Consider the following 60,031-nt stretch of genomic DNA (forward strand, 5'->3'; position numbering starts at 1 on the left):
TTATCCATCTTAATCAGAAGCTGAGGGGGGTTAAACCAAACACAGCTATGAAAAATTATAGCCTATTTATCAATTGCTCACAGGGAATGAATAACAGTTATTATATTATATAACCCAATTATAACAATTCTAAAATTCGTAATTTATGACTCTCACTATAGTCATAACATTTATTTATAATTCAACCACCACTACACTATCACTTACATGAAACAAAATACTCATTATTACAAACCTCATCCTCATCTCTTTATTAGCAATAGGGGGTCTCTCACCACTAGCAGAGTTCATACCCAAATGAATAATAATTCAAGAAATAACAAAATAACAATATTATTCTATCCACACTAATAGCTATCACAGCAGTACTTAATCTATATTTCTATATACAACTCACATACTCCACAGCACTAACCATATTTCCCTCCATAAATAACATAAAATGACAATTTGATTCCATAAAACAAATAATTTTTCTAGCAAAAATAATTGTAATATCTACAAAACTCTTACCCTTTATACCAGTCCTCTCAGTACTGGAATAGGAATTTAGGTTAGACAGACCAAAAGTTTTCAAAAGCCTAAGCAAGTATAATTTACTTAATTCCTGTTCAATGAGGTTTGCAAAACTATATCCTACATCAATTGAATGCAAATCAAACAGTTAATCTAATTAAATGCTCAGTAGATTGGTGAGATACACTTTTCACAAATTTTTAGTTAACAGCTAAATGCCCTAGTCAGCTGGTTTCAATCTGCTTCTCCTGTTACCAGGGGGTGGGAAAGAAAGGCTGGAGAAGTCTTGACAGTATTGAAGATGCTTCTTTGAATTTTCAATATGTAAAATTCACCACAAGACTTTGTAAAAAGGGTGTCCAGATTCCTATTTTTACATTTAGAGTCTAATGTTTACTCAGCCATTCTACCTATGTCCATAAATAGCTGATTATTCTCAACTAATCATAAATATATAAACGCTGATACTTTATATCAGTTGTTCTGAGCTGAAATAGTAGGTACAGCCCTAAGTCTCCTGTTTCATGCTGAATTAGATTGACCTGGAACACTACTTGGAGATAACCAAATCTATAACATTGTTGTAACTGCTCACGCATTTGTGATAATTTCCTTTATAGTCATGCCCATTATAATTGGTGGCTTTGGGAACTGATTAGTTCCTCTGATGATTGGAGCCCCTGACATAGCCTTTCCCCATATAAATAAGCTTCTGATTACTTCCACCCTCTTTCTTATTACTACTAGATTATCAACAGTTGAGGCCAGTGACGGTACAGGTTGAACTGTCTCTTCACGTCTAGCCAGAAACTTGGCCCATGCTGGAGCATCAGTTGGTCTTATTATTTATTTTCTCTACATGTAGCAGATGTATTTAGGTACTATTAACTTTAGTGCCACAGTTATTAATATAAAACCACCTGCTATATCCCAATACCAAATACCATTATTTGTGTGATTGGTTTTAATTACAGTTGTACTATTACTATTATCATTACCTGTATTAGCAGCTGGAATTACTATGCTGTTAACAGACTGAAACCTAAATACAACCTTTTTTTGGTCCCGCAGGAGGAGGAGATCCGATCCTCTACCAATATCTCTTTTGATTCATCAGACATTCTTAAGTCCATATTTTAATTGTACTTGAATTTGAAATTTCATGCATTGTAACCTATTATTTAGGGGAAAGACAGCCTTTTTTGTATATACGTATAATATGAGCTATAATATCAGTTAGATTTTTAGATTTCATTGTATGAGCCCACCACATGTTTCAGTTTAGTTCAGTTGCTCAGTCATGTCTGACTCTTTGCAACCCCATGGACTGCAGCATACCAGGCTTCCCTGTCCATCATCAATTCCTGGAGGCTGCTCAAACTCATCCTAGAGGAAATCAGTTCCTAAAGGAAATCAGTCCTGAATGTTCATTAGAAGGACTGATGTTGAAGCTGAAACTCCAATACCTTGGCCACCTGATGCAAAGAACTGACTCATTTGAAAAGACCCTGATGCTGGGAAAGATTGAGGGGAGGAGGAGAAGGGGATGACAGAGGATGAGATGGTCGGATGGTATCACCAACTCAATGGACATGAGTTTGAGTAAATTCCGGGAGTTGGGGATGGACAGGGATGCCTAGCATGCTACAGTCCATGGGGTCGCAAAAAGTTGGACATGACTAAGTGACCGAACTGAGGTCAAACTGATGTCTATTGCATCAGTGATGCCATCCAACCATCTCATCCTCTGTTGTCCCCTTCTCCTCCCACCTTCAATCTTTCCCAGCATCAGAGTCTTTTCCAAAGAGTCAGTTCTTCGCATCAGGTGGCCAAAGTATTGGAATTTCAGCTTCAGCATCAGTCCTTCCAATGAATATTCAGGACTTATTTCCCTTAGGATTGACTGGTTGGATCTCCTTGCAGTCCAGGGGACTCTCAAGAGTTTTCTCTAAGACCCCAGTTCAAAAGCATCAATTATTTGGCTCTCAGCTTTCTTTATAGTCCAACTCTCACATCCATACATGACTACTGGAAAAACTCTAGCTTTGACTAGATGGACCTTTGTCAGTAAAGTAATGTCTCTGCTTTTTAATATGCTGTCTAGGTTGGTAATAGCTTTTCTTCCAAGGAACAAACTTATTTAACTTATATGCAGAGTACATCATGCAAAATGCCAGGCTGGATGAAGCACAAGTTGGAATCAAGATTGCTGGGAGAAATATCAATAACCTCAGATACACAGCTCACATCACTCTTCTGGCAGAAAGCGAAGAAGAACTAAAGAGCCTCTTGATGAAAATGAAAGAGGAGAGTGGAAAAGTTGGTTTAAAACTCAACATTCAGAAAACTAAGATATGGCATCCGGTCCCATCACTTCATGGCAAATAGATGGGGAAACAATGGAAACCACATGTTTACAGTAGGCATAGATGTTGAAACATGTGACTACATTAACCACTATAATTATTGCTATTCCAACAGGGGGTAAAAGTTTTTAGTTGATTAGCAATACTTCATGCAGGTAGTATCAAATAATCTCATCTTAATATGAGCCCTGGTCTTCATCTTCCTTTTACAAGTAGGAGGATTAACAAGAATTGTCCTGGCTAATTCATCATTAGACACTGTCCTTCATGATACATATTATATAGTTGCACATTTCCACTACATACTTTCAGTAGGAGCCATGTTTGCCATTTAGGAAGCTTTGTGTACTTATTTCCATTATTCTCAGGCTATCTTCTCAATTCTACAAGAGCAGAAATTCATTTCATAATTATAATTGTAGATATAAATATAAGTTTCTTCCCATAACACTTCTTGTGTTTATCTGGAACACCATGGTGATATTCTGACAACCCAGATGCATAGGCGATGTGAAATACTATTTAATCAATAGATTAATTCATTTCATTAACAGCAGTTATATTAATAATTTTCATTATTTGAGAAGCACTTACATCAAAACAAGAAGTCCTAACAGTAGATCTTACTACAAATCTAAAGTGACTAAACAGATGTCCTCCACTATATCACACATTTGAAAAAAGCCCACTTAACATTAAATTAAGATAGCTAAAAAAGGAAGGAATCCAACCCTCTACTACTGGTTTCAAGCAAACATCGTAGCCATTATATATTAATAAATAAGATATTGGTAAAATTTTACATAACTTTGTCAAAATTAAATTATAGGTGAAAATCCTGTAAATCTCCATGGCATATCCCCTCCAACTAGGCTTTCAAGATGTAACATCACCTATTATAGAATTTGTACATCTTCATGATCATACATTAATAATTGTCTTTTGAATTAGCTCTTTAGTACTTTTATTATCTCACCAATACTAACAACCAAGCTTACACATACAAGTACACAAGATGCACAAGAAGTGGAGACTATCTGAACAATTCTCCCAGCCATTATTATAATTGCCCTACCATCATTAAAAATTCTGTACATTATAGACAAAATCAATAATCCTTCTCTTATTGTGAAGACTATGGGACACCAAATATTGAAGTTATGAGTATACCGATTATGAAGAGTTAAATTTTGATTCTTATATAATCCCAACATCACATCTAAAATAAGGAGTATTAAAATTATTAGAAGATAACTGAGTTGTAGTACCCATAGAAATAACAATCTAAATATTAATTTCCTTAGAAGATGTATTAGACTTATGAGATGTGCCTTCTTTAGGTATGAAGACAAATGTGATTCCAGGATGCCTAAATCAGACAACTCTTGTATCAACAAGACCAGGTTTATACTATGGGCAATGTTCTCTGGTGGCTGAGATGGTAAAGAATCTGCCTGCAATGCAGGAGACCCAGGTTCAATCCCTGGGTTAGGAGGAACCCTTGGAGAAGGAAATGGCTACCCATTCCAGTATTTTTTTTTTTTTTAAGATTTTACACAATTTCCCTTGTTCTATGAGTTTTTTGCTCTATATGTATTGAGGATATAATTTATATGTGCCTAAAAAACACATAGCAAATAAATGGGGAAACAGTGGCTGACTTTATTTTTGAGGGCTCCAAAATCACTGCAGATGGTGATTGCAGCCATGAAACTAAAAGACACTTACTCCTTGGAAGGGAAGTTATGACTGACCTAGATAGCACATTAAAAAGCAAAGATATTACTTTGCCAAAGAAGGTCCATCTAGTCAAGGCTATGGTTTTTCCAGTGGTCATGTATAGATGTGAGAGTTGGACTGTGAAGAAAGCTGAGCACTGAAGAATTGATGCTTTTGAACTGTGGTGTTGGAGAAGACTCTTGAGATTCCCTTGGACTGCAAGGAGATCCAACCAGTCCATTCTAAAGGAGATCAGTCCTGGGTGTTCATTGGAAGGACTGATGTTGAAGCTGAAACTCCAATACTTTGGCCAACTCATGCGAAGAGCTGACTCATTGGAAAAGACCCTGATGCTGGGAGGGATTGGGGGCAGGAGGAGAAGGGGACAAGAAGGGGACAAGAAAAGGATGAGATGGCTGGATGGCATCACTGACTCGATGGATATGAGTTTTAGTAAACTCTGGGAGTTGGTGATGGACAGGGAGGCCTGGTGTGCTGCAATTCATGGGGTCACAAAGAATTGGACATGACTGAGCGACTGAACTGACTGAACTGAAAAAACACTGAACCACAAAATGGCAGGTTATACATTTGTGTTGTCTAGCCTACATAGAAAATTTATGAAAACAGACTACAGACCAGATGACAAAACAGGACATATTTCTAAAAAGGACAATAGTATTATTTTTTTCTTTTTCAAAATATTCCAAGATAATTCTGATATGCATCTGGATTTTAAAAAGTGGTTACAGGTTTTTCTATTAAATGGTAGTTTTGGTGGTATAGAATTTTATTATTGTCTGTTGCCCAATTATGATAAAATGATATTAACTGAATAATAGTTACATAATCACAATAATGAAAGATGTTTATCCATTTTCATTATCAATAGCCAGACAAAAAATAAAAGATAATTACAATTGCAAGCCATAATGGAAACATCATTAATCTAATAATATAAAATAATTACATACAATTTTGGGGGTTAAGTGGAAGTCCATTACATGTACATGTTTTCAGCCACCCAGCAAGTCTATGTTTCTTGGTTGGTGCATTTAATCTACTTACATTTAAGTTAATTATCAGTATATATGATCCTATTTCCACTCTCTTAATAATTTTGGTTTTACTTTGTGTGTTTTCAGGTACCTGAAAACTATTTGTGACCTAACTCTTTGTGACCCCATGGATTTTAACCTGCCAGGCTCCTGTATCCATGGAATTTTCCAGGCAAGAATACTGGAGTGAGTTGCCATTTCTTCCTCTAGCCCATTCAAGTCTTCTTTCCTGGAGAATTCCACGGACAGAAGAGCTTGGCGGGCTACAGTCCATGGGGTCACAAAGAGCCAGACACGACTGAGTGACTAACACAATGTTCAGAGATTTGTGAATCAAATCATTGTTTTATACCTATTGTCCTTGAACTAGTGCTGCAAAATATTTTGGAAAATGATCTGCATTGATATTATAAATTAAGAAGATAAATTAGAATTAATGTTTTAAGTTAAAGATTGGGAGTCAAAATTCCCCTTGATGATATGCCACAACTAGATATATCAGCATTACTTATTACTATTTTATCAATATTTCTTATCAAAACCATTGGCTTATTTATTCAACTAGTAGCTTTGGGCATAGGACTAACAGCTAATGCTGTAGCAGGGCACTTATTAACTCTTCTAATCACAGGAGCAATCCTGGTGTTAATAAACATCAGCCCCACCATGGCCCTCACTACATTTATTATCCATATCTTACTATCCTTGAATTTGCTGTTGTAAATTCAACAGCTTATGTATTTATACTTATGTATTTACCCTATTAGTAAGTCTTTATCTGCAGGATAACATATAATGACCCACCAAACCCATGCATACCATACAGTAAATCCCAGCCCCTGACCCCTCACAGGAGCTATTTCAGCTCTTCTAATAAAACCAATTCCAGTTGAGCTGTTTCAAATCCTGAAAGATGATGCTGTGAAAGTGCTGTACTTAATATGCCAGCAAATTTGGAAAACTCAGCAGTGGCCACAGGACTGGAAAAGGTCAGTTTTCATTCCAATCCCAAAGAAGAGCAAGCCAAAGAATGCTCAAACTACCACACAACTGCACTCATCTCACATGCTAGTAAAGTAATGTTCAAAATTCTCCCAGCCAGGCTTCAGCAATATTTGAACTTCCAGACGTTCAAGCTGGTTTTAGAAAAGGCAGAGGAACTAGAGATCAAATGGCCAACATCTGCTGGATCATCGAAAAAGCAAGAGAGTTCCAGAAAAAAAATCTATTTCTACTTTATTGACTATGCCAAAGCCTTTGACTGTGTGGATCACAATAAACTGTGGAAAATTCTTCAAGAGATGGGAATACCAGACCACCTAATCTACCTCTTGAGAAACCTGTATGCAGATCAGGAAGCAACAGTTAGAACTGGACTTGGAAAAACAGACTGGTTTCAAATAGGAAAAGGAGTATGTCAAGGCTGTATATTGTCACCCTGTTTATTTAACTTGTATGCAGAGTACATCATGAGAAACACTGGGCTGGAAGAAGCACAAGCTGGAATCAAGATTGCTGGGAGAAATATCAATAACCTCAGATATGCAGATGACACCACCCTTATGGCAGAAAGTGAAGAGGAACTCAAGAGCCTCTTGATGAAAGTGAAAGTGGAGAGTGAAAAAGTTGGCTTAAAGCTCAACATTCAGAAAACTAAGATCATGGCATCTGATCCCATCACTTCATGGGAAATAGATGGGGAAACAGTGGAAACAGTGGCTGACTTTATTTGGGGGGCTCCAAAATCACTGCAGATGGTGACTGCAGCCATGAAATTAAAAGACGCTTACTCCTTGGAAGGAAAGTTATGACCAACCTAGAGAGCATATTGAAAAGCAGAGACATTACTTTGCCAACAAAGGCCTGTCTAGTCAAGGCTATGGTTTTTCCAGTGGTCATGTATGGATGAGAGAGTTGGACTGTGAAGAAAGCTGAGTGCCGAAGAATTGATGCTTTTGAACTGTGGTGTTGAAGAAGACTCTTGAGAGTCCCTTGGACTGCAAGGAGATCCAACCAGTCCATCCTAAAGGAGATCAGTCTTGGGTGTTCTTTGGAAGGACTGATGCTGAGGCTGAAACTCCAATACTTTGGCCACCTCATGCAAAGAGTTGACTCATTGGAAAAGACCCTGATGCTGGGAGGGATTGGGGGCAGGAGGAGAATGGGACGACAGAGGATGAGATGGCTGGATGGCATCACTGACTCGATGGACATGAGTTTGAGTGAACTTCGGGAGTTGGTGATGGACAGGGAGGCCTGGCATGCTGCAATTCATGGGGTTGCAAAGAGTCGGACATGACTGAGAAACTGAACTGAACAGAACTGATAGTCACTATAATTTGTTAACAAATACACAACATAAAGAGTGACAAATTTTGACATCAAATATATAAATAAAAAAGAGTAAAAGGATGGCAACTTCATAGGCAATTAATGATAAAAGGCTATCAGCATAAAATGTACTGTTTTATCTAGGAGCTGTTTTATATTTATATAACCCCTTGGGATTGCAAAGAGTCACACACAACTGAGCGACTAAAACTTTTACTTTTTCTGGTAACGAAAAGCAAAAATTTAGGATATATTCATGAAACACAAAAAATGGAGAGGCAGAGCATACAACAATGGGAAACCACCACTCTATAAAGGTAGACAGAAACGGGGGGGGGGGGGGGAATAAGACATATGAAAAATGAGAAGATAGACATTAAGATGGCAGTAGCTAGTACTTACATATAAAAATCACTCTAAATATCAGTCAACCCAGTCACTCAGTCATGTCTGACTCTTTGTGACCCCATGGACTGCAGCACATCAGGCTTCCCTATCCATCACCAACTCCTGGAGCTTGCTCAAACTCATGTCCATCGAGTTGGTGATATAAATATAAATGGACTCTAAATATAAATGGACTCAATTCATCAACCAAAAGACACAGATCGACTGGCTGGATAAAAATGGGAGAAACAGAACACAATATAACAAGGGAGGGAATTCCCTGGATGTCCAGTGGTTTGGACTCTGTACTTCCATTGCAGGGAGTATGGGTTTGATCCCTGATCAGGGAACAAAGATCCCACAAGTTGCATACTGTGACAAGAACAAAAACAACCACAAACCACTATAGTAGGGGACATCTGTACTCTACTGTTAGCAATGGATAGATAATCCAGACAGAAAATTAACAAGAAAACATTGGAGTTGAAACATACTTTAGATTAAGTGCATGTAACAGATATATATATATATATATATATATATATATATATATATATATATATATAAAATATTCCATCCAACAATAGAAAAATTCATAGTCTTTTCAATAGTACATGAACATTCTTTGAGGTAGATCATATGAGAGAACACAAATCTTAGCAAATTTAAGAAGATCTAAAACGTACCAGCTATCTTTTCTGATCACAATGCTTTGAAACTAGAAATCAACAACAAGAGGAGAGCTGGAAAATCTAGATATGTGGAAACTAAACACCACCTTTCTAAACAATCACTGGGCCAAAGAAGAAATCAAAAAAGTAAAAAATGATCACCAAATGAAAATGGAAATGCACATATTGAATCCTAGGGGATGTTGTGAAATTAGTTTTGAAAGGAAAGTTTGAGAGATAACCGCAAATAATAAATTAGAAAACTCAAATCAACAGAATTATGGACAGAGATGGTACAGGAGCTGGTAATCAAAACTATCCCCAAGAAAAAGAAATGCAAAAGGCAAAGTGGCTGTCTGAGGAAGCCTTACAAATATCTGAGTAAAGAAGAGAAGCAAAAGGCAAAGGAGAAAAGGAAAGATATACCCATCTGAATGCAGAGTTCCAAAGAATAGTAAGGAGAGATAAGAAAACCTTCTTAGATAAACAATGCAAAGACATAGAGGAAAACTATAGAATGGGAAAGATTAGAGATCTCTTCAAGAAAATTAGAGATACCAAGGGAACATTTCACACAAAGATGGGCATGATAAACGACAGAAATGGTATGGACCTAACAGAAGCAGAAGATACTAAGAAGAGGTGGCAAGAATACACAGAAGAACTGTATAAAAAAGATCTTAATGACCCGGATAACCACAATGATGTGATCACTCATCTAGAGCCAGAGATTCAGAGTGTGAAGTCAAATGGGCCTTAGGAAGCATCACAATGAGCAAGACTAATGGAGGTGATGGAATTAATTCCAGCTAAGCTATTTCAAATCCTAAAAGATGATGCTGTGAAAGTGATGCACTCAATATGTCAGCAAATTTGGAAAACTCAGTAGTGGCCACAGGACTAGAAAAGGTCAGTTTTCATTTTTTCATTCCAATCTCAAAGAAGGGCAACACCAAAGATTGTTCAAACTACTGCATAATCACACTAATTTCACATGCTAGCAAGGTATAGCTCAAAATCCTTCAAGCTAGGCTTCAACGGGACATGAACCAAAAACTTCCAGATATACAAGCTAGATTTAGAAAAGTCAGAGGAACCAGAGATCAAATTGCCAACATCCGCTGGATCATTGAAAAAGCAAGAGAGTTCCAGGAAAACATCTACTTCTGCTTTATTGACTATGCCAAAGCCTTTGACTGTGTGGATCACAACAAACTGTGGAAAACTCTTAAAGAGATAGGTATACCAGAACACCTTACATACCTCCTGAGAAACTTGTATGGAGGTCAAGGAGCAACAGAACTGGATATGGAACAATAGACTGGTTCCAAATCGGGAAAGGAGTATGTCAAGACTGTGTATTGTCACCCTGCTTATTTAACTTACAGAGTACATCATGTGAAATGCCAAGCTGGATGAAGCTCAGCCTAGAATTAAGATTGCTGGGAGAAGTGTCAATAACCTCAGAAATGCAGATAACACCACCCTTATTGGTGAAAGCAAAGAGAAACTAAATATTCTCTTGATGAAAGTGAAAGAGGAGAGTGAAAAAGCTGGCTTAAAACTCAACATTCAAAAAATGAAGATCATGGCATCCAGTCCCATCGCTTCATGGCAAGTAAGTGGGGAAACAACGGAAACAGTGAGAGACTGTATTTTCTTTGGCTCCAAAATCACTGTGGAAATTAAAAGACTCTTGCTCCTTGGAAGAAAAGCAATGACAAACCTAGACAGTAAATTAAAAATCAGAGACTTAACTTTGCAAGCAAAGGTTCGTATAGTCAAAGCTGTGATTTTTCTAGTAGTCATATTTGGTTGTGAGAGTTGGACCATAAAGAAGGCTGATTGCCGAAGAATTCATGCTTTTGAACTGTGGTACTGGAGAAGACTCTTGAGAGTCCCTTGGACTGCAAGGACATCCAATCAGTCAATCCTAAAGGAAATCAACTCTGAATATTCATTGGAAGGACTGATGGTGAAGCCCCAATACTTTGGCCACCTGATGCTAAGAGCCAACTCATTGGAAATGACCTTGATGCTGGGAAGGATTGAAGGCAGGAAGAGAAGGGGGTGAGATGGTTGGATGGCATCATCAACTCAATGGACATTAGTTTGAACAAGCTCTAGGACATATTGAAGGATAGGGAAGCCTGGTGTGCAGCAGTCCATAAGGTTGCAAAGAGTCAGACATGACTAACAACAAATAAACAACCTAAATTTACACTTCATGAAACTAGAAAAAGGACAACACATTAAACTCAATGTTAACAGATGGAAGGAAATAGGATCTGAGCAGAAGCAAATGAAATAGCAACCAGAAAAACAGTAGAAAGGCTTAATTAGACAAAGAACTCGTTTTTCTAAAACACTTTAAATAATTGACAAGACTTTAGCTAAAGGAGCAAATGACTAAAATTATAAATGAAAGAGAAGGTATTACAATTGATACTATAGAAATACTTAGGATCACAAGAGCATATGAACAATTATATGCCAATGAATTAGATAACCTAGAAGAAATGAGTAAGTCCCTAGAAACACATGACCTACCAAGACTTAATCAGGAATAGAAAATTTAAATAGACCAAAAACAAGCAAAAAACTTGATACAGTAATTTTGGCTCAGCTGGTAAAGAATTTGCCTGCAATGCCAGAGACCTGAGTTTGATCCTTGGGTTGGGAAGGTTCCCTGGAGAAGGGAAAGGCTACCCATGCAAGTATTCTAGCTTGGAGAATTCCATGGACTGTAGTCCATGGGGGTCACAAAGAGTCAGACAACACTGAGTGACTTTTACTTTCAATACAGAAAATACCTGGCCAGATTGCTTTACTGGCAAATTCTCCCAATGATTTGAAGAATTAATCCCAATTCATCTAAAACTCTGGCAGACAATTGAAGTGAAGGGAGTACTTCCAAATGTATTCTGCAAGGCCAGAATTCCCTTTATACCAAAGCTAAATAAGGACAGTATAAGGAAAGAAAACTATATAGACCAATATCCCTGATGAATATAGATGCAAAGAATATTAGTTAACCAAATTCAAAAACACATTAAAAGGATTTTATAAAATGACCAATTGGGATTTATCCCTGGGATGCAGGGATGGTTCAACATATACAACTTAATAGATATGACACATCACATTAATAGAATGAAAGATAAAAATTATGTGATCACCTCAATAGATGCAGGAAAACTATCTGCCACCATATATCATTTCATGATAAAAATCCTCAACCTATTGTGTATAGAAGAAATGCAGCTCAACACAATAAAGGCCATATATGACAAACTCACAGCTAACACTCTACACAATGGTGAAAAATTGAAAGATTTTTCTCCAAGATCATTGTCAAGACAAGGAAAGTTAAAGTGAAAGTCTCTCAGTCGTGTCCGACTCTTTGTGACCCCATGGACTAATCAGTCCATGGAATTCTCCAGGCCAGAATACTGGATTGGGTAGCCTTTCCCTTCTCCAGGGGATCTTCCCAACCCAGGAATCGAACCCAGGTCTCCTGCATTGCAGGAAGATTCTTTGCTAGCTGAGCCAGAAAGATACCCTCTCTTATCACTCTTATTCAACATAGCACTGGAAGTCCCAGCCAGAATATTTAGGCAACACAAAGAAATGAAATGCATCTAAATAAAAAAGAAGTAAATTGTCATCTCTTGCATATAACTTTACATATAGAAAAATCCCAAAAACAAACCAAAACTGTTGGAAACAAAGTCAGTAAAACTGAAAAAAAAATCAACATGCAGAAATCAGTATTAGTATATAGCGAAAATTGAACTATCTGGAAAAGAAACAATCTAGCCCATTTCAATAGCTTAAAACAATAAAATGCCTAGAAAAATTTTAATCACTCAAGTGAAATATCTGTTCAATGAAAAGTACACAGTTTTGTTGAAAGAAGTCAGAGGCAAAAAACAAATGGAAAGACATTTGATGTTTATTGATTGAAAGAATTAATATTGTGAAAATGTTCATAGATTTAAATATAGAAAATAGATTTATAGATATAGGTCAACACTTAGAGTTTCAATTCCATCCCTTTCAAATTCTAATGGAATTCTTTACAGAAATAGAAACAAAGTCCCAAATCTGTATGGATCACAAAAGACCCTGAATAGCCAAAGTAATTCTGAGGAAGAACAAAGTTGGAGATTCACACCACCTGATTTAAAAATACACCACAAATCAAGAGTAATAATATGGTTCTAGAATAAAAATAAACACACAGACCAGTAGAACAAAGAATCCAGAATGAAACCATATAAATATGGTAAAAATATTTGAGACTGGAGCCAAGAACACCTAATGGGGAAAGGACAGTCTCTTCAGTCAGTGGTATTGAGAAAATGGGATCAAGCTGCAGAACAATCAAACTGGACCACTATCATAAAACAGTCACAGATATTAACTCGAAATCAATCATAGATATAGGACGTGATACCATAATACTCCAGGAAGAAAACAGGGTAGAAGTTCTTCAACATCGGTCTTGGTAATGAGCTTTTAGATATGACTCCAAAGGCACACACAACAAAAACAAAAAACCAACGTGACTACATCAAATTTAGAAGCCTCTGCACAGCAAAAGAAACAATTAAATGAAACGGCAAGCAACAGGAGAAAATTTTTGCAAACCAAGTACAGTGGTTAATATCCAAAACATGTGAAGAACTCATACAACTCAACAGCAATCTGATTTTAAAATGGGCAAAGGGATGAAACAAACATTTTCCCAAAGAAAACACATAAATGGTTAACAGGTACATGAAAAGATGCTCAAGGTAACTAGTCAGAGAAATATGCATCAAAACCACAATAAACTATCACCTCACACCTTTAAGAATGGCTATCACCAAGAGGACAAGGGATGGCAAGTTTTGACAAGAAGGAATAGAAAAGTGAACTTGTTGTGTACACTCTTTGTGGGAATGCAAGTCGGTTCAGCTACTATGGAAAACAATACAGAGATTCCTCAAAAAATTAAAGAGATCTACCCAATGATCTAGCAGTTCCGTTTCTGGGTATACACCAAAAAGAAATGAAAATAGGGTTTTTAAGAGATAATATGCACTCCTATGTTTTTTTATAGCATTATTCTTAATCAGATCAGATCAGATCAGTTGCTCAGTTGTGTCCAACACTTTGCGACCCCATGAATCGCAGCACGCCAGGCCTCCTTGTCCATCACCAACTCCCAGAGTTCACTGAAACTGAAACTCAAGTCCATCGAGTCAGTGATGCCATCCAGCATCTCATCCTCTGTCGTCCCCTTCTCCTCCTGCCCCCAATCCCTCCCAGCATCAGGGTCTTTTCCAATGAGTCAACTCTTTGCATGAGGTGGCCAAAGGACTGGAGTTTTACTTTAGCATCATTCCTTCCAAAGAAATCCCAGGGCTGATCTCCTTCAGAATGGACTGGTTGGATCTCCTTGCAGTCCAAGGGACTCTCAAGAGTCTTCTCCAACACCACAGTTCAAAAGCATCAATTCTTCAGCGCTCAGCCTTCTTCACAGTCCAACTCTCACATCCATACATGACCACAGGAAAAACTATAGCCTTGACTAGACGAACCTTTGTTGGCAAAGTAATGTCTCTGCTTTTGAATATGCTATCTAGGTTGGTCATAACTTTCCTTCCAAGGAGTAAGCGTCTTTTAATTTCATGGCTGCAGTCACCATCTGCAGTGATTTTGGATCCCAGAAAAATAAAGTCTGACACTGTTTCCCCTGTTTCCCCATCTATTTCCCATGAAGTGGTGGGATCGGATGCCATGATCTTCGTTTTCTGAATGTTGAGCTTTAAGCTAACTTTTTCACTCTCCACCTTCACTTTCATCAAGAGGCTCTTGAGTTCCTCTTCACTTTCTGCCATAAGGGTTGTGTCATCTGCATATCTGAAGTGATTGATATTTCTCCCGGCAATCTTGATTCCAGTTTGTGCTTCTTCCAACCCAGCGTTTCTCATTATGTACTCTGCATATAAGTTAAATAAGCAGGGTGACAATATACAGCCTTGACGTATTCCTTTTCCTATTTGGAACCAGTTTGTTGTTCCATGTCCAGTTCTAACTGTTGCTTCCTGACCTGCATACAAATTTCTCAAGAAGCAGATCAGGTGGTCTGGTATTCGCATTTCTTGAAGAATTTTCCACAGTTTATTGTGATCCACACAGTCAAAGGTTCTGGCATAGTCAATAAAGCAGAAATAGATGTTTTTCTGGAACTCTCTTGCTTTTTCCATGATCCAGCGGATGTTGGCAATTTGATTTCTGGTTCCTCTGCCTTTTCTAAAACCAGCTTGAATATCAGGAAGTTCACGGTTCACATATTGCTGAAGCCTGGCTTGGAGAATTTTGAGCATTACTTTACTAGCGTGTGAGATGAGTGCAATTGTGCAGTAGTTTGAGCATTCTTTGGCATTGCCTTTCTTTGGGATTGGAATGAAAACTGACCTTTTCCAGTCCTGTGGCCACTGCTGCATTTTCCAAATTTGCTGGCATATTGAGTGCAGCACTTTCACAACATCATCTTTCAGGATTTGGAATAGCTCAACTGGAATTCCATCACCTCCACGAAAAATAACTAGATGCCCATCAACAAATGAATGGATAAAGGACATGAGACATACACATTCGCACAATGGAATATTATTTAGCCACAAGAAAGAAGTATATCCTGACATTTGCAACAACATGGATGGATCATAAGGACATTTGACTAAGTGACATAAGTCAGGCAGAGAAAGACAAATACTTACGATATGACTTACATGTGGAAATGAAAACCAGCCAAATTCATAAAAACAGAGTATACGGTTACTAGGGGAATCAGTTGGGGCCGGGGGGAGTTAGAACATATTTTGTAGTGTACAAACTTGCAACAAGTAATAAATATGTCCTAGAGATCAAATACACCACATAGTGAATACAGACAGCAATATTCTACTGTATGTTAAGATACTAGAATGTAATATTTCATTCACTAAAAAGAAATTAAGTTTTATGATAGAGGTGCTAATTATCACTACCATGAAAATCATATTACAATATACATATGCATCAAATTAATATGTTGTACACTTTAGGTTTGGTGGGAGACGGAGACAACAGAAAATGAGATGGTTGGATGGCATCACTGAAACAATAGACATGAGTTTGAGCAGGCTCCGGGAGATGGTGAAGGACAGGGAAGCCTGACATGTTGCAGTCCGTGGGGTCACAAAGAGTCGGACATGACTGAGAGACTGAACAGCAACACTGTAAATTTATACAGTGCCGTGTGCCAAGTGTATTTCAATCAAAAAAGCAATTGGCATTCCAGAAACTAGAATCCAGGTGTGCTTGAATTTCTCTATCATTATCTCTCAGGGTCAAGGTAGAGACAACCTGGGCTAGCACGATTGAATCAATAGTGTATATAAAGTATTTTGCTAAGAAATTTTTGCATGTTATATCATAGAATATGAAGGATTACATAATGAATTTTTCTGTATCTTCTACCAATGGAGGAAAACTTGGTTTGGTGCATTCACTGATGGGGAAGGGAATTGTCCTGGTTATTGGCCTCATAGTAGAAAATGAAGCCACATGTGAACACTGTCGAGAATGCAAGCAACAGGGTCAACTTGATGGTACATTGTCCTTGATCACTGCAATCAATGCTGCAGAACAATGAACAAAAAATAGCGTGAGATCTCCGGATTAAAATAACACCGATTTTCCTAGTTTTCAGACCAGGATTTCTTTTTTGTAATGTTTAAGACGGGTTTGACATAGGACAGTTAAAGACCAGATCTGTAGAATAATTTTGAATGGAATAGTCCACATAAAAAGGAAAGAAAACTTAATGTATCCAGTGATCAAAGAGAGCCAGAAAGAAAACTATTCTAGGAGAAGCCATATTTGGACTACCAACAAATAAAGCAACTTATTAGAGATAAGATTTTTTGCAAATGTTATAGTTCCCAATAGGCTATGGGGGAATTCCATGGAGATCCAGGGGTTAAAACTCTGTGCTTCCAACACAGGAGGCATGGGTTCCATACCTAATTGGGGAACTAGGATCTCTCAGGCTGCAACCAAAAACAAAACCAATAAGATATGGGTTACAGGGACTTCAGTCTGAGAGCATGTGGGGAAGAAGACTTTTTTCTTTTTCTGGTTTTTGTTTTGGCAAGTGTAGCTTATGGGATTTCAGTTCCCTGACAAGGGACTGCACCTGGGTCACAGAAGTGAAAGCTGGGAATCCTAACCACTAGGCTATCAGGGAACTCCCAGGAAGACATATTTATCTTGATACCTTTTGGGTGCCCAGATCAGATCAGATCAGTCGCTCAGTCGTGTCTGACTCTTTGCGACCCCATGAATCACAGCACGCCAGGCCTCCCTGTCCATCACCAACTCCTGGAGTTCACTCAGATTCACATCCATCGAGTCAGTGATGCCACCCAGCCATCTCATCCTCTGTCGTCCCCTTCTCCTCCTTCCCCCAATCCCTCCCAGCATCAGAGTCTTTTCCAATGAGTCAACTCTTCGCATGAGGTGGCCAAAGTACTGGAGTTTCAACTTTAGCATCATTCCTTCCAAAGAAATCCCAGGGCTGATCTCCTTCAGAATGGACTGGTTGGATCTCCTTGCAGTCCAAGGGACTCTCAAGAGTCTTCTCCAACACCACAGTTCAAAAGCATCAGTTCTTTGGCGCTCAGCCTTCTTCACAGTCCAACTCTCACATCCATACATGACCACAGGAAAAACCCAAGACACCATTAACTGTCCCAAGTCAGCCTTAACTCAAATCCTAGTAGTTAATGTGCATCTCTTGGAAACACAAGTGGCCACAGGTGGCTGAGTCATTCCAGGCCCATTTGAATGGATGGTCAAGAAAGAAAGTCCATGAAACAATGAAGGATTAGGCTGGTTGGGCATGTTCCTTATTACTTTATCCCTTATCTGGAAAGTACACCTGTGCTGAGGACTGCCTGACTGGTAAGTCCTGAAGTAAATATGGAAACAAAGGCAATATTGGTTCATCAGAATCTTGGGCCAGAGAACCCTGGGAGCCCATACAGACCCTGCCCCAAACCCACCCTCCTCTACCCCTCAGAATAACCTCAACATCTAGGGTCAGTGCCCTTATCCTTGGTTGGAGTGGAAACACAATTGCCTCTAGTTGAGAAATGTTCTCTCTCTAAGTTATGAAAATAGTGGTTTGGGGTATATCAGAGTCTCTGAAAGACTCATTTGTATCCAAGAACTTATGATCCTCCTTCAACTGGCTTGCCAGGCCTTGTGATCTTCTGTTCCTCATGGAAGGAGAGGAAATTCAGCCTCATCGGGAGAGTGCCTCTCCTGATACAGCCTTGTAAGAAGTGTGTTGATTAAAGTCTCAGGTGTTTTGAATCTGGACTTGGTGGGAGCCTGTGTCTGACCATATGTCCACTTGTAGTCACATCAAGTGGTCACAGGTGCTGAAGGCATGAATTTCAGTCCATGTCTGTGTCATGGAAGGCATCTGAGCCACAGAAGGTGGTTTTTCATTTGGATCACAGCTCTTAGCAGATAGGGGAAAGGCTTTAAGGGATGCCTATATACCTGAGGACTTAGACTCTGATATACCCCAAACCACTATCTTCATAGCTTAGAGAGATAACATTTCTCAACCAGAGGCAATTGTGTTTCCACCACAACCAAGGATAATCCTTCACTGTTTCATGGACTTTCTTTCTTGACCATCCATTCAAATGGGCCTCTGGGAGGCAGATCACTATTTACCCTAGGACTCAAAAAATGGGAGATATTAAGACATCAACTTTCAGGAAACAGAAAAAAAGAGAGGTAATAGTGTATGAGGAGTCCACCATTTTAACCAACCAATGGAGCAGCCACTGCTAGCCAGCTTAGACGCTTGCCCTGAATTGTACCTAGTTTGCAAGGACCAGATGAAGGGTATAAATACAACCCCCAAGATTAGGCCCAAGAGATATTGCCCTCTGCCTGACAGATTGGTGGGAAACCAAACTGGATTCTTACTTCTTCTGATGTCCATGTCACCATTTTTTTCTGCCCTAGACATGGCTTTAGAATCAAAGAACTCAGCACACAGAACAGAGCAGAAGTAGGTCTGTGAATGCCCTGGCAGAAGGCCCCAATGCCACCTCCCTGACTGTTCCCTGGGACCCAAGCACCCTGTTCACTGCTGTTGAGCTGTACCTCACAGGCCTGAAAGCCTTGTAGATGCCCTGCCTTGAGACTGAAGACAGAGTGACACAGTGAAAAAGATATCAGTGATTATTCGACAGGGGATCCGACATGTCTGATGGAGGGTCCTAGAGCAACATGCCACCATGTATGGCAGGCAGGACAGGGCAGCAATCTGTGACACTGGAGGAAGAGAGGCTGCCATTTACAGGGGGAATTGACATCAGGTTGGCTTATCAGTTACCACGGAAACCAGAAGGTAAGTTAGGAGCAAGCATGTAGGCAGTTTCTTTAAGCCGTATAATTAAGAGGATTGGATAGTCATATGAAGCAGGGACTGGTCGAGCAGGGGATGTAGAGAGAACAAGGGAACAGCTATCTTGAATGGCTTGCTAAACCCCTACGTAACCTGCCCAACCCCCACAATATCTGATTCCCCCCCCTTCCTTGATATCGCTGGGGTCAGGTATATCAAGGTGCACTGCAAACAGATCCCACACATACAACACACACCACAGCACTAGAGAGTGCTGGGAGTCCAAAAGATGGGCTAACTTTGGAGCCAGGCACTAATTGGGTCATTTTTTCATGGACTTCCAGAGGAAGACAACAAAGGTATCTCGCTGTGGACCCAACAATCAGACTCATTTAGTAGTGAGGTTACTGTTGTTGCCCTGTCTGAAAGCAGATTCCCTCTGCTCGGACTAGAGATGAAATATAAGATGTTTAACAGGCTCAATGCAGGGAAAATCATGACCATTAAGAAAATCTAAGCAGCAGCACCATTCTGACATAATGCCACCCCTGTCTACGGTTTTTGTCTGGGCTGCAGTATCATTACGCAACCTCAGTCCCCATAGCCAGTATCAAATACTGGAAAGGGTGCGACAGACCACAGTGTTAATATAATGGTGCCTTTCTCCATAAGGAGGCCTGGTGTAATTATCTTAGATGGGGCCAGATGAAATCTGTAAGTCCCCTTCTGGTACTAATACTAACCCCCACGGGGCTACAAACCTAAAACATGGGGGACTTCCCTACCAGTCCAAGGGCCACTAACAATATCTTCCCTGCGGGGTAGATCCTGTGGCAAAGACAAAAGTGAGTTATTCTCCTGACCATTCTCTGGCAATGACCTTGGGTGATTAATCATTGAACTCAGATAGTGATGACTCCTTCCCTTTGGTTAACACGATGTAGGTCCTGGAGTGATTGCTCCTGGAATATTTAGTTACAAGTTTGTGGGATTGAAGTTAGCCTGCTGGTTCACAGGTTGAGACAGTGGGTTTCCTGTATAAGTTGTTTTTTAAGTAGTCCACTCATGCTTCAATTAGCCTGGCAGTGGTAGGGCTGTAGGGCAGGTGGAATCTCCAGCATATGGCATTTTTATCAGTCCATTTCTGAACATCATGGCTGCTAAAGTGGGGGTGTTTTGTGTGTGTGTGTAGCCCAAGGCTACTCTTATTATTTCAGCATTTCCACAGGTTCCAAACGAATGGTTCAGGGTGACTGGCCCCATCCAATTCCCAATCCTGCCCCTAAGTTTATGTCCCTAAAGCCTGTGTCTGTAATTTTTTAGAGGTGGTGGGTCAGGGGTATGTTTGTACTTTGTAAAAAGTAATAAAGTCAGAAAGACTCTTGTGTTTTGCCTGTATCACAAGCCCTCCCCATGCAGTCCGGTGAACCAAAAGCACCAGGCTGCTACTTTTAAACTGGAAAGAGACTGAGGTTAGCAGGATGTCATCAGTATAATGGAAGAGAGAAATATCTCTTACAGTAGTCAGATTCCACAGGAACCCACATGCTAGTGGACAGCCACCCCAGGATTAACCCCATAATTTTTCCTTCCCCATCTGTATTCATCAAAATTTTGGCCCTCATGGGGGTTTCAGCAGCCTTCTGGCTGACTCACCAATTGTTGGGCTGCAACACACAGGCCTGCACACTTGTAGATGCCCAGCCTTGAGACCAAAGAAAGAGCTGAGAGACAGTGGGAGAGATGTCCACCACTTATCAGACAAACACCCAAAGAGGAAGAGCCCTGGAGCAACAACATGCCATGGTCAGCAGGCAGCAGGAGGCACACTGTGGCACTCTCCACTCTTTGAGGGAGGAGCCTACCATTTATAGGGGTATTGACATCAGTTTGGCTCATCAGTTACCAGGAAAACCAGCAGCTGGGCAGCAAGCATGCAGGCAGTTACTATTAAGCCCTGTAATTAAGAGGTTTGGATGGTCATGCGAGTGAAGCAGGGACTAGTCTAGCAGAGGGATGAACAGAGAACAAGAGGAAGCCATCTTGAGTGGCCTGATCCTGCATGGGCCCACTGATCTGGGAGCTTCAACAGTAATGTGCAGAAGCATCTGGAAAAATTCCGGAGGCTACACAGCTTAGCGCTGAGGCAAGTGCAGCGAATGAAGTCCACCAGGGACTGCGGATGTTGCTGGGACTGCAGTATGGCACCAGTGATTAGCCCCTAGAGAAACTGTGCAGTCATTCAGGATTCTGTCTGGGAAGAGACGGTGGTCCAGTGATCCTCTGTGTGGAAGCCATTGTGATCACCATTGAAAATCTGATTCTTCTCACCTGTATCAGTGGAATTGAGAAAAGCAAAGGGTATCACTGAACCAGGAGTGTCTGGGTTTGATCATAAATAGAACTGGCCTCTCTTGGAATGTGAAGTCACACAAAGGAAACACCATATTCTGTGCTATAATGGGGTCCAAGGGCATGAAGGATGTATTTGACAGTCTAGGAGGCAGGAGTTAATAGAAGCCAACTTGCAAGAAGAGATGAAGTATGCTGCTGCTGCTAAGTCGCTTCAGTTGTGTCCGACTTTGTGCGACCTCATAGACGGCAGACCACCAGGCCCACCACTGGGATTCTCCAGGCAAGAACACTGGAGTGGGTTGCCATTTCCTTCTCCAATGCATGAAAGTGAAAAGTGAAAGTGAAGTTGCTCGGTCGTGTCCAACTCCTAGCAACCCCACGGACTGTAGCCTACCAGGCTCCTCCATCCATGGGATTTTCCAGGCAAGAGTATTGGAGTGGGTTGCCATTGCCTTCTCCCGAGATGAAGTATAGGACTCCTGAAATGAAAGTCACCATATATAAGGAGAGTTTGTCTAGTCACCAGGATAAGACTTGACAATTAGGCTTTGTGGGGAGAGGAGAGCAAGGGTTCAGTTCAATTTCCATGCTGATCAATCTCTCAGTGGTGTGTGAACATTCTAGAATAGAGTGGGATGGGTGTTATTTATAGAATAGAGAAGAGCTCAAGCTTTAGGGGCCCGGTCCTGAGCTACAGGATCTTGCTTCAAAAAATTGCAATATAGAAAAGAGAAGACCTTTCCCTACATTTGAGGAAAGCTGACATCATAGATTCCATAACATACAAGGAGCATCAAAGCCCAGGAGCAGGTCAGCACATCCAATGAGATGGCGAAAAGGGAGGCTGGAGACCTGGAGTTGCTAATGTGGAGACATAAGGGAAGGGTTGATGGAAGAAATAAGTCACAGGGAACTACAGGCAAGCAGAGATGCCAACAACTAGCCCACAGTCACCGGGAATGAGAGTTGCCGTGTGATGGTTACAACAGTGTATCAGCAGCTTGGGGATCCGAACTGGCCACTAGGGCCACATCATGGAGAAACACTGGCTAAAACAGTGGAGAGATTAGGGCAATCAAGTTAAGGGAGGATGGCTCCAATACTTTGGCCACCTGATGCAAAGAACTAACTCATTTGAAAAGACCCTGATTCTGGAAAAGATTGAAGGTGGGAGGAAAATGGGACGACAGAGGATAAGATGGTTGAATGCATCACTGACTCGATGGAATGAGTTTGAGTAAGCTCCGGGAATTGGTGGTGGACAAGGAAGCCTGGCTTGCTGCAGTCCATGGGGTCCAAGAGTTGGACACGACTTGAGCAACTAAACTGAACTGAGGGAAGCCTGGCATGCTGAAGTCCAGGGGGTCACAAAGAGTCAGACACAACTTAACCACTGAACAACAACAATCCTATAAAAGGCACGTGGAGGGCTGTCCTAGATGCAGCAGAAAGCAAAAGAGTGACCCCTGTTGGGTGGCAGCTCCCCCAGACACTGCCCCCCACAGGCTGTTGCCTCAGCAGCCCCTCTACCTGCCCCACTCCTGCTCAGATCTGCCAGGAAGCTCCCAGCTCTTTGCTAGTGTCTGAACAGTAACATTGAGATGAGAAGGAAGGGAAATGGGCACAGCAGGTGCTGTTTCTTCTTCAAAAGCAGAGGCAGGCTGCTTTTGCAAGAGCTCTAGATGATTGTGCAACTTGCTGGTCTTCTCTGGACCTTGGATTCCTGGACATCCATGAAACACAGACACTGACGCTGCCACTAAACTCTCAGGGCTGCAGTGAGGAACCCATGAGATCCTGGGCTGAGGGTGCTCTTTGAACTCTAATGTGTGTTTTGAGCCATGAACATCAGCGGCAAATGTCCAGAACCCAGGTGGGGGCGAATTGACTGAGTCAACAAGCCAAAATTTGTCAATCTTTTCTCTGGAAACTGGTACTGAAACCTCAGGTGACAGCGCAGGTATAAATACTCAATATTGGCTGAGGAACTTCAATTTGCGTGGAGGTTCTGAAACCCTAGAGGACGCAACCGTGAGTGTCTCTGTCCTAGCCTCTCAACTTGCTTTCTGTGTCCAGTGAGTATCTTCCTGCCTGAACAGGCGCTTTATCCCACTGGTGCTGAGGAAGGCAGGGTCTGTACAGCTGTTCCAGTCTAGGAGGGTGGGTGTTGGAGGTGGGGCACAAGGTAGTAATGGATGCTCTGCACTGTGTTCCTTTCGTTTGGTGGGAGATGTGTTTCCTGGGCTGGGAGAAGGGGAGAGTTGGATGTGATATCCAACCAGATCTCTGATGCCATTGTCCCCATGGAAAATGCAATTCATCGTCCTCTTGGAATGAGGCATTTCTCTGTCCAGAAAGCCCCTTCACTCCCACTACCTCAGCCTGCTTGGCAATGCTCGGTCCTTTGCACAGGTCCCTCAGGCTTTCTTCCAGGTCTCTGCAACTCCCATGATTCTTTTCCATGCTCTAAACATTACAGTTTCTCTCTGAGAGAGGAAAGAAGCCCAACACTGGGAGTGACCCACGTCCTGCACCCTGATCTCACTTAGCTCCTGAGTCCCTTTCTGATGGTAACCAGAAGCTCTATAGGACATCGGCTTTCCTCCTCTGAAGCCAGCTTCCCCCTGATGGCACCCGTCTCACACGTCCTCTCTACCAAGAGGCCCCCGGCCCAAGTCCTCTTAGGAGGTCTGGGCAGGACTCTAGGTGTACCAGGAACTTTCCTGGTGGAGCCCTGGAATGACAAATCCTGGAAAATAAGCAGTCATGCACCTTTCTGTGCTCAGGACAGACCTTACCAAGCATTATCCCTCTGGCTTTCTTTTCAGATAGCGCTGCAGACTCCGGTACTAGCCTGTCCAGAGCAGCAAGCGAGAGGAAACAAGCCAGCATTGTAAAGAGGTAAAGCAACCGACTTACTGGTATAAAAAAGGATAAAGAGGCCCAGAGAGGGAAGGGTCCCACTCGAGGGCCCTCAGTGAGTCCCTCCTGGTGTGACAATGGCCTCAGTGAGGAATTCTACATCCTGGCCAAAGTGCCCCTGGCAGGGATAACAAGCCCAAAAGGGATGACACAGACCATCTGACAGTAGATTCATGCTGCTGGCAGAACAGGTCAGAGGCCCAGCTGGTCCACTCATGTCCTCCCTGGCCAGACCTTATTCAAACTTTCCCTAAACTGCTTTTGGAGCCCTGCTACTCTTGCCTTGGAGGATGGGAGAGGAGTTGGGGGAAGGGCTTCTCCTGACCTCCAGGAGCTGGGCCAGCCCTAAGCCTCGTCCTTGGACCAAGAGCACCCCCTCTCTCTGTTTCTCTGCCTAGGACATGCTTCTCCTCCCTCTCTCTGTGCTGCTCCTGCTCACACAGCCCTGGAGATCCCTGGGAGCAGAAATGACGATTTTTTCTCAGAAAATACTGGCCAATGCCTGTACCCTGGTTATGTGTAGCCCCCTGGAGGGTCACTTGCCTGGTCATGATGGAGAAGATGGGAGAGAAGGTCCCCACGGAGAGAAGGGGGATCCAGGTAGAGCTGGGACCATGGGCTTACCCTGATGGGAAGGGGTGGGCACTGGAATTGTAACCAACCCCAAAACTCTGAATCTTCTGCTGTGGAAACCTTGAACATGGTCTTCCCAAGAGGGGAGGTTTCCCCCAGATCTTCAGTCCACCTAAAACATGGCTTTACTGGTTGGCAAAGACTGGCTTGCCCAACTCCCCATTTCCATAACCACCTGTCCTGATTCCTCCCCTAGGATCTGACCCTAACCACCCCAAGAATGTACAAACAATCAGTGAGCGACTGGTATTTGGATCCCCTGCTCCAGAACTCATTGGGCTTCCCAGGTGGTGCTAGTGGTAAAAAACCTGACTCCCAAAGAAGGAGATGTAAGAGATGCAGTTTTGATCCCTGGGTCAGAAAGATCCCCTGGAGGAGGGCATAGCAACCCTCTCCTGTATTCTTGCTTGGAGAATCCCGTGGACAGAGGAGCTTGGTGGGCTTTGGGCCACTGGGTTGCACATAACTGAAGTGACTTAGTACACTAATGTGGGAGATGTAGGACATGTGGGTTTTATCCCATGGCTGGGACAATCCCCTGGATAGAAAATGGCAACTCACTCTGTTATTGCCTGGAGAATATCATGGACAGAGGAATCTGTCAGGAATCCACAAAGAGTCAGATGTAACTGAGTACACACACTCCAAAACTTAACTGTTGTTCATTCGTATTAAATGTTGCCTCTGCATAATTTTAAATATTTTTGAACTGATGACAGTGTTGTAAGTTTCAGTTTAATCATCTATAGATGAGAATAATATCAACCACACAGTGACAAAGAATTGAGCCAAGGCTTCATTTTTTTGGTGGGTCTTCAAGATAAAGCTTTATCCTTCTGCTGTCCCAACCAGCTGAATTCTCCTGAGGTTTCCAAATGTATTGATTATTAAGGGAATATTCTGGAAACACTGCCTCACAGGGGAAGATCTGGTTTTTACTGGCAAGAAGTGAGAATTTGATGAACCAGCGACAAGGACGAGGGGACCACCATGGCCTTGGGCCAGGGTGATGGGGGATCAACTGAGGTCTTTTATCTTTCTGGAGTTTGTGTTTTGATTGGAGAGGAAAGAAATGAACAACATTAAAGCTGAAAAGAACACATAACATCCCCAGGATTTGTAGGGTAAGAGACAAGTATCTTATCCATCTGTCTTTTAGAGAGAAAGTGGCTCCCAACATGAATTGGCTGGGGCTAGAGAAGGCCTCTAGAAGTGATCTCAGAGGAGGGGTGGTATTCAAGGTGCCAGCTCTCTCTAGCTCCCCGAGGGGCCCTGAATTGAAAAGTATCCCTTCCTCTACCTCCCTGCTCTCATGGGTGCCATGGTTTGTGCAAAGGATGGGCAACCTCCAATGCTCCCTTCTAAGGAGAGACTTGCTTCCAAGGTACCTGCTGCCCTCCCCAGCCAGGGGGGAGCCCAGGAGAGGCTCAGCCAGGGACCAGGTGTCTCTGCCTGAGCACAGTGCACCAGGGGGTCTGGGATGTGGGGCCCATCCTCCGGGCTCCCATTGACTACCTAGCGAGAATTGGAGCTAAGAGCAGGGCCCAATGTCCAGCACAGAGGCTCTCACCACCCATCAAATACCCCAGTCTCCCTCCACCTGCACATTCTTGGCCCAGGCAAGCCTGGCCCTTCTTACCCTGGGGGAGTGGTTTCCAGATATGAAATGTCACCTCTCCTCTCCAGGTCTCTGAATCCTCTTCAGCCTTGAAGTCCTGTTTCCTATGAGTACGTGTGTGTCCACGGGTTGGGGGTGCTGGGAGGCGACGAGGGACATCTCATAAGCTGTTTTCTTCACTCATTACCTCATAGTTTAAACTTCAGTGACAAATTCCTTGCAGACCATAACCTGGTGCTGACATTTACTTCCTGCTCAGTGCTAGGCAGAAAGCCATGTTTCACAGAGAGATTCTCAGTGAACAGAGAAATAATGAGGAAATGAGCAAATAAGTGAATGAACAAGTTAATAGTAACCGACAGATTTCTTTTGTTGTCTTTTTGCACATGAATGCTTACTCACAACAGTCAAAAGATGGAAACAACCCAAGTGTCTATCAACATTTATCCGTGGTGAATGAATAAAGAAAATGTATTGTATTCATACTATAGAACATTTCTCAGCCATAGACTGGAAAGAAGTACAGAGATGTGCTACAAATTGGATGAGACTCAAGAATGTCACTCCTAGTTTAAAGAGGCAGACGCAAAGGGTCATATATTGTATGTATTTATATAAAATATCCAGAATAGCTAACAGAGACAGGCAGCTGCATAGAGGTAGCCAGGGCTTAGGAGGAGGCAGGGAGGGAGTATGGGTATGAGGTTTTCTTTGGGATTAATGAAATAGTCTTGAACTAAAGAGTAGTGGTAGTTGTACAATTATGTCAATGTTCTAAATGCCACTGAATTGTATACTTTAAATGATTAATTACAGGTAATTCCTGGAGGTCCAGTGGTTACGATTGGGTGTTCTCACTGCCAGGCCTCAGGTTCAATCCCTGACTGGGGAACTGAGATACTGCAAGTACATCACAGTAAAAAAAAAAAGAAGTTATTTTTATATTATGTTAATTTCATCTCAGTGAAAAAGGAATAACCAAATTCACATAATTGAGTTTACAATTCTGGAATAAATAGGCATTTCTTTCTTTAATCTTTGAATACAAATCTCTTATAATTTCAGGCTTAGGCAGCCTTCTTAAGGTAATGTGATGTTTTTAAATGTTTGGTCATTTTTCCAAAGCAAATTAGTATGTGGTCACTAAACACAAAAAGATGAAAATTTAAATTGCCTGAATTGTGCCCCTTAGAAAGAACTGTTAACACTTACATATGCTCTTCCTGTAGTTTTTTCAATGTGTGTTTCATGTGCACATGCCTGACACATGGGTGGACATGTTGAAGAAATGGAATCATATTAAATAGTGTTTATAACTTACTTTTATCACTTAATAATGCACAATAATGTCATCTATCTTCCATAAATGTAAAAGCATGTTACATAGCTTTTTTCTCTTCTTTATATTAAATAGAATGATCTATAATATATTAGAATGAGATGTACATCATAATGAATTCATATTTGCATATATTGTGAAATGATTGTCACAATAAGCCATCAACACACATAGTTACGATTTGTGTGTGATGAGAGCTTTTAAGATCTGCTTGCTCAGAAATGTTCAAGCATGCAACCCAGAATTACTAAGTAAGGTAATTTTGCTGTACATTGTATTCCTGGTTCTCAATTGTTTTTTAACTGGACCCTAGTACCTTTTGAAGATTTCTGTCCATTGTGCCCACTTCTCAACCCCACCTCTAGCAACCACAAATCTGTTCTCTGTATTGTGAGTATGCTGTTTTTGTTCGTCTGTTTTCTTAGATTTCACATATAAATGAGATTGTATAGTACCGCCCTTCTCTGTGACTTAATCCACTAAACATAGTGCCTTCAAGGTTCACAAATGTTGCTGCAAATAGCAAGATTTCATTCCCTTTTATGGCTGAATAATGTTCCATTGTATATGCACCCTGCATTTTCTACATCCGTTCATCCATCCACAGATACTTGGGCTCTAGGCTGCATCCATGTCTGGGCTACCATGAATGACGCTGCAATTAACTTGGGGGTACATATATCTTTTCAGGTTAGTGTTTTCATTTTCTTTAGTTAAACACTCAGAAGGGGAATTGATGGATTATACGGTAGCTCTAGTTTTAACTTACTGAGAAACCTCCATGCTGTCTCCATAGTGGCTGTTCCATTTGCATCCCTACTGCACAAAGCTTTCCTTTTCTCTACTTCTCCAGCACTTCCTATTTGCTGTCTGGTAATAGCCATTTTGAGAGGTGTGAGGTGACAGCTCATTGTGCTTTTGATTTCTATTTCTCTGGTGGTAAGTGTCAGATGTCATTTCTGCCATAAACTTTGGTTCTGGGAAGGGGGGAGGGCAGGGAGTCCATGGTCCAGGGTAAAAGCTGACAGACTTAACTGCCATAAATACCATGGCCTTGGGGCAGGGACAGGTGCATTGTATGCAAAGCCAGGTGAGTCTTGGTTTGGATCTGCCTCCTATTCAGCAAGCCTGTTTCCTCACTTGTAAAATGCAGATGTAGACACGCATTTCCTACATCACCACTGGACCAGTCACCTGGAGAGGGAGTGTCCACACCCTACAGAACCCTGAAAGAATGCAAGGGCTCTGACCCTGCAGGCAGGTGGCTCCTCCTGGGCCAGGATCAGCTTTAAGTCCCTCTCTTCTATGTCACAGGTTTACCAGGACCTGCAGGACGAGCAGGAATGCCTGGACGTGTTGGCCCTATTGGGCCGAAAGGAGACAATGGCTCTGCTGGAGAACCTGGACCAAAGGGAGACACTGGGCCACGTGGTGAGCAGCGGGGCATGGAATGCAGGTGTCTGTAGATGGTGTGCTGCTGCTAGGCCATGGCAATAGGCGTATTCTACCCCAGGAAGAGGAAGGTCATTCTCAAGGTGGCCCAGCGTTATCTCAGGGAAGACTGGAGCTCCTGGGGAGGGTGGAGAGTGAGGGCAACATCTTTAGGAGGAGGCTGCCTGTCTGACTTCTATTACAGCCCCATCTTTTATGCACTCCCACTTCCAAGGAGATTCAGTGTTACTGACTGGGCTGGTCCTTTTTCCCAGGGCCTCCAGGTATGCCTGGACCAGCTGGAATAGAGGGCCCCTCAGGGAAGCAGGGGAGCATGGGACCTCCAGGCACACCAGGCCCCAAAGGAGAGACTGGGCCCAAAGGTAGGTGGGTGGTATGTGGTGGGTGAGGGAGGGAGAAGGGAGGGGTGACGTTGGCAGCCCTGGTGGGGACCAGGGTACGTGCACAGTGCCTGGAAAGCCTGGAACCTCTGCGCCTGGTAGGCCTGGCTGGGCCTCTCCCCCATATTCTCACACTGAGTGAATTTCCTAGAGGAGACCAAGCAGTCAGAAGCAATCTCCCAGGTCGCTCTTTTACCCGGAGCTGTGGGTGACAAGCTGCACTGCTGAGGTAATGGTACCTGCTGAGTGCACTCTCAGCCATGTTTCTCCAATGTGTTCCTTCCTCAGGAGGAGTGGGTGCCCCAGGCATGCAGGGCTTCCCAGGCCCCGCAGGTCTCAAAGGAGAGAAAGGTGCCCCTGGGGAGACTGGAGCCCCTGGACGTGCTGGGGTGGCAGGTGAGCAATCGACGTGGGGCTGGGCTCATATTCCCCTGTGCCCACCGCCACCAGCCACCAGGTCAGAGCAGGGAGAGAACCAGTGTTGGGTTTGGGGAACTGTCTGTCTCCATGGAGAGGGTGGTGTGAGCAGCAGGGACTATCTGTATTCAGGGAAGGCTGGTTGTTAGGTTATGGGACAGTCAGTGTATAGAGAGGATGCAGGAAGAGATTCCAGGCACAGAGGGATGTTTGTATGTGGGAGGGTGTACTCCTGGGGATATGACAGTCCATGTGTGGAGCTTGTGGGGGCATGAAAATGCTAAAATAAATGTTCAGCTCTCACCCATTTCTCCTTATCTTATCCAGGGCCTTCTGGAGCCATAGGTCCACAGGGCCCTTCAGGTGCCAGGGGCCCCCCAGGACTGAAGGGGGACAGAGGTGATCCTGGAGAAAGAGGAGCAAAGGGGGAGAGTGGGCTTGCAGGTAAGGCAGCCTTGGGGGCCCCATTAGGGTGTGGGGCAGGGAGGAGGCCTTATTCAGCTCAGCTCTCCTCTCAGGTAACCCATTTACAGGTGGGGGTCAAGCAGGAAAAGTTGACAGGGTGTATGGCGAGGTGGACTCTGGTCTTAGCCTCTGTGACTGGCTGGAGGAATACCTGAGCAGATTTTCTATCTGATCTTTATGACAAGCCAACCTCCCTCTCCAGTTCATCAGATAACCTTGAGCATCAAATAACTCAATGGATGGGAAATACTCAAGCTATGTGTATTCCTCTCCTACAACCATACCACCCCCTGCAATGCAAAAGGAAGTGCTATTACATTCCTAGAATTTGGAATTAAAATGACATCTGGTTCACTGACAGTGAGGCACAGGGACCTGTTCAGGGGATATTGTTCTGAAGAGAACCGCAGGAAATCCCGTGGACGCAGAGGCCAGCTAGGTCAGCAGATGTAGGCTTCCTAGGCCTCTGTTCCACCTCCTTACCCCACCCCCAACTGGTGTCTCCACCTGGACTCTCTTCCCTTGAGGCCTGGGCTCTGAGTGACCCCAGGCTGTTCTGGATCTGTCTTCACTTGGCCTCTCTCTCTCTTGCAGAGGTCAATGCTCTCAAGCAGCGGGTGACAATCTTAGATGGACATCTGCGACGCTTCCAAAATGCCTTCAGTCAGTATAAGAAAGGTGAGTTCCTGGACCTGACCCTAGCCAGGCCCTGAGTGAGGGCCTCAGACTTAGTCTAGGCTTGGCTTGTAGTTTGCGGGCTGGGTCTAAATTGGACTTGCTGGGACCATGACTGGGACTGGACCTAGACCTGGGGCAGGAGTGGGTCTAAGGACAAGTTTGGGACAGAGCTGTTCCCCACGTGCTCCAGAAGCTCAAGTAGATGCACGGGACCAGGAGGAGGATGCGGTCCATGTCACCAGTCAGTAGACCTTCACCACAGTCCACCCTGGGCAGGTTCCTAGGACAGACAAGGGGTCACCCAACCCAGGATGCATTTCTTCCCTCTGTGGGGCCAGGTGTGCAAATGTCCAGAGAAGAAGCTGCACAGCCCAGGGCAGCAGAGAATCCAGACATGACCCCGAGAGCGGGGGTGGGATGCTGCCCGTGGGGTTCAAGGCTGCTGGGGACCTATCCTTGGTGTGTGGCCACCAAGTATCTTACCCTAAAGATGTCCCTGGGTCTGGAAGGAATAGGCTGCCTCCAGTCTCTGGCCAGTGCTGGACTCCCCTGCACCTCTTGGGGAGTTTAAAGCAGAGATTCTTCCATAAGCCTGGATCCTAATCAGGCTGAGGCCTCCTAAAGCACACACCTGAGTGCCCTGTGCCTTTGGGACACTCCATCAACTGCCCCACCTCCGTCTCTGCTCTCCATGATGACAGTTTTGAATGCACATCACTTATCAAACCTCACTGATCCAAAAGAATTAGAGTTCTCTGAAGGAGCAGAGCATAAAGGGGCCTGACTGGGTGAGACACAGGGTTGGCTCCTAAGAACTCAAGCCAACTAAGTACTGAAGTTGTGGGATGAGAATTCTCAGCAGTTTATGTCTTCCTTCTTGCTCAATATTTACATGGCTGCCATCTCTGGGGCTGCAGAGAGTCAGACACGACTGAAGCTACTTAGCAGCAGCATCTACTTACTATCTCATCGTCTGGTAGCTCAGCTGGTAAAGAATCTGCCTACATTGCAGGACACTTTGGTTTGACCTCTGGGTCGGGAAGATCCCCTGGAATGGAAATGGCAAACCACTCTGATATCCTAGCCTGGAAAATCTCATGGACAGAGGACCCTGGTGGGCTTCAGTCCATGGGGGTCAAAAAGAGTTGGGCACAACTTAAAAACTAACCCTTCACACAGACTGCTATAAACAAAGGTGAACTTGGGCATATGTGCTGGCCACCTGTGTGTACCTAAACACCATCACTCAATCCACACCACCTACATACATGAACACACATGCAGACATATGCACACCCATCCTGATGGACCTTGAGTCAGCCCATGTACCTTCAGATGGACACATATATGTATTCACACATGCACATGCATACCCACCCAGATGCATGGGACGTAAACCAATCATGGCACACAAGCTGCACTGACCTTGTCCAGGGCTGTCTTGGCGTCATCCTGACTACATGGAAAATCAGGTCTCCGATTGCTTGTTGAAGCTACTCAGAGGAAAAGGGCAGTGGGTCAGGGTGCAGCCTGGGTTCAGAACCAGTCCAGTGAGCCCTCTTAGGAGCCCTGAAGATTTCCATGCAGACCCTGGAAGTCAGAGTGGTGTAGATGGGATGGAATAAAAAGAGATACTTAACATGTCACATAGGGGCTGCTGTTTTGTAGTGTACCTTTTCCTTAGAAATATGAGATTAGACTCTGAAAAGAGAAGTGACTTTCCCTTGTCACCTGGGCTGTAATTGCCAGGGTAGGGCTGAACACATGACTTTCTGAAACCCAGACAGGGCTCTCTCCAAAGCTGATCCCACCCTGCCCTCCCGCCCCCACATAGAGCTCTCAGATGCTGTCATCCCCTGCTCAGTGGTCCAGGGAGGCTGACTGGCCATAGGTTCACCTGCAAGCATATGGAAGCCAACACTGGACTTCCCCCAGTGCAGAGGTCAGCACTTGGCTGCTCTCAGATGCACCCCTGTCCTCCCCTTTCTCCTCACCCCTTCACACAGCACAGAACGGCTCAGACAACTCCACATGCCCAGTCATCATGCAAGGGTGAGAGTAAGCCACCCGGTTGGTGTTTTCCACACTCTCAGGAACTGCCCTGGACTCTACAGTGTAATTTCCCTGCCAAAGGCCTTCCCATTTACACAGTAATTAAAATGCCGGATTCTTGTGAACAGCATGGGGAGGAACAGAAAGTGCACGTGGGGGCTTTAGTGTCACCTCCGACAAGGTCTGACCCTCATCTACATTTGAGAGTTGGGCGACTTTGGGCTTCTTGCATAAGCACCTGAGTTCCAGGGTCCTCACCTCTTACATGATGGATGCTTGGGAGCTAAGTGCCATGCTTTTGTGCTATCTGGTGCCCTGGTACCCTTGTGGGAGCTGGGGACTCCAGTTGAAGCACAAGGTCTAGCTGCTGCATATCCCCAACCTGACTCCTCTTCCCCTAGCGGTGCTCTTCCCTGATGGCCAGGCTGTCGGGGAGAAGATCTTCAAGACGGCAGGTGCTGTAAAATCATATTCAGATGCAGAGCAGCTCTGCAGAGAGGCTAAGGGACAGCTGGCCTCCCCACGCTCTGAAGCCGAGAACGAGGCTGTGACACAGATGGTCAGAGCCCGGAAAAACAATGCTTACCTGAGCATGAATGACATCTCCACGGAGGGGAGGTTCACTTACCCCACTGGGGAAATACTGGTTTATTCCAACTGGGCCAAAGGGGAGCCCAACAACAGCGATGAAGGAGAACCAGAGAACTGTGTGGAAATCCATCCTGAGGGCAAGTGGAATGATGTACCCTGCAGTAGGCAACTCCTCGTGATCTGCGAGTTTTGAGCTCCCCCACCCACCCCAGGGAAGGGGGCAATGCCCAGAGCTGTGAGCTGCCAACATCCCAATAAAAAGGTGACCCTCTGCTGCTCAGGGCTTCCCCACTGAGCCACGGGATGAGGCCACAAGGCAGGCCTCGTATGGAACTCCTCCCTCAGAATAAAGCTTGAAACTGGCTTCACATCTGGAAGATTTGTCACAAAAAAGGGGGGCAGCCTGCGACTCAGGGGCAAGGGCTAATAGGAGGTCTCCAAGATGCCCCTGTGCAAAATCCAGTGTCTCTTTCTCAACAAGACAGGTGTCTAGCCCTCCACCTCTGCCAAACGTGGACTGCATTTGACCCCACTGGTCACTGCTACCTCCTTCCATTTCCTCTCCTGCCTTCAGTCTTTTCATCCTTCAGCCTCTTTCACTCGTCTCTCCTCTCCTGAATTTCCACAGAGAGGAGCAGGCGCCTCAGCTCTGGCTCCCTTCTCTCCTTGCATTCACTCTAGGCTTGGGCTCATTCTCTCCCATGGTTTCAAATTGTTTCTATTGATGCCTCACCCAGGTAGAGCCCTGTTCAGACCTCTCCTCATATCCCAGACTCCTCTCATCAAGGCAAGCTGTAGCCCTGGGGCTTGGAGGTCATCATGGCTGCCTCTTGCTGGCAGGGAAGCACCAACTTCTCTGGCCAGGTTGAGTGGGCTTATACCCAGTAGACTCCCCTCACCCTTGACCATCCAGGATTTCTTTCTTCCCATGACAATGTGACTGTGGATGCCTCATCAGAGAATGTACCATATGCAAAGTCCTAATCCCTTCTAAAGTTTCAGGCAGAGAGAGTGTCCAGCCATGTTCAGATTCATCCCTCAACCTCTTCCTGCCTTGAAGTTCAAGGGATGTTTGTCTCCTCTCTGCCTCAGAGATAATCTAGGCAAACCCTTCTCATTTTACAGACATGGAATCCAAGACACTGAGAGGAAGGGAACCTGCATAAGTAGTGAGGTAGGAGACAGGGTGCCTCTGGGCTGGACCTCTGGTGTTTGTCAAGTCGAGTAAAATCAAGCTTTGTTCACACGCAGACACTCCAAGGACAGAGCTAGTGGCCAAAGCTGAGCTCTGCTAAAGCAAAGAGATAAGGAGCCCACTTCTGAGTTCAGCAAAGATTTCCCTGTCTACACATGTGCAGGAAGAGTTCTTGGGGGTCGAAAAGGGAGAGGCCCCACCCCATAATAAGTGGACACGCACCCATAGGTCTCTGTGGTGGCATCTGTCTTAGAAAACATTTTCACATGCACCTTTTGAGGGTCTATGGACCAGTCAGGTGTGAAGAAATTAACAAGGTAATTGGCCAAAGGTAAACAATGATCTGGAAGGACTGTCCTATATAAGTTAATTTATGTCACATCTTTATTGCTCTCCCTCTCATTCGGGACTCCCGCACTCCACCACGGGTGTGTGTCTATGCTTAGCTCTGACTTACTGCACTCCTGCTCATTAGAGAGGATGCCCATACCCTTTCTTTCTGGGGGTGTATTTCTGCCTTCTTCTGTCTTATATAAACAACCTGCTTCTCTGTGTGCTCTGCCATGCATTGTGCTGTGTCTCTAATAATAAACTTTGTACCTAATTATCGTTTTTGCCTCCTTTAAACATTCTTGCTTTCAAATGGGGGATAGAGCCAGAGTCACTTTGCTTCTAGCCTCTAGTTCCTGGTGGTGTGTTGACTAGGATTCCTAGGCTTTCATCCAGTCTACCCAGGTTCCATCCTTGGGCAGAGAACTAAAATATCTCTTCAGGAGCACTCACTGCTCTCCCTCTGAGATCAGGAGCACTGTTGCTACAACTCAGTCATGTAAAAGGCCATCAGATCCCAGAACTTATACTTTCAGCTTGTAAGTTTTTGCATAGGCCTCTGTATATTTACTTGATTTTATTGATATATTACTGCAAAGAATTCCAGCAGAGCTATTCAAAACCTTTAAGGATAATGCCATGAAGGTGCTGCATTCGACATGTTAGCAAATCCAGAAGACCCAGCAATAGCCACAGAACTGGAAAAAGTCAATCCTCACCCCAATTCCCAAGAAGAGTAGTAGTAAAGAATGTACCAATGTTGGACAATGTGCTCATCGTCCATGCTAGGAAGATCATGGTTAAAATTTTGCATGCCAGTCTTTAGCATTGTGTGAACCAAGAACTTCCAGAGGCCCAAGCAGGGTTTAGAAAAGGAAGAGGAACCAGAGATCATATTGCCAACTTTCGCTGGATCATACAGAAAGCAAGGGAATTCCAGGAAGACATCTACCTCTATTTCATCGACTACGCTAAGGGCTTTGACTGTGTGGATCATAACAAACTATGCAAAGCTCTTAAAGAGATGAGCATACCAGACCATCTTACCTGTCTCCTGAGAAACCTTTACGTTGGTCAAGAAGCAACAGTCAGAACCCTGTGTGGAACAACTGATTGGTTCAAGATCGAGAAAGGAGTACAACAGGGCGAACTGCTGTTCCCTTGTTTGTTTAACCTACACACTGACCACACCATGAGAAATATCAGGCTGGATGAGTTACTAGCTGGATTCAAGACAGGTGGGAGAAACATCGCTACTTCAGATATGTGGATGATTCCACTCTATTGGCAGAAAGCAAAGAGGAACTAAAGAGCTTCTTGATGAGAGTGAAGGAAGAGAGTGAAAGAGCCAGCTTAAAACTAAATATTAAAAAAACCCAAAAACTAAAATCATTGCATCCAACTCCATTACTTCATGGCAAATAAGGGGGAAAGGTGGAAGTAGTGACAGATTTCCTCTCCTTGGGCTCTAAGATCACTGCAGATGATGACTGCAGCCGTGAAATCAGAAGACAATTTATTCTTAGCAGGAAAGTTATGACAAGCATAGACAGTGTGCTCAAAAGCAGAGACATTACTCTGCCAACAAGGTCCATATAGTTAAGGCTATGGTTGTTCCAGTGGTCATGAACAGTTGTGAAAGCTGGACCATAAAGAAGCAGAATGCCAAAGAATTGATACCTTCAAACTGTGGTGCTAGAAAAGACTCCTGAAAGTCCCTGAGACAGCAAGGAAATCAAACCAGTCAATCTTAAGGGAAATCAACTCTAAATACTCATTGGAGGGACTGATGATGAAGCTCCAGTACTTTGGTCTGATGCAAATGGCCAACTCTATGGAAAAGTCCCTGATGCTGGGAAAGATTGAAGGCAGAAGGAGACGAGGGCTTCAGAGGATGAGATGGCATCACCGATGCAATGGACTTGAACTTGGACAAATTTCGGGAGATGGTGAGGGACAGGGAGACTTGGTGTGCTGCAGGCCATGGGGTTGCAAAGAGTCAGACCCAAGTGGGTGACTGAATACACTGAAAAGAAAAATTTAAATGACATCTGTACTTCAGAATTTGGAATGAGGCCCGAAGGAACAACAGGTTCATGGAAAGGGGTGATGAATACCCATCCTCCAGATAGGAAAGCAGCCACTTTTTCCTTTGTTCCCAGGAACCAGGAGGACTGACCTCTCTGGTCCTTTCAGAATAGGACCCCCAAGCCCTACCCGTCTTTCCAACACACTTGCAGCCACAGTATGTATATGGGACAGCATGTCTGAAAACAAAGCCACACCTCTCAACATCATGCATGCATCTCAGTCTTCTGCTAAAATCTTTCTCCTATTACTGAAAACATCCTGAATTCCTGATGGTATTTGAAATATAAATAGTAATGAGCAAACAGCTCTTCACTACACAGCTCTTCAGACCAAGGCCATGCCTGGTTATTCTCACCAAGGGAGTTTACAGCAGCCTGTTTTTATCCCATATTAACTTATATGCAGAGTATATCATGAGAAAAGCTGGGCTGGAGGAAGCACAAGCTGGAATCAAGATTGCCGGGAGAAATATCAATAACCTCAGATATGCAGATGACACCACCCTTAAAGCAGACAGCGAAGAAGAACTAAATAGCCTCTTGATGAAAGTAAAAGATGAGAGTGAAAAGGTTGGCTTAACGCTCAACATTCAGAAAACTAAGATCATGGCATCTGGTCCCATCACTTCATGGCAAATAGATGGGGAAACAGTGTCAGACTTTACTTTTCTGGGCTCCAAAATCACTGCAGATGTGATTGCAGCCATGAAATTAAAAGACGCTTACTCCTTGGAAGGAAAGTTATGACCCACCTAGACAGCATATTCAAAAGCAGAGACATAACTTTGCCAACAAAGGCCCATCTAGTCAAGGCTAAGGTTTTTCCAGTGGTTACGTATGGATGTGAGAGTTGGACTATAAAGAAAGCTGAGCGCCGAAGAATTGATGCTTTTGAGCTGTGGTGTTGGAGAAGACTCTTGAGAGTCCCTTGAACTGCAAGGAGATCCAACCAGTCCATCCAAAAGGAGATCAGTCCTGAGTGTTCATTGGAAGGACTGGTGTTGAAGCTGAAAGTCCAATACTTTGGCCACCTGATGTGAAGAGCTGACTCATTTGAAAAGACCCTGATGCTTGGAAAGAATGAGGGCAGGAGGAAAAGGGGACGACAGAGAATGAGATGGCTGGATGGCATCACCGACTCGGTGGACACTGGTTTGGGTGAACTCCAGGAGTTGCTGATGGCCAGGAGGCCTGCGTGCTGTGGTTCATGGGGTTGCAAAGAGTCGGAAACGACTGAGCGACTGAACTGAACTGAACTGAAGACAAACAACTGGATCTAGGTGAGCCCAATGGAGGCATTTTTTTTTTTCTGAGCACAGAGAATTCTGTATTGCCTTTAGAAGGACTGGCAGGCAGAGGCAGTCTGGCTTCTGCCTCTCTCTTTCCATCCTCACCTCTTTCCCTTCTTTACACACCAACTTCCTCTGCCTCCAGGTCTCAAGATCAGAGAGATCAGAAACTCTTGCTCTCTTGCTGACATCAATCACAAACTATGTGGAAATGCATCTTCCTATTTCAGATGCCCACCCCTCATCCAGTCACCTCACTCTGGAACAGCATAGTCCAACATGGCCATGGGATGCATGGGAGGTCATTCTGGACTGGGAAGGTGCTCTGTGGGTGATCACTACTCATCCCAATATGTAAGCCTTGCCTGTTTCTTGACAAGGGGAACTTTGTGACTCTATAGGAAGGAAAAATACTCCTGTGTTGCTGAAGTCTGAAAATGATGAGACCCCAAAGCCTAGGCAGAAGCTTCAGATCAACCTGCACCAGGGCCACAGGAGTCTGGTTTGCAGCTCTCCAGCACAGAGAATAAGTAAGGAGAGTCTTCAGGCTCTGCAGACACAGTCCAATTAAAGCAGAGGAAAGAGGCAAGTATTTCAGAAAATGCAGGATTTTAACCATTCTTGATCACAGAGGTCTCTGCCTCCTACACCGTCAGTCATGAGCCAATGTGAACATGGATCTTCAATCACATCAGCCCCACCCAAACCATAGTAGCCATGACCCTAGTTTAGTAGCCTAGGTGCCAAGTAAAGCCAGAGCTGTGGGCCTCTTATGGTTTCAGTGTGTCTGCCATCTTTGCCCTCTTGCAACACCTGTCTTACTTGGGTTTCTCTTACCTTGGGCGTGGGGTATCTCTTCACCGCTGTTCCAGCAAAGCGCAGCTGCTGCTCCTTACCTTGGACGAGGGGTATCTCCTCACTGCCGCCCCTCCTGACCTTGACGTGGAATAGCTCCTCTAGGCCTGCTGCGCCCGCACAGCCACTGCTTCTTGGACGTGGGGTAGCTCCTCCCAGCCTCCGCCCCTGGCCTCGGGCGAAGGTAGCTCCTCTCGGCTGCTCCTGTGCTGTCGCATCCTGGCGCTCTCGGCCGCTGCCCCTGACCTCAGACGTGGGGTAGCTCCTCTCGGCTGCTCCTGTGCTGTGGCAGCCTGGCGCTCTCAGCTGCTGCCCCTGACCTAGGACACAGGGTAGCTCCTCTCGGCTGCAGCCCCTGACCTCAGATGTGGGGTAGCTCCTCCCGGCCGCCGCCCCTTATCTTGGACATGGGGTAGCTCATCTTGGCCATTCCTGCCCTGTCACAGCCTGGCAGTCTTGGCAGCTGCCCCTGACCTCGGACGTGGGGTAGCTCCTCTCGGCCGCGCTCTGTGTGCCATTGCAGCCGCCCACGCTCTGAAACCATAATCACAGAAAACTAGTCAATCTAATCACACTAGGACCACAGCCTTGTCTAACTCAATGAAACTAAGCCATGCCCATGGGGCAACCCAAGATGGGCGGGTCATGGTGGAGACGTCTGACACAATGTGGTCCACTGGAGAAGGGAATGGCAAACCACTTCAGTATTCTTGCCTTGAGAACCCCATGAACAGTATGAAAAGACAAAATGATAGGATACTGAAAGAGGAACTCCCTGGGTCAGTAGGTGCCCAATATGCTACTGGAGATCAGTGGAGAAATAACTCCAGAAAGAATGAAGGGATGGAGCCAAAGCAAAAAGAATACCCAGCTGTGGATGTGACTGGTGATAGAAGCAAGGTCCAATGCTGTAAAGAGCAATATTGCATAGGAACCATAATGTCAGGTCCATGAATCAAGGAAAATTGGAAGTGGTCAAACAGGAGATGGCAAAAGTGAATGTCGACATTCTAGGAATCAGTGAAATAAAATGGACTGGAATGAGTGAATTTAACTCAGATGATCATTATGTCTACTACTGCAGGTAGGAATCCCTTAGAAGAAATGGAGTAGCCATCATGGTCAACAAAAGAGTCCAAAATGCAGTACTTGGATGCAATCTCAAAAACGACAGAATGATCTCTGTTCATTTCCAAGGCAAACCGTTCAATATCACAGTAATCCAAGTCTATGCCCCAACCAGTAATGCTGAAGAAGCTGAAGTTGAATGGTTCTATGAAGACCTACAAGACCTTGTAGAACTAACACCCAAAAAATATGTCCTTTTCATTACAGGGGATTGGAATGCAAAAGTAGGAAGTCAAGGAACACCTGGAGTAGCAGGCAAATTTGGCCTTGGAATACTGAATGAAGCAGGGCAAAGACTAATAGAGTTTTGCCAAGAAAATTCACTGGTCATAGCAAACATCCTCTCCCAAAAACACAAGAGAAGACTCTACACATGGACATCACCAGATGGTCAACACCGAAATCAGAGTGATTATATTCTTTGCAGCCAAAGATGGAGAAGCTCTATACAGTCAACAAAAACAAGACCAGGAGCTGACTATGGCTCAGATCATGAGCTCCTTATTGCCAAATTCAGACTGAAATAGAAGAAAGTAGGGAAAACCACTAGACCATTCAGGTATGACTTAAATCCCTTATGATTATACAGTGGAAGTGAGAAATAGATTTAAGGGACTAGATCTGATAGATAGAGTGCCTGATGAACTATGGTTGGAGGTTCGTGACATTGTACAGGAGACAGGGATCAAGAACATCCCCATGGTAAAGAAATGCAAAAAAGCAAAATGGCTCTCTGGGGAGGCCTTACAAATAGCTGTGAAAAGAAGAGAAGTGAAAAGCAAAGGAGAAAAGGAAAGATATAAGCATCTGAATGCAGAGTTTCAAAGAATAGCAAGAAGAGAAAAGAAAGCCTTCCTCAGCAATCAATGCAAAGAAGTAGAGGAAAACAACAGAATGGGAAAGACTAGAGATCTCTTCAAGCAAATTAGAAATACCAAGGGAACATTTCATGTGAAGATGGGCTCAATAAAGGACAGAAATGGTATGGACCTAACAGAAGCAGAAGATATTAAAAAGAGGTGGCAGGAATACACAGAAGAACAATATAAAAAAGATCTTCATGACCCAGATAATCATGATGGTGTGATCACTCACCTAGAGCCAGACATCCTGGAATATGAAGTCAAGTGGGCCTTAGAAAGCATCATTATGAACAAAGCTAGTGGAAGTGATGGAATTCCAGTTGAGATAGTTCAAATTCTGAAAGATGATGCTGTGAAAGTGCTGCACTCAATATGCCAGCAAATTTGGAAAACTCAGCAGTGGCCACAGGACTGGAAAAGGTCAGTTTTCATTCCAATCAAAAAGAAAGGCAATGCCAAAGAATGCTCAAACTACCACACAATTGCACTCATCTCACACACTAGTAAAGTAATGCTCAAATTTCTCCAAGCCAGACTTCAGCAATATGTGAACCGTGAACTTCCAGATGTTCAAGCTGGTTTTAGAAAAGGCAGAGAAACCAGAGATCAAATTGCCAACATCCACTGGATCATGGAAAAAGCAAGAGAGTTCCAGGAAAACATTTATTTCTGCTCTATTGACTATGCCAAATCCTTTGACTGTGTGGATCACAACAAACTGTGGAAAATTCTTCAAGAGACGGGAATACCAGACAACTTGACTTGCCTCTTGAGAAACCTATATGCAGGTCAGGAAGCAACAGTTAGAACTGGACATGGAACAACAGACACTTTCCAAACAGGAAAAGGAGTACATCAAGGCTGTATATTGTCACCCTGCTTATTCAACTTATACGCAGAGTACATCATGAGAAACGCTGGGCTGGAAGAAGCACAAGCTGGAATCAAGATTGCTGGGAGAAATATCAATAACCTCAGAGATGCAGATGACACCACCCTTATGGCAGAAAGTTAAGAGGAACTCAAAAGCCTCTTGATGAAAGTGAAAGAGGAGAGTGAAAAAGTTAGCTTAAAGCTCAACATTCAGAAAACGAAGATCAGGGCATCCGGTCCCACCACTTCATGGGAAATAGATGGGGTAACAGTGGAAACAGTGTCATTCTTTATTTTGAGGGGCTCCAAAATCACTGCAGATGGTGACTGCAGTCATGAAATTAAAAGACACTTACTCCTTGGAAGGAAAGTTATGACCAACCTAGACAGCATATTGAAAAGCAGAGACGTTACTTTGCCAACAAAGGTCCGTCTAGTCAAGGCTATGGTTTTTCCAGTTGTCATGTGTGGATGAGAGAGCTGGACTGTGAAGAAAGCTGAGCGCCAAAGAACTGATGCTTTTGAACTGTGGTGTTGGAGAAGACTCGTGAGAGTTCCTTGGACTGCAGGGAAATCCAACCAGTCCATTCTGAAGGAGATCAGTTCTGGGTGTTCTTTGGAAGGAATGATGCTAAAGCTGAAACTCCAGTACTTTGGCCACCTCATGTGAAGAGTTGACTCATTGGAAAAGACCCTGATGCTGGGAGGGATTGGGGGCAGAAGGAGAAGGGGACGACAGAGGATGAGATGGCTGGATGGCATCACCAACTCGATGGACGTGAGTCTGGGTGTACTCCGGGAGTTGGTAATGGACAGGGAGGCCTGGCGTGCTGCAGTTCATGGGGTCGCAAAGAGTTGGACACAACTGAGCGACTTAACTGAACTGAACTGAACTGTGGGCCTCTTGTCAAGAGATGTTATGACACTCACAATGCCAACTGACATCATGGCACAAGCTGGGATCATTCCATGTCTGAAAGTGTGGTTGTTGTTCAGTTGTTCAGCCATGTCTGCCTCTATGTGATCCCATGGACTGCAGCACACCAGGCTCCCTGTCCTTCACTGTCTCCTGGAGCCTGCTCAAACTCATGTCCATTGAGTCAATGATGCCATCCTCTCTTGTCCCCTTCTCCTCCTGCCCTCAATCTCTCCCAGAGTCAGGGACTTTTCCAATGAGTCAGTTCTTTGCAGCAATTGACCATCGTATTGGAGCTTCAGCTTCAGCATCTGTCCTTCCAATATATATTCAGGATTTATTTCCTTTAAAATTGACTGGTTTGATCTCCTTGGAGTCCAAGGGACTCTCAAGAGTCTTCTCCAACACTGCAACTCAAAAGCATCAATTCTTTGGCGCTCAGCTTTCTTCACAGTCCAACTCTCACATCCATACATGACCACTGGAAGAACAATAGCCTTGACTAGACGGACCTTTGTAGGCAAAGTAATGTCTCTGCTTTCAATATGCTATCTAGGTTGATCATAACTTTCCTTCCAAGGAGTAAGCGTCTTTTAATTTCATGGCTGCAGTCATCATCTGCAGTGATTTTGGAGCCCCCAAAAATAAAGTCTGACACTGTTTCCACAGTTTCCCCATCTATTTCGCATGAAGTGATGGGACCATATGCTATGATCTTAGTTTTCTGAATGTTGAGCTTTAAGCCAACTTTTTACTCTCCACTTTTACTTTCATCAAGAGGCTTTTGAGTTCCTCTTCACTTTCTGCCATAAGGGTGGTGTCATCTGCATCTCTGAGGTTATTGATATTTCTCCCAGCAATCTTGATTCCAGCTTGTGCTTTTTCCAGCCCAGCGTTTCTCATGATGCACTCTGCGTATAAGTTGAATAGCAGGGTAATAATATACAGCCTTGACGTACTCCTTTTCCTGTTTGGAAAGTGTCTGTTGTTCCATGTCCAGTTCTAACTGTTGCTTCCTGACCTGCATATAGGTTTCTCAAGAGGCAGGTCAGGTTGTCTGGTATTCCCATCTCTTTCAGAATTCTCCACAGTTTATTGTGATCCACACAGTCAAAGGCTTTGGCATAGTCAATAGAGCAGAAATAGATATTTTCCTGGAACTCTCTTGCTTTTTCCATGATCCAGTGGATGTTGGCAATTTGATCTCTGGTTCCTCTGCCTTTTCTAAAACCTGCTTGAACATCTGGAAGTTCACGGTTCACATATTGCTGAAGTCTGGCTTGGAGAAATTTGAGCATTACTTTACTAGTGTGTGAGATGAGTGCAATTGTGCAGTAACCTTCCAGATGTCCTTAATCAAGTTTAATGGTGTACTGGACCTTTTTGGATTAATTGTGTTTTATTTAGTAGAACAAAGAAACCAGCTATCTATCAGAAGAAATAAAATATAACTTTATATGCCTAATATTTACTCAAGGTGAATTAAAAGGATGCCCCATTTGAACAGATCCCCTAACCTGGCATTACTGCCAGAGAACAAGTGATCAAAAGCCCATATTGAAATATCTTTAATGAAATGACACTATAGAAGTAAAGAAGTAGGTATCAAAAAGATATTAGAAAGACCACAATTATATATACCAAGTTGTATTCAGACTGCCATTGTATTTAATTACCAGTATACATCTAATAGCAACTTTCTTGAGGAAAATACTGAGATCAAGTATTTGTATCAAATGGTGTAATATTCAATAATCATTTTGCCACAGAGATCTCAGTTTGTGGACATGCAGGGGATATCCACTACATGGATTAATATTTATTAATATTTAAAGTTATTTTATTACTAGTTACTATATATTTTATTATTTATTATTAACTCTGGGGTAAAGAAAGAAAATGTAAAGTGGGACTGTATTAAACTAGAACATTTCTGCATAGCAAAAGAAATAATCATAAAGGAAAAGGCAGTCTATGAAATTGGAGAATAGATTAGCAAACAATGTATCTGACAAGGGGTTAATATTCAAAATATGTAACAAACTCATACAATTCAACAGCAAAAACAAAGAAAACATTTAACCATGTTTAAAAATGGGCAAAAAATCTGAATAGGTATTTCTCAAAGGAGACATACAAGTGGATAACTGATATATGAAAAGATACCAAACATCACTACTCAACAGGAATACACACACAGAAAAACAACTCACACATGTTAAAATAGCTATTACCAAAACTACAAAAGATAATGATAATGGGGGACAGGGAAACTGTATACTGTTTGTGGAAATGTAAATTACTGAGAGCTTTAGGAAGAAACAGTTCATTCAAATCATAGAAAAAATATGTATCAATATCACTTTTGGGTATTTAAAAGAAGTCGGGATCTGAAGAGATATGTTCATTGCAGCATTATTCACCATAGCCAAGATAGAAACTACCTAAATCCTCATCAATAAGTGGATAAAAGAAAGTGGTATATACATAAAATAGATGATCAAGTCTTAAAAAACAAGAGAATCCTGCCTTTTGCAACAAGTTGGATGGATCTGTAGGGCATGATGTTAGGGGAAAATAAGCCAAACACAGGAAGACAAACGCTGCATGATCTTAGTGTAAGTGGAATCTAAAATACTCAAACTCATAAGAAACAGACTTGAATGGTAGTTGCCAGGGTAGCGGTAGTGAGAAATGAGGTAACATGATGGTTCAAAGGTATAAAGATTCACGAATGTAAGTTCTGGACATCTATTACACAACAGTGTTTAAGCTAACAATACTATGTATTGCATACTTCAAACTTACTGAAAAGTAGATTTTATGAAGTGTTCTTAGCCTAAAAAAACAGTGTGGGGGAGGAAACTTTGGGAGGTGATGGATGTTGATGTACTTGATGGTGGTGACAGTTTCGTGGCTCTATACTTATCTCCAATCCTATTGCGCTGAATACATTAAATATATAAACACACACATTTTACTTGGTAAACAAAGCTCAATAATCTTACAAATGACCAAAAAATGCTGGCAGAAAGTGAACAATGACAAAATGTTCCATCATGCAGCTCTTCAACATATTCCAATACAGAAACATCTCTCTTATCTTAATACAGGGGCCTCAAGTTTTCACTTATGACAACCCGCTCAGAGGCCTCCCACCCACGGGGCTTGCTGCACTGTAAAGCCTCATTTAAACAAGCCCCAGCTGGAAACTAAGTTTGGAGCGCGACCTACTGGTTCCAAACGACATTGTTTTTATTTAAACCGGTCATGTTTCCTTTCCATGGGGTCACAAAGAGTCGGAGGCCACTGAGCCACTGAGCTGAACTGAATGTTTCCTTTAGATAAAGCACAGGCTAATTCTGGAACTTACACACACAGAGACACACCCCTAGCATTATTTTAATCTAACTGATTACATTTAGTTCCTGGTGTAATTAGTTCCATCCCCCACTGAATCCAGTTATGTTTCCTGTATTCCTCTTATACACATAACCTGAGTTTCTCAGCTCTCTGGAGCAAAAGTACACATCATGCTATTTTTCTAATTGTCTGAAGTCTATTGTCAATTGAAATAATTTACTGCTGGCATCCACCATCTAAGCAGATTTTTTAATACCTTTTAAAAATTACAAGGGGCTTCCCTGGTAGCTCAGACGGTAGGTAATCTAAGGGACACTTCAGGCTTCTGTTTTATTTTCACTTCATCTAAAAAAAAAATTCAGTGATGTGCAATTTACCTTATACATCCCACAGGTAATTGTCTTCCCCTTCCACCATCTTGTTAATCAGCTCAAGCTTTTTTTTAGCACAAGTGTTCTTAACTCCTATTTCTAGTATAAGTCAAAAAAGGAGAACCCAGCTACAGATGTCCATTTCTCCTTTTCAAAACAAAACAAACAACAAAAAAAGGATTATATGGTTCTTGCCTCCTGGGTTTGTCAGGTGACAAAGATGTACCATAGTTTTTATTGGCATGACAGGTTACACCACACCCAGAATCCATGCAGTTTGGTATCACCCATGGCTAGACACCCAATACAAATCCATCTACAGAAATGTTTTTGTCTTGTCATCATCCTACAATAAACAATCTGATTTGTGGATGGAATCAGTGTGTTCCAGGAGATGCCAGAGACACATGCAACGCGTACAAGCAACTTGAGGCTTTTTGTATTTGAAATTATAAATAACATGGCCATCTATAACGATGAATCCAGAGTAATGGAACATAATAGCACAGTATTTCTGTATGTGAAAACAGTTCTTGTTCAGTTGTCCAGTTGTGTCCGACTCTTTGTGACCCCACGGACTGCAGCATGCCAGGTCTCTCTGTCCCTCACCATCTCCCAAAGTTTGCCCAAGTTCATGTCCATTCTGCTGGTGATGCCATCCAGCCATCTCATCTTCTGATGCTTTCTTCTTCTGCCCTCAATCTTTCCCAGCATCAGAAAATTTTCCAGTAAGTCAGCGGTTCGCATCAGATGATCAAAATACTGGAGTTTCAGCTTCAGTATCAGTCCATCAAATGAGTATTTAGGGTTGATTTCTCTTAAGATTGACTGGTTTGGACTCCTTGCTGTCCAAGGAACTCTCAGAAGTCTTCTCCAGCACCACAGTTCGAAGGCATCAATTCTTTGGCGCTCCACCTTCTTCATGGTCCAGCTCTATTGGGAGCCCTGAATCAGTCATGCTAGGAAAAGAATTACCACAGTTGCAAAAGTACCTGGTGGCAACCCTACTAATACTTGAAATTCTGCTTCTACCTGTGTCACTTTACTTTTTCAAAGTCTTAAATATAGTCAAAAAAGGGTTTAAATAGGAAAGACTCAAGAAATGGGTGGGCCATCTTGGGCCTTGATGAGTCCTTTGCTTCTGGGAGCTGTCCAGTAGGTCAGCAGTGTCTGGAATCCAGGTGACTCTCCCAATATGGATTTGATCAGCATTTCAAGTGGTGATTTCCCATCAAATTCTGTGCCTATTTCTTTCAGAATCCAAATATCATTTCTTTTCCTGGGCTTATGAAGACGTAATATATATCTGTGAACACCTTTTCCTGGGCCGATGAAAGTTTAAATTATAATTGTGATTGCAAGGACAGATTGTTACAGGGCTGTTTTCAGTGATACATTTGGTCATAAAATTGAGGGAAGCTTTGATATTGAACACGTGGATGAAAAATGTTTAGCTTTCTCACTAATGGGAATCATGGATGCCAAGTCTTAAAGTTGGTATTCTAGGTACAGAGAACAGTACATGGTTATCAACATTTTAAAGTGAAAGTGAAAGTCCCTCAGTCATGTCTGACTCCTTGCGACCTATGGACTATACAGTCCTTGGAATTCTCCAGGCCAGAATACTGGAGTAGGTAGCCTTTCCCTTTTCCAGGGGATCTTCCCAATCCAGGGATCAAATCCAGGTCTCCCACACTGTAGGTGGATTCTTTACCAACTGAGCCACAAGGGAAGCCTAAGAATGCTGGAGTGGGTTGCCTATCCCTTCTCCAGCGGATCTTCCTGACCCAGGAATTGAACTGGAGTCTCCTGTACTGCAGGCAGATTCTTTACCAACTGAGCTGTCAGGGAAGCCCATCAATATTTTAAAAAGTGTAAAAATATAAGTTCAATTTCAATAAGCCATATATTATATTTTCTTTTTTAAAATATAAATTTATTTATTTTAATTGGAGGCTAATTACTTTACAGTATTGTATTGGTTTTCCCATATATTGACATGAACCCGCCACGGGTGTCCATGTGTTCCCCATCCTGAAACCCACTCCCACCTCCCTCCCCATCCCATCCCTCTGGGTCATCCCAGTTCACCAGCCCTGAGCATCCTGTATCATGCATCGAACCTGGACTGGAGATTTGTTTAACATATGATAATATACATGTTTCAATGCCATTCTCCCAAATCATCCCACCCTCTCCCTCTCCCACAGAGTCCAAAAGACTGTTCTATACATCTGTGTCTCTTTTGCTGTCTCGCATATAAGGTTATCGTTACCATCCTTCTAAATTCCATATATATAGGTTATTGTACTGTATTGTTTTTCTTTCTGGTTTACGTCACTCTGTATAATAGGCTCCAGTTTCATCCACCTCATTAGAACTGATTCAAATATATTCTTTTTAATGGCTGAGTAATACTCCGTTGTTGGAGAAGGCAATGGCACCCCACTCCAGTACTCTTGCCTGGAGAATCTCATGGATGGAGGAGCTTGGTAGGCTACAGTCCATGGGGTCGCTAAGAGTTGGACACAACACAGCGACTTCACTTTCATTTTTCCCTTTCATGCATTGGAGAAGGAAATGGCAACCCATTCCAGTGTTCTTGCCTGGAGAATCCCAGGGACAGAGGAGCCTGGTGGGCTGCCATCTATAGGGTCGCACAGGGTCAGACACGACTGACATGACTTAGCAGCAATACTCCATTGTATATATGTACCACTGCTTTTTTATCCATTCATCTGCTGATGGACATCTAGGTTGCTTCCATGTCCTGACTATTGTAAACAGAGCTGAGATGAACATTGGGGTACATGTGTCTCTTTCGATTCTGGTTTCCTCAGTGTGTATGTCCAGAAATGGGATTTCTGAGTCCCATCTTTGCATTCTAGGGATAAATCCAATTTGTCATTATGCATAATCCTTTTAATGTGCTCTTGAATTTGGCTTACTATTATTATTTGCATCTGTATTCATCAGGGATATTGGTCCATAATTTTCTTTCCTTGTACTATCCTTACCTGTCTTTTTTTTTTTTTTAATTTTATTTATTTTAAACTTTACATAATTGTATTAGTTTTGCCAAATATCAAAATGAATCTGCCACAGGTATACATGTGTTCCCCATCCTGAACCCTCCTCCCTCCTCCCTCCCCATTCCATCCCTCTGGGTCGTCCCAGTGCACCAGCCCCAAGCATCCAGTATCGTGCATCGAACCTGGACTGGCAACTCGTTTCATACATGATATTTTACATGTTTCAATGCCATTCTCCCAAATCATCCCACCCTCTCCCTCTCTCACAAGTCCATAAGACTGTTCTATACATCAGTGTCTCTTTTGCTGTCTTGTACACAGGGTTATTGTTACCATCTTTCTAAATTCCATATATATGCATTAGTATACTGTATTGGTGTTTTTCTTTCTGGCTTACTTCACTCTGTATAATAGGCTCCAGTTTCATCTACCTCATTAGAACTGATTCAAATGTATTCTTTTTAATGGCTGAGTAATACTCCATTGTGTATATGTACCACTGCTTTCTTATCCATTCATCTGCTGATGGACATCTAGGTTGCTTCCATGTCCTGGCTATTATAAACAGTGCTGCGATGAACATTGGGGTACATGTGTCTCTTTCCCTTCTGGTTTCCTCAGTGTGTATGCCCAGCAGTGGGATTGCTGGATCATAAGGCAGTTCTATTTCCAGTTTTTTAAGGAAACTCCACACTGTTCTCCATAGTGGCTGTACTAGTTTGCATTCCCACCAACAGTGTAAAAGGGTTCCCTTTTCTCCACACCCTCTCCAGCATTTATTATTTGTAGACTTTTGGATCGCAGCCATTCTGACTGGTGTGAAATGGTACCTCATAGTGGTTTTGATTTGCATTTCTCTGATAATGAGTGATGTTGAGCATCTTCTCATGTGTTTGTTAGCCATCTGTATGTCTTCTTTGGAGAAATGTCTATTTAGTTCTTTGGCCCATTTTTTGATTGGGTCATTTATTTTTCTGGAGTTGAGCTGCAGGAGTTGCTTGTATATTCTCGAGATTAGTTGTTTGTCAGTTGCTTCATTTGCTATTATCTTCTCCCATTCTGAAGGCTGTCTTTTCACCTTGCTAATAGTTTCCTTTGATGTGCAGAAGCTTTTAAGGTTAATTAGGTCCCATTTGTTTATTTTTGCTTTTATTTCCAATATTCTGGGAGGTGGGTCATAGAGGATCCTGCTGTGATGTATGTCAGAGAGTGTTTTGCCTATGTTCTCCTCTAGGAGTTTTATAGTTTCTGGTCTTACATTTAGATCTTTAATCCATTTTGAGTTTATTTTTGTGTATGGTGTTAGAAAGTGTTCTAGTTTCATTCTTTTAAACGTGGTTGACCAGATTTCCCAGCACCACTTGTTAAAGAGATTGTCTTTAATCCATTGTATATTCTTGCCTCCTTTGTCAAATATAAGGTGTCCATATGTGCGTGGATTTATCTCTGGGCTTTCTATTTTGTTCCATTGATCTATATTTCTGTCTTTGTGCCAGTACCACACTGTCTTGATAACTATGGCTTTGTAGTAGAGCCTGAAGTCAGGTAGGTTGATTCCTCCAGTTCCATTCTTCTTTCTCAAGATTGCTTTGGCTATTCGAGGTTTTTTGTATTTCCATAAAAATTGTGAAATTATTTGTTCTAGCTCTGTGAAGAATGCCGTTGGTAGCTTGATAGGGATTGCATTGAATCTATAGATTGCTTTGGGTAGTATACTCATTTTCACTATATTGATTCTTCCAATCCATGGACATGGTATATTTCTTCATCTGTTAGTGTCCTCTTTGATTTCTTTCACTAGTGTTTTATAGTTTTCTATATACAGGTCTTTAGTTTCTTTAGGTAGATATATTCCTAAGTATTTTATTCTTTCCGTTGCAATGGTGAATGGAATTGTTTCCTTAATTTCTCTGTTTTCTTATTATTAGTGTATAGGAATGCAAGGGATTTCTGTGTGTTGATTTTATATCCTGCAACTTTACTATAGTCATTGATTAGTTCTAGTAATTTTCTGATGGAGTCTTTAGGGTTTTCTATGTAGAGGATCATGTCATCTGCAAACAGTGAGAGCTTTACTTCTTCTTTTCCAATTTGGATTCCTTTTATTTCTTTTTCTTCTCTGATTGCTGTGGCCAAAACTTCCAAAACTATGTTGAATAGTAATGGTGAAAGTGGGCATCCTAGTCTTGTTCCTGACTTTAGAGGAAATGCTTTCAATTTTTCACCATTGAGGATAATGTTTGCTGTGGGTTTGTCATATATAGCTTTTATTATGTTGAGGTATGTTGCTTCTATTTCTGCTTTCTGGAGAGTTTTTATCATAAATGGATGTTGAATTTTGTCCAAGGCTTTCTCTGCATCTATTGAGATAATCATATGGTTTTTATTTTTCAATTTGTTAATGTGGTGTATTACATTGATTGATTTGCGGATATTGAAGAATCCTTGCATCCCTGGGATAAAGCCCACTTGGTCACGGTGTATGATCTTTTTAATGTGTTGTTGGATTCTGATTGCTAGAATTTTGTTAAGGATTTTTGCATCTATGTTCATCAGTGATATTGGCCTGTAGTTTTCTTTTTTTGTGGGATCTTTGTCAGGTTTTGGTATTAAGGTAGATTCCCTATCTCTTCCTCTTTTGTTTGGTTTGGTGGTTATTTATCCTGTTCTTTTACCTGCTGGGTATTCCTCTGTCTCTTCATCTTGTTTATATTGCTGAGTTTGGGGTGTCCTTTCTGTATTCTGGCAGTTTGTGGAGTTCTCTTTATTGTGGCGTTTCCTCGCTGTGTGTGGGTTTGTACAGGTGGCTTGTCAAGGTTTCCTGGTTAGGGAAGCTTGTGTCGGTGTTCTGGTGGGTGGAGCTGTATTTCTTCTCTCTGGAGTGCAATGAAATGTCCAGTAATGAGTTATGAGATGTCTATGGTTTTGGGGTGACTTTGGGCAGCCTGTATCTTGAAGCTCAGGGCTATGTTCCTTTGTTGCTGGAGAATTTGCTTGGTATGTCTTGCCCTGGAACTTGTTGGCCCTTGTGTGGTGCTTGGTTTCAGTGTTGGTATGGAGGCGTTTGATGAGCTCCTGTCAATTAATGTTCCTTGGAGTCAGGAGTTCCCTGGAGTCAGGGTTTGGACTTAAGCCTCCTGCTTCCAGTTATTGGTCTTATTTTTACAGTAGTTTCAAAACTTCTCCTTCTATACAGCACCATTGATAAAACATCCACGTTAAAGATGAAAAGTTTCTCTACCATGAGGGTCACCCAGAGAGGTTCACAGCGTTACATGGAGAAGAGAAGAAGGAGGAGGGATTTAGAGGTGACCCAAATGAGATGAGGTGGAATCAATAGTGGAGAGAGTGGGCTAGCCAGTAGTCACTTCCTTATGTGCACTCCACAACTGGACTGCTCAGAGATGTTCATGGAGTTATACAGAGAAGAGAAGAAGGAGGCAGGAGACAGAGGTGGCCAGAAGGATAAAAGGGGGAAATGAAAAGGAGGGAGACAGATCCAGCCAGTAATCAGTTCCCTAAGTGTTCTCAACCGTCTGGAACACACAGAAATTCAGAGTTGGGTAGAGTAGAGAGGGGTTAGGGAGGAGATACAGGCGACCTGGTGGAGAAAACGGAGAGTCCAAAGGGAGAGAGAGCAGTCAAGCCAGTAATCTCGTTCCCTAGTGAAAAATGGGTCCTGAAGATTGGGTTCTTAAAGGTACAAAATTGGTAACAAATACATAAAAGTAAAAATTAAAAATCTAGAGTAGAGTTTGGAATTTCAAAATACAATGTTAAAAAAAAAAGAAGAAGAAGAAAAATAAAGAGAGAAAACAAACAAACCAACAAAATCAATGTCATGAAAATTATAAAGAAACTACAGGTACAAAATTGATAACTAATTCCAAAAAGCAAAAATTAAAAATCTAGAGTAGAGTTTGGAATTTCAAAATACAATGTTAAAAAAAAAGAAGAAGAAGAAAAATAAAGAGAGAAAACAAACAAACCAACAAAATCAATGTCGTGAAAATTGTAAAGAAACTACAGGTACAAAATTGATAACTAATTCCAAAAAGCAAAAATTAAAAATCTAGAGTAGAGTTTGGAATTTCAAAAATACAATGTTAAAAAAAAAAAGAAGAAGAAGAAAAATAAAGAGAGAAAACAAACAAACCAACAAAATCAATGTCGCAAAAATTATAAAGAAAATACAGGTACAAAATTGATATCAAATACCAAAAAGCATAAATTAAAAATCTTGAGTAGAGTTTGGAATTGCAGATATATGATGTTATATAAAAGAAGAAGAGAAAGAAACAGAGGGGGAAAAAAAGAAAAGAAAAAGTCACAGAAATTATAAAAAAAAAACTATAGGTACAAAATTGATAACATATACCAAAAGGCTAAAATTAAAAATCTAGAGTAGAGTTTGGAATTTCAAAAATACGATGTTAAAGAAAAGAAGAAGGAAAAGAAAGAGAGAAAAAACGAACAAAGAAAAACAAACAAGGTCGCGAAAATTATAAAGAAACTACAGGTACAAAATTGATAACTAATACCAAAAAGCAAAAGTTAAAAATCTAGAGTAGAGTTTGGAATTTCAAAAATGCAATGTTAAAAAAAAGAAGAAGAAAAATAAAGAGAGAAAACAAACAAACCAACAAAATCAATGTCGCAAAAATTATAAAGAAAATACAGGTACAAAATTGATATCAAATACCAAAAAGCATAAATTAAAAATCTTGAGTAGAGTTTGGAATTGCAGATATATGATGTTATATAAAAGAAGAAGAGAAAGAAACAGAGGGGGAAAAAAAAGAAAAGAAAAAGTCACAGAAATTATAAAAAAAAAAACTATAGGTACAAAATTGATAACATATACCAAAAGGCTAAAATTAAAAATCTAGAGTAGAGTTTGGAATTTCAAAAATACGATGTTAAAGAAAAGAAGAAGGAAAAGAAAGAGAGAAAAAACGAACAAAGAAAAACAAACAAGGTCGCGAAAATTATAAAGAAACTACAGGTACAAAATTGATAACTAATTCCAAAAAGCAAAAGTTAAAAATCTAGAGTAGAGTTTGGAATTTCAAAAATACAATGTTAAAAAAAAGAAGAAGAAAAATAAAGAGAGAAAACAAACAAACCAACAAAATCAATGTCGCAAAAATTATAAAGAAAATACAGGTACAAAATTGATATCAAATACCAAAAAGCATAAATTAAAATCTTGAGTAGAGTTTGGAATTGCAGATATACAATGTTATACAAAAGAAGAAGAGAAAGAAACAGAAGAAAAAAAAAAGTCACAGAAATTATGAAAAAAACTATAGGTACAAAATTGATAACATATACCAAAAGGCTAAAATTAAAAATCTAGAGTAGAGTTTGGAATTTCAAAAATACGATGTTAAAGAAAAGAAGAAAAAGAAAAACAAAAACCAAAAAACAAAACACGGTCAAAAAATTATAAAATATATATATGAAGTTTGCTGAAGAAGAAAAAAAAATAGGGTCTTTTTTTTTTTTTTTGCAAAGTAATAGTTATAAAAGTGAAAATTAAAGGACAATAGAGGACTTAAATTTTTTTTTTAATTAAAAAAAAAAAAGAAAGAAAGATTGATCGTAAAAATAGTAAAAATATATCTAGGTCTTTCTCTGGTTTTGTTGAGTATTGTGGGTTCAGTTCATTTTTGGCTAGTTCCTTGGTCCGACTTATATTTCTCAAGATCTATAGGCCCCTTCCTATGTAATCCGTAATAACCACAGGGTTTTAATCTATGGCCTGTAGCTTCCAAGGCGTTTCCCTCTGTTACAGCTTCTTCTGTTTGCTGGTCTCTTCAGTGTCTGGTTCCCGCCCTGACACAAAGGGGACGATGGAGGACACTTTTTTTAAAAATTTTTTTATTTAGGCTCACTTGTTCAGCCGCGCTGTGGGGAGGGAGGGAGGGATGCTGCAAACAGATAACACTGGCGTGTGCTCGCAGTGCCTCAGCCACACTGGGTCTGCCCCCGCTCACGGCGCGTGTAGCTTCCCTGCCCACACTGCTCGGGCTCTAGGTTGTTCCGCCGGGAACAATCAGAGGCCGGCCCTGGGCTGAGCTCCCAGGTCCAAGCCGCTCAGGTTCAGGCACTCGGGTAGTCCTCAGAGGCGCAGACTCGGTTGGGCCTGCATTTTGTGCTCTTCCCAGATCCGAGCAGCTCAGGTGATGAGGTGTTTGGCGAGCGCCAATGCTGCGACTTATCACCTCCCCGCCACTCGGTTATCTGGGTGTAAAACCGGCGCACCTTCTCAGGCAGATGTTGACCGTCCAGACCCCCAAGAAGTTTTAGTTAGCAAAGAAGCCTGCTTACAGTTTTATAGACAGTGTCTCTCTGGGGCTGCGATTGCCCCCTTCCGGCTCTGGCTGCCTGCCACCGGAGGGAGAAGGTCTGCAGCCGGCTATCTCTGTTCAGTCCTTTGTTCTGTGCGCGGGCCTGGCAGTGTCTTAGGTTAGGGCTGGCTTTTCGCGTGGTAGATATCCCACAGTCTGGTTTGCTAGCCCAAATTATTTCACTCAGATAGCGCTCAGGACATTTGGGCGGATTCTTACTCTAAGGGACACAGCCCGCGCCGCGCTTCCCTGCCCAGCCCCCGCTTGCTAATGCCGTGTGCAGGCGTCTGCACTGCTTCTCCGCTGGGGGTTACCGTAGGGCTCACAATCTGCGATTTTTAATTGTTTATTTATTTTTTTTCTCCCTTTTATATTGCCCTCTGTGCTTCCAAAGCTCGGCACAGATTCGGCAGTGAGAAGGTTTCCTGGTGTTTGGAAACTTCTCTCTTTTTAAGACTCCCTTCCCGGGACGGAACTCCGTCCCTCCCTCTTTTGTCTCTTTTTTTGTCTTTTATATTTTTTCCTACCTCCTTTCGAAGCGTTGGGTTGCTTTTCTGGGTGCCTGATGTCCTCTGCCAGCATTCAGAAGTTGTTTTGTGGAATTTACTTGATGTTTAAATGCTCTTTTGATGAATTTGTGGGGGAGAAAGTGTTCTCCCCGTCCTACTCCTCCGCCATCTTGGCTCCTCCCCCTTACCTGTCTTTAGTATCAGAGTAATGCTGGCCTTGTAGAATGAGTTTGGAGGTATTCTCTTCTCTTTAATTGTTCAGAAGTGTTTAAAAAGAATTAGCATTAATACTTTAAATGTTTGTTGGAATTCACCAGTGAAGCCATACACTTTTGGAGTTTTCTGTGTTGGGCTTTTAAAATTGCTGTTTCAATTTCTTTACTTGTTCTTGATCTATCTAAATTTTATATTTCTTCCTGACTGAGGTTTTCAGGTTGTTGTGTTTCTAGGGACTTATTCATTTCTTATAGGTTATCTAACTTTGTGGTATATAATTGTTCATGTCCTCTTATGATCATAAGTATTTCTAGAGTATAAAGTTGCAATGCCTTCTCTTTCATTTATAATTTCATTTATTTGTATTTTTCCTATAGCTAAACATTTATCAATTTTTTAAAATACTTTGAAAAACCAGACCTTTTGTATTATTGTTCTTGTCTTTATTTTCTTTCCTTCTGCTCTGATATTTATTACTTCATTCCTTCTGCTAACTTTGAGCTTAATTTGTCTTTTTCTCATTCCTTGAGGTGTAAAGTTAAGTTGTTTATTTGAGATCTTTTAATTTCTTAATATTTTCATTTATCGCCAAAACCTCCCTTTCAGAATTGATTTTTCAACAGCCCCTAGGATTCAAATGTCTGTTTCCATTTTCCTTTGTTTGGAGATAATTTTTTTAAATAAATTTATTTATTTTAATGGGAGGCTAATTACTTTATAATATTGTATTGGTTTTGACATACATTGACATGAAGCTGCCATGGGTGTGCATATGTTCTCCATCCTGAATCCCCCTCCCACCTCCGTCCCCATCCCCTCCCTCTGGGACATCCCAGTTCACCAGTCCCGAGAATCCTGTATCATGCATTGAACCTGGACTAGTGATTTGTTTCACATATGATAATACACATGTTTTAATGCGTTTCTCTGAAATCATCCCAGCCTCGCCTTTTCCCACAGAGTCCAAAAGATTGATATATACATCTGTGTCTCTTTTGCTGTCTCGCATACAGGGTTATTGTTACCATCTTTCTAAATTCCGTATATATACGCTATTATACTGTATTGTTGTCTTTCTTTCTGGCTTACATCACTCTGTATAATAGGCTCCAGTTTCATCCACCTCATTAGAATTGATTCAAATGTATTCTTTTTAATGGCTGAGTAATATTCCATTCTGTATATGTACCACTGCTTTCTTATCCATTCATCTGCTGATGGACATCTAGGTTGCTTCCATGTCCTGGCTATTATAAACAGTGCTATGATGAACACTGGGGTACACGTTTCTCTTTCAATTCTGGTTTCCTCGATGTGTAGGCCCAGCAATGGGATTGCTGGGTCATATGGCAGTTCTATTTCCAGTTTTTTAAGGAATCTCCACACTGTTCTCCATAGTGGCTATACTAGTTTGCATTCCCAACAACAGTGTAAGAGGGTTCCCTTTTCTCCACACCCTCTCTAGCATTTATTGCTTGTAGACTTTTGGATCGCAGCCATTCTGACTGGCATGAAATGGTACCTCATAGTGGTTTTGATTTGCATTTCTCTGATAATGAGTGATGTTGAGCATCTTTTCATGTGTTTATTAGCCATCTGTATGTCTTCTTTGGAGAAATGTCTATTTAGTTCTTTGGCCCATTTTTTGATTGGGTCATTTATTTTTCTGGAATTGAGCTGCAGGAGTTGCTTTTATATTTTTGAGATTAACTCTTTGTCAGTTGCTTCGTTTGCTACTATTTTCTCCCATTCTGAAGGCTATCTTTTCACCTTGCTTATAGTTTCCTTTGTTGTGCAGAAGCTTTCAATTTTAATTAGGTCCCATTTGTTTATTTTTGTTTTTGTTTCCAATATTCTGGGAGGTGGGTCATAGAGGATCCTGCTGTGATTTATGTCGGAGAGTGCTTTGCCTATGTTCTCCTCTAGGAGTTTTACAGTTTCTGGCCTTACATTTAGATCTTTAATCCATTTTGAGTTTATTTATGTGTATGGTGTTAGAAAGTGTTCTAGTTTCATTCTTTTACTAGTGGTTGACCAGTTTTCCCAGCATCACTTGTTAAAGAGATTGTCTTTTCTCCATTATATATTCTTGCCTCCTTTGTCAAAGATAAGGTGTCCATAGGTGCATGGATTTATCTCTGGGCTTTCTATTTTGTTCCATTGATCTATATTCCTGTCTTTGTGCCAGTACCATACTGTCTGATGACTGCGGCTTTGTAGTAGAGCCTGA

At 42.3% G+C, this 60,031-nt stretch overlaps 1 protein-coding gene and 1 long non-coding RNA gene across 4 annotated transcripts; one reads left to right on the top strand and one right to left on the bottom strand.

Moving 5' to 3' along the window:
* Positions 1–16,420: 16,420 nt before the first annotated feature.
* LOC123333128 lies at positions 16,421–21,262 on the bottom strand. Its single transcript, XR_006550272.1, has 2 exons — positions 21,173–21,262; positions 16,421–16,724 (listed from the first exon to the last, which is right to left on the bottom strand). It is a non-coding gene; the product is annotated as an uncharacterized LOC123333128 (long non-coding RNA).
* A 2,553-nt stretch (positions 21,263–23,815) lies between these two features.
* Positions 23,816–34,786, top strand: LOC102416257 (conglutinin). 3 transcript variants are annotated; one of them, XM_006064776.4, is made up of 9 exons: positions 23,816–23,902; positions 24,700–24,772; positions 25,192–25,393; positions 29,698–29,814; positions 30,090–30,197; positions 30,504–30,611; positions 30,960–31,076; positions 31,692–31,775; positions 34,229–34,786. In XM_006064776.4, exons 3-9 carry the CDS (start codon positions 25,195–25,197, stop codon positions 34,609–34,611), a joined length of 1,116 nt encoding a protein of 371 aa, XP_006064838.1. In that variant the 5' UTR covers positions 23,816–23,902; positions 24,700–24,772; positions 25,192–25,194; the 3' UTR covers positions 34,612–34,786. The 3 variants fall into 3 exon arrangements, with proteins under 3 accessions (XP_006064838.1, XP_025140612.1, XP_025140613.1); XM_025284827.3 differs by having other exon boundaries at positions 23,858–24,031; XM_025284828.3 differs by lacking the exon at positions 23,816–23,902 and adding an exon at positions 23,928–23,946.
* Positions 34,787–60,031: the final 25,245 nt, after the last annotated feature.

This window comes from Bubalus bubalis, chromosome 4 (assembly GCF_019923935.1).
Source record: "Bubalus bubalis isolate 160015118507 breed Murrah chromosome 4, NDDB_SH_1, whole genome shotgun sequence".
Classification (NCBI taxonomy): domain Eukaryota; kingdom Metazoa; phylum Chordata; class Mammalia; order Artiodactyla; family Bovidae; genus Bubalus; species Bubalus bubalis.

What these genes read in the sequence shown, in the direction of transcription:
- LOC102416257 (XM_006064776.4), top strand. Translation starts at nt 25,195, where the DNA reads ATGCTTCTCCTCCCTCTCTCTGTGCTGCTCCTGCTCACACAGCCCTGG. An exon ending in TGGACGTGCTGGGGTGGCAG is followed by an intron (nt 30,612 to 30,959) that starts GTGAGCAATCGA and finishes TATCTTATCCAG; the next exon opens with GGCCTTCTGGAGCCATAGGT. An exon ending in CTTCAGTCAGTATAAGAAAG is followed by an intron (nt 31,776 to 34,228) that starts GTGAGTTCCTGG and finishes CTCTTCCCCTAG; the next exon opens with CGGTGCTCTTCCCTGATGGC.